Genomic DNA, 72,089 nt, shown 5'->3' on the forward strand with positions numbered 1-72,089 from the left:
AGACGCTGCTTTCTCCTGCCGAGAAATCCAGCTCCGGCGCTTCCGGGCAGCCCTTGCAGGCAGCCTGGAATATCGAGACCAAAGACGAGAGATACCATCCCTCAACCATCCTAGATTCCAGGTACAGAACTGAATAACCCCTTGCAGAGAATTCTTGAGTCAGTCACTTGGCAAAACAAACTTAACTTAAACTGCCACTTTCTATTCCCGCCCACGTATTAGGCTTAGGTCAGGTACACTGGGGTAGGCGTAGTTAGAAGCACCAGTTGAGTACGATTAGTCAAATGTATATATGTATGCATCTATTTTATCCATTTTAAACCACCTTATGGCTTAGAAACCATATAAATGTTTTTACAGTATTATTTTATACTTCTGCTTTTATTTTATGCACTTTACTTAACCATAAGTATTGCGATAATATCGATCCATTTCTCTTGTATGAGAAAAGAGACTGATCAATAAATACCATCTTTTATTGAACACGCCCGTCTCTTCCTTTTCTCTACAATCTGGTGAAACTAAGAATGCACATACTGACTGAGTAAAATAAGTTGTCTTTTGTTTTCACACGACTCTAGAGATACACTCTTGATTAGGGGAGAGCAAAGTTGTCATGTTCTATGGTTGTCAGAAACTAAATCCCTTCTTGTCTATCCAGGGAGGTTCAACTCCTCCTTGCCTATTCGAGAAAGTTTCTAGTGAACTCTGAGCTAGCTGGCAAACCCCAAACTTTAAGTCTAATATCGACAGTAGAAGACCTAGTTAACGTCTGGTCTAGGCCTATACTATTGAAGGTATTATTCCAATGCGCAGAGCCTATTAGGATAATAGGAACTACACTACAATATCTTATACATGTTAGTCAGCAATTTACGGGGGGAGCTGGTTTTAATCACGTACGTGAGTTCCGGAACTTCCGGCGGCTCTGCCATGCCCTCACCCAGGAGCTCTGCAGACGCACTGCGCACCCTGTGGAAGTGAAAGTGGGTCAACAGAGACGTGTCCTCACTGCTGGCAGCTGCCTGCTCCCAAGTTTTAACTCCCCCGTCCTGAAATAAGTCTCCGGTCATTTTTATTTGAAGCAGTTGGAGCGCGTGAATCACCCCTTTCTCCTTAAGGGGAGGCCGCCATCTCGCCCAATCTATTGGCTTCATTGTAGAGTATAATAGCGCTGAACCCTGCAGCTGTAGGAGATTGTGCCACGCATGATTTGTTACGGCGATTGAATCAAGCATGCCAGTCCTGCGATCTACCGGCTGAAAAATTGTGGCCGGGGCGAGATAGGGCTAGTGAAGAGTGTCTCCATGCGGACATGCGGGGTGTCGCGATCGCCGTGGTTCCAGGTGTGCAGATGAGCTGCCTGAGCAACTCTATAGTAGAGTTCCAAATCAGGGGCACCAAGTCCCCCCATGGTATAGGGCAAAGTGAGCAGCGTCCATTTAGCACGGGGTTGTTTCCCTGCCCATGCCAACTTAATCATGAGTTGTGTCAGTCTTTGAAAGAAGGACTTGTGAAGCACCACAGGGATCGTCATGAATAGGAATATTAATCTAGGTAGCACAACCATTTTCATAATGGAGATTCACCCCAAGAGGGAAAGGGGGAGCCTACACCCGGCCTCGACGTCGTCCTCTAGTTTGCTAACAGCAGTTCCATAATTCTCTCTAATCAGGACTTCAGGATCTGTATGGAGTCGTATACCCAGATATCTGACCGTGTCTGTAGTCCACTGTAGTGGATACTCCATTTTGATGTTCTGCGTGATGGGGGTTAAGGGGAAGGCCAGTGATTTAGTCCAGTTGACCTTCAGTCCCGACAGGGCTCCAAAGCGGACAACCTCTCTCAACCCTGGGACAAATTGCTGTCTGGGTCACGGACGTACAGCAAAGTGTCGTCAGCATACATGGACACTAGTATCTTATATGTAGGAAAGTGTATACCTCGATTGCCATGGTATTCTCGTAGTGCACAGGCTAATGGTTCAGCAACAAGGGCATACAGGAGAGATGACAGTGGGCATCCCTGTCTGGTGCCTCTGCTGATGGGGAAGGAGTCAGTGATCAGGTTACCGAGACGGAGTCGGGCGCGCAGGCAGTTATACAGGGCCCCCATCATTTGGAGGAAAGGTTGCCCTAGGCCCATCAGCTGCAATACCAGCCGCATGAAGGGCCATTCCACAGAATCGAAGGCCTTCTCCATATCAAGGAACACAGCCAGCGCCTTCCTATCCCGCCGAACATGCTGCATCGTGCCCAGGACTGTGCGGATGTTGTATACCAAGTTTTTGCTGGGGATGAAGCCAGCTTGTTCAGGCGCAACTAACTGCGGCGCCAAGAGTGCCAGACGGTTAGCCAGAACTTTTGCGAACAGTTTAGTGTCCACATTAAGTAGCGAGAGAGGCCTGTTCTAGCCGCACTCCTCTCGCGGATTGCTCGGCTTTAGTATCATGACCAACAGCGCCTCCCGCATTGAGTGCGGCATGCTGCCCTCGACGCATATGTCGTCGAATAGTGTAGAGAGGTAAGGCAACAACTCATTCTGGAATGTCTTGTAGAACCCAACCGTGAGGCCGTCCGCTCCCGGCACACTGCCAGCCTGCATGCTTGCCAGGGCTTCCGCTATTTTGTCCCTCTCTATCGGGTGCATTAAATATTCCCTATCTGTGTTGGACAGTATGGGTATATTGATGTGGTCTAGGTAGTCTGTGATATCGTCCTCGAGGTCTCCGCTCTTAGACGTGTATAGATCAGAATAAAAGGCCTTGAAGGATTGTGCTATGTCTGTTTCATCCGTAAGCACTTCGCCATCCCCGGTGTTGATCTTGGTAATCTGTTGTCGTCCCCTCTTCCCCGTCAAGGTTCTGGCCAATACCGAGCTGGGTCTCTCTCCCTCCCCATATGCTCTAGCCGTGGCGTACTTTCCCAGGTGCGTCACCTCCCTATCCGCTTCCTCCTGGTATTCCGCTAGTAGTGTCTTGATCTCCTCCCCTACAGCACCATCCGATTGTCCACTCTGTCTCTCATCCAGGGTGGCCAGTTGACGCTCAAGATCAGCAAGCCTCTGTCTAATTGACTTGAGGACTCCCGAGTGCTTAGACATCGCTTTGCCCCTGATATATACTTTGAATGCTTCCCAAACTACCTGGCAACTATCCACAGAACCTACTTTAGTCTCGAAAAACACATCAATGGCCTCCGCCAGCTCCCCCCTGAATACCGAGTCTAGGAGAGCGTACGGTGGGAATCTCCATGTGAAGGGTGGGATGGCATTACCCGCAATGGCCAGCACCAGCAGTATCAGCGAGTGGTCTGATAAAGTCCTTGGGAGCACCCTGCATTCCCTAATCTGCCCTACCCAAGCGGCAGAAGCCAACCAGTAGTCTATTCTGGTATGGATATCATGGAAGGCAGAGTAGTGAGTGTACCCACCTCGCTCTGGGTGTTTGGAATGCCAGACATCCTCTAAACCCATAGTGGTGATAACACTCATCTTTGCCAGAGCTGCCGCAGAGGGTCTACGGGGTGGGTCAGCCGATTTATCCAGTGCAGGATCCAGAACCAGATTGAAGTCACCCCCCCACATTACACGATCAGAGTCATATTGCCGGGCCGTGGCCCCTAGAGCTTGAAAGAAGTCCGGGGAGTCATAATTGGGGCCATAGACATTAGTTACCATGAAATCCAAACCGGGTCCGGTGCATTTGGAGATGACAAATCTGCCTGCAGTCTCTGCCTGTAGCGTTTGTAGGGATAGTCTCGATTTCGGGTTTACCCAGGTGATCACCCCCCTGGCTTGTGATGTGAAGCCTGCCGTCGTTATGTTGCCCCCTAGCCCCCTGCTACATAACACTTTACTGGTCGTCGGAAGGTGTGTTTCCTGAAGTAGCGCCAGGTCTATCTGTTGGAGCTGTAGGTAGCTGATGACCTTCCTAACTTTACGGTTGTCATTCAGGCCGCGCATGTTCCATGTAAGAGCCCTGAGTCTGGGTGTGCTTATGTTGTTGAAATTGCTAGGTATGTCAGCCATAGGCATAGCCTGAGTGTATCGCAAGATGTAAATGTAAATGTACATGTATTTATATAGCGCAAATCACCGACCCGGTATCTAAGCGCTTGCTTAGGGAACCCGTCCTGGTATTCCCCTGTGAGATACCCCAGCAGGGTATCCACAAGGTGAAAGCCAGGCATCCCGCCGCGAGGGGCGTAGTGGAGATTAAGCAAGCTATTGCCCAGAGTCACAGAGTGTGACCCCGTGAGTTGAGAAGGCACCGGAGCGAGAATTGTCAAGTCCGTGGAATTTTTTGAGCCCGAGACCCGCCGAGGCGGGGAATCGAACCCTGGTCCACGGTCCATCTCAGCTTCCGGGTCTGCCGCCTCTAACCACTGAGCCACGCTTCTCCAGAGCAAGAGCAAGAGCGCTTGTCCTGGCTGTGTCCAAAGTCTGTAGCATGCTCAACGTCAAATACAATCCCCCCCTTTATTCAGTAAACTATTTCGACCCAACATCCCCAACTCCTCCCTCCCACAGCAGACCATCCCCAACAAGGCCTCGCATGAGTAAATCCCTCCCTCCCACCTCCCAACTTGATACCAAACTATGGAACCCCTATTAGGGGATTCAAGGAGCATTGCACGCGGGGGCCGAGGTTGCCAGGCAGCAAAACAAAGGGGTGTGTTGTAATTCTCACCCTTGCCCAACTCCAGGTTCCCGCCACCCCACTTGACTGCATCAGCTAAAAATGCGTGACTAATATTGTTTAACATACGGGCCGCGCCCGCCGCTATAGAGCATCCCAGTCACTGTTTCTCGCTCCCCACACAAGGTCAGACCCCGTCTATGTCAGCGGGAAGTCAACAACCCCACCAGGCAATCCAGTCATCATACACATATATGAGAGTTATCTCACCCACAGATAGTTCCGCCTGGCCCGCAGGTCATGGCCAGATGACCTCGCCAGCCCACCAGCCCAGGAGGCCGCAGAGTGTCATCACCAGCATTTCTTCTGGAAGGGGGCATGGCCACAAGTTCGTTGTAGGCCCCCAGCGCCTCAAATCTCCGCTCGTAGACTAGAATGCATCGTTATTCCTGCTCGTCCAGCTGGCTTTGCCGTTCCTCAGTAACTGTCTGACTGCTGGGGTCCCTACGTTGCTCCCTGGACCATCCCTTCAGGGCCTGTTGCAGTGCCTTTGGGTCCATGAATAGATGGGAATGTCCCTGCCGATTGACTCGCAGTTTTGCGGGATACAGCATGGCGTAATCCAGCCCAAGTTCCCGGAGCTGTCTCTTCATAGGAGCAAAGTGTCTGCGCGCCTCCTGCACCCTAGCCGTGAAGTCAGGATATAGAGAAATTTCGGAACCCACAAACTGTATTGTCTATTTGTCTCTGGCGATCCGGAGGGCCACATCCCTGTCTCTGTAATTCAGGAGCTTGGTGATTATTGGGCGCGGCGGAACTCCCGGAGGTGGGCAAGGGCCCAGTGAACGGTGTGCGCGTTCAACTATGAACATTGGTGAAAACACGCCCTCCCCCAGCAGCGTACAAGGAGCTTCTCCACGAACTTCTCCATGGTGCCAGTCTGCGTCGTCTCCGGAACCCCCGTGATGCGTATGTTAGAGCTTCTTGCTGCACTGTCCTGTGTCAAAAGAAAAGGGCAGGAATGCGCTGTATTCTAGGATACGATTCAGAAAAGGGGGTGGTGATGAACAGAGTGTCTGAATTAAGCAGACCACTCTTACCCAGTCCAAAGATCAGGGCTTGATCCATCACCGTTATTTAGCTCACTGCCCCATCCCAGCTCAGAACCTGGCTATATGCAAATTAGTCTGTCCCTGGCCCAGTGCATCATGGGAACAGGGCAGACCAAACTACCAAGCCAATTCTTCACCAGAAAGGAGACAAGCTTCCGGGGACCGGTTTCTGCCATTCCAGGCGTCTTCGGCCCGGCTTGCTTGAATCCTGATGGAGCAGTGAGCAAGGGACTCATGTCTGAGTATACCCTTCCACGCTTATGGTGGACAAAATGATTCAGAAAAGGGGGTGGTGATGAACAGAGTGTCTGAATTAAGCAGACCACTCTTACCCAGTCCAAAGATCAGGGCTTGATCCATCACCGTTATTTAGCTCACTGCCCCATCCCAGCTCAGAACCTGGCTATATGCAAATTAGTCTGTCCCTGGCCCAGTGCATCATGGGAACAGGGCAGACCAAACTACCAAGCCAATTCTTCACCAGAAAGGAGACAAGCTTCCGGGGACCGGTTTCTGCCATTCCAGGCGTCTTCGGCCCGGCTTGCTTGAATCCTGATGGAGCAGTGAGCAAGGGACTCATGTCTGAGTATACCCTTCCACGCTTATGGTGGACAAAATGATTCAGAAAAGGGGGTGGTGATGAACAGAGTGTCTGAATTAAGCAGACCACTCTTACCCAGTCCAAAGATCAGGGCTTGATCCATCACCGTTATTTAGCTCACTGCCCCATCCCAGCTCAGAACCTGGCTATATGCAAATTAGTCTGTCCCTGGCCCAGTGCATCATGGGAACAGGGCAGACCAAACTACCAAGCCAATTCTTCACCAGAAAGGAGACAAGCTTCCGGGGACCGGTTTCTGCCATTCCAGGCGTCTTCGGCCCGGCTTGCTTGAATCCTGATGGAGCAGTGAGCAAGGGACTCATGTCTGAGTATACCCTTCCACGCTTATGGTGGACAAAATGATTCAGAAAAGGGGGTGGTGATGAACAGAGTGTCTGAATTAAGCAGACCACTCTTACCCAGTCCAAAGATCAGGGCTTGATCCATCACCGTTATTTAGCTCACTGCCCCATCCCAGCTCAGAGCCTGGCTATATGCAAATTAGTCTGTCCCTGGCCCAGTGCATCATGGGAACAGGGCAGACCAAACTACCAAGCCAATTCTTCACCAGAAAGGAGACAAGCTTCCGGGGACCGGTTTCTGCCATTCCAGGCGTCTTCGGCCCGGCTTGCTTGAATCCTGATGGAGCAGTGAGCAAGGGACTCATGTCTGAGTATACCCTTCCACGCTTATGGTGGACAAAATGATTCAGAAAAGGGGGTGGTGATGAACAGAGTGTCTGAATTAAGCAGACCACTCTTACCCAGTCCAAAGATCAGGGCTTGATCCATCACCGTTATTTAGCTCACTGCCCCATCCCAGCTCAGAACCTGGCTATATGCAAATTAGTCTGTCCCTGGCCCAGTGCATCATGGGAACAGGGCAGACCAAACTACCAAGCCAATTCTTCACCAGAAAGGAGACAAGCTTCCGGGGACCGGTTTCTGCCATTCCAGGCGTCTTCGGCCCGGCTTGCTTGAATCCTGATGGAGCAGTGAGCAAGGGACTCATGTCTGAGTATACCCTTCCACGCTTATGGTGGACAAAATGATTCAGAAAAGGGGGTGGTGATGAACAGAGTGTCTGAATTAAGCAGACCACTCTTACCCAGTCCAAAGATCAGGGCTTGATCCATCACCGTTATTTAGCTCACTGCCCCATCCCAGCTCAGAACCTGGCTATATGCAAATTAGTCTGTCCCTGGCCCAGTGCATCATGGGAACAGGGCAGACCAAACTACCAAGCCAATTCTTCACCAGAAAGGAGACAAGCTTCCGGGGACCGGTTTCTGCCATTCCAGGCGTCTTCGGCCCGGCTTGCTTGAATCCTGATGGAGCAGTGAGCAAGGGACTCATGTCTGAGTATACCCTTCCACGCTTATGGTGGACAAAATGATTCAGAAAAGGGGGTGGTGATGAACAGAGTGTCTGAATTAAGCAGACCACTCTTACCCAGTCCAAAGATCAGGGCTTGATCCATCACCGTTATTTACTTGACTGGGTGAGAGTACTCTGCTTAATTCAGAGACTCTGTCCATCACCACCCCTTGTTGTAAATTATTTTGTCCACCCTAAGCGTGGAAGGGTATACTCAGATGTGAGTCCCTTGCTCATTGCACCATCAGGATTCAAGCAAGCCGGGCCGAAGACGCCTGAAATGGCAGAAACCGGTCCCCGGAAGCTTGTTTCCTTCCCAGTGTAAGAATTGGCTTTTGTAGTCTGGTCTGCCCTGTTCCCATGATGCACTGGGCCAGGGACAGACTAATTTGCATACAGCCAGGTTCTGAAACTGGGATGGTGCAATGAGCTAAAAAACGGTGTTGGATCTAGCCCTGATCTCTTGACTGGGTGAGAGTACTCTGCTTAATTCAGAGACTCTGTCCATCACCACCCCTTGTTGTACATTATAAGTATTCTAGGATACAGCACATTCCTGTCCTCTTTCACAGCACTGGTGCACAAATGGCTGCAATGCGCAAATGCAGGCACCTTTGCATCTTACCCATGCCCTCGCCACGTTTTCAACAAAGCCAGCACAGCCATCGCACCCCACCTCTGGAAAGCAATCAACATCTCCTTCGAGACAGCAGCCTTCCCGGAGAGCTGGAAGCACGTCGAGATCAACGCCCTACTGAAGAAACCCAAGGCGGACCCCAAGGACCTCAAGAACTTCTGGGCCTTCTCCCTGCTCCCTTTCCCGGTGAAAGTCACGGAGAAGATCATCAACAGACAGCTGACCCGCTACCTCGAAGACAACAACATCCTGGACCCATCCCAGTCCGGCTTCCGCAGCAACCACAGCACTGAGACTGCCCTTATCGCCGCCACCGACGACATCAGGATCCTCATGGACCAAGGAAAAACAGCCGCCCCCATCCTTCTGGACCTATCAGCAGCCTTCGACACAGTCTGCCACCGCACCCTAACAGCACGCCTCCATGTCGCTTGAATCCAAAGGAAGGCCCTGGCCTGGACCACATCCTTCCACTCCGGCAGAACCCAAAGCGTCCGCCTCCCACCCTTTCGCTCCAAGATCACCGAGATCATCTGCGGCGTTCCACAGGGATCATCCCTCAGCCCGACGCTGTTCAACATCTACATGACACCACTTGCCCACATCGCCCGACAACATAGCCTCAACATCATCTCCTATGCTGACGACACCCAGCTGATCATCTCCCTCACTGAAGACCCCCACACCGCCAAAGCCAACCTCCACAGAGGAATGAAGGCCATCGCCGAATGGATGAAGCACAGCAGAGTGAAGCTGAATTCAGACAAGACAGAGGTCCTCATCCTCGGCACCACCCCCTCAGCCTGGGACGACTCCTGGTGGCCAACATCGCTAGGTACAGCCGCAGAACCCACCGACCACACACGGATACTCAACTCTGCCCTCTCCATGGCCAAGCAGGTCAACGCCATCTCCGCTTCCTCCTTCAACACCCTCTGAATGCTTCGCAGGATCTTTAAATGAATCCCCTCCGACACGAGAAAAACCGTCACTCCGGCCCTCGTCACCAGCAGACTGGACTACGGGAACGCCCTCTACTCAGGAACAACAACCAAGCTCCTGACACAGCTACAACAAATCCAGAACGCCTCGGCACGACTGACCCTCGGCGTCCCCCGACGCAGCCACATCACACCCCACCTGAGAGGCCTGCATTGGCTCCCCATCGACAAGAGGTTAACCTTCAAACTCCTCATCCACGCACAGAAAGCCCTACAGAACGCCGGACCAGCATACCTCAACAACCGACTCAGCTTCTACACCCCCACCCGCTGCCTCCGCTCTGGCAACCTCACCCTTGCCACAGTTCCCCGCATTCGGAAAAACACCGCCGGCGGCAGATCCTTCTCCTACCTCGCCGCCAACACCTGGAACACTCTCCCTACTAGCCTACGACAGACCCAGGACCTGCTGGCCTTCAGAAGACTTCTCAAGACCTGGCTCTTCGATCAATAGCAGCCCCCCCCACAGCGCCTTGAGACCCTCACGGGTATATAGCGCTCTTTACAAATGATGATGTTTGATTGATTGATTGCACCATGATGCAAGGGTGCCTGCTCTGAAATGAGATTGTATTTGTGCATTCCTTCACAAAAACAACCAGTGCACCTGCCCTGGGCAGCGGCACAGTTTTTATGCAATTCCCAGATTTATGTTATACGGTAAACTTGAGAATGTGGCAAATATCCTGGGTGCTGAGTGGGAACACTCCCCCATACAGTGTGAGGCAATAATCAACTCTCACCTTGCCTTACTCCATATGCTCTAAGCCATTAAAGCCCCACAGGCTTGCTTTCAGTGGCCTTGAAAATATACAGACGGCCGATGAGCTCAGGCCCGTTAATGTAACAGAGCATCCGCCCAATTTAGAGAAGAGAGTCTGGCTGGTATAAACAGGAACAAGCTTTTGCAATGCAATAGGTCTCGCATTTCTGTGATTTTGAGCTATTGGTATTGTACATGACAATGCCTGTTATTTACATGTGTTGAAAAAACCAATAGGTAAAGTTTTCGAAAATCGAGACGGGTTGCATTGTAAATGCTTGGTATGTACATTTGTGGTAAATAAAGCAGGCACCTGTGTTAATGTGAAAGTGGGCGCCCGTGTTGTTAATCTTAAAGCGGGCGACGTGCTGAAAAGGTGACGCGCGGCGCCCGGGTGCGGGACGGAGATGAGGGGCTACGAGACAAAAAGAATTAAAGGAAATTGTGCTCACAGACTAAATAAACATACTGTGTAACCACAGAAGTAAAAGTCCAGTCCTCATGGGAGGTTACAAATGAAAGGAAGGAGGTACTAAGGAGGGGCTAACAAGCCAATTAACAAATCGGAAGCCAGCATTTAGAAAGAACAGCAACAGGAGCCAATTGAATAGATGGGAAGAGAGTGGGCAGATCTTCAAGTCCAGACCCGAGTACGCCGTGCCGCGCCGCGCCGCGCCGAGCAGCGCTGCCTAGTCTCGACCTAAAATGCACAAATTCTGCCACAAGTCTAGAAGCGTGACACACCCCTCTTTTTCTCTCAGGGATTTCTTCACATGGATACCATCTTCTTTTCTACCTCTGTAAGAGTGTAATTGGTCTTGAACGCTTACAGTTTAATGGAACTTCCCAGAGATGTGTCACTGGAGAGGTGGGAGCAGAAAAAGAGGAGCTGCTAGTAGCATAGCACTGGCCATCCTATCGGTTATTGGGACCGCCCGCCATAAGGGCGGGGGTCCCGTGGGGGGTATTAGGATGCGCCCGCCACTGTGGTGGGCGCATCCTGCATTTTTAGCATTGTGGCGGGCAGTGCTCTCAGCACCGCCCACCACAATGCTAAAAATGAACGTATACATTTGCATAAACAAAGCGGCAGGCAACGCGCGGTGCCTGCCGCTTTGTTTATGCAAATGCAGGGGGGTACCATAGGTACCCTACGTGTGCACCCTCCACCTTTCCTACACTCTGGGGGCCCACAGGGGGGCCCCAAAATGAAGACCGCAATGCCTTTCCGTGGCGGCATCTAAACAAGCCCATGCTAATATGGCTGGCGGTGTCTATTAGACACTGCCACCATAATAGACCTTTTACGCCCCGGTCACAAGGTGACCGGAGCAGAAAAGCGGCAGATGGTCTTTCCATCCACCGCGGTCCCCCCCGCCATACTAATATGGCGGGAGATCATTTAGGTGAGGATAGCGGGCGGATTGCCCCCGCCAGGCCGACGGTGGCTACCGGCAGCCTGGCGGGGGCAATCCGCCTGCCATCCTAATAGGCCCCTTAGTGTCAGACTGCCCAGTGGAAGCCGTGTCTACTAAACTCAAGCAAGTTGTTGCCTGTAAGCTGACGTCACCGTTAGCTTCAGATTATAGGCATTGAAACAAGACTGTAATAGGTGGCCCTTTTTGCATTTTAATCCTGCAGTGGCTGTTGCAGGTGTATTTCAACCTTACCACTCCATGACACAGATATATTAAAGAGGATTTAAACAATATATGATTTGAGCTAGTTGATCTTAACATAAATGTGATTTCTGTAACTGCCTACCAGATTGGCTGGTTTAGTTCACTATCCTCATGTGCTGACTTCCTATGGGGTAACTCTTACTTATGACGTTATGTTATGTTATGTTATGTTATGTTAAAATGGCTTTTGTAGAGCGCACGGCTACTCAAAAAGAGTGTCCCGGCGCTTTTAATTAACGAAGGCTGCAGTAAAACTAACATAACACATTAAAAAGAGAGAATTACAGATACAGAGAAAAAACAACACACACAGGGGGCCTACTGGGAGAATAACCACGTTTTAAGGTCCTTTCTGAAGGCTAATAAACTAGTGGCTCCCCGAAGTGACAGGGGCAGAGAGTTCCACAGTTGGGGCGCCAGCAATCCAAAGGAGCGACCTCCCAGACGTGCTCGCTTCACTCGTGGAACGGTCGCCAGAAGTAAGGATTCTGACCTCAGAGAGCGCGCCGGTTGGTAGAAGGCGAGTCTCCTCTGGAGATACTTAGCCCCCGTCGCATGAAGAGCTTTGTAAGTCAGAGTTAAGGTCTTAAAGGCGATCCGCTTACGGATTGGAAGCCAGTGCAAAGTCTGGAGCAGAGCCGTGGCACTGGCACGTCTGTTCAATCCGTAGATTGCTCGCGCCGCAGCGTTCTGCACAACTTGCAGCCGCTGTAACAGGTACTCTGGCAGGCCCAGGTATAGCACGTTAGAATAATCCAACCTGGAGCCTATCAGGGCCTGCACAGTCAGCCTCCTGTGCTCCTCCGATAGTAGGGGAAGAAACCTCCGTAGCATCCTCAGGAGGCCGAAACACATACCCGACACTCCGAGAATCTGGGCCTTCATTGTTAACCCCGTGTCCATCTTCACACCCAAGTTCTTAGCCAGTTGGGATGTGCAGGCGCAGAACTCCTTTGTGTAGAAAATATTTGTGCACGTCATAGGATGTGTTTATTTGACATTACAGTTACCTATTTAGAGGAATAATGGGGGGAAATGTGTGCCCACTGTTTTTGCATATGTTATTACCCGCTAGACAAGGCTGGAGCTACAATAAAGTCGAGAGTAGGCAGCTGCCTTTTGCTGCCACCATGAGGGGGTTCCAGCGAACAACAAATGACTAAAAATAGCCTTGAGGTAGGGAAGTTGGGTTGCCCCAACAGCAATTGTGTATTTAGCTTGGGGCTCAAAAAGTCCTTGCCTTGGATCAATCGATTACCCAGTGTTATTGTGGTCACTTTGTTAGGTCAAAGCTGGTAGTAAGCAGCTGAGATTGAACCGGAAGTTCAACAGGCTGAATTGATTTTGTATCCGCTCTTCACGCAAGCTCATGGCGGTAAATGACTCCGACACTGATTCCGGATTTTGTTATCAAGCTGACATAATCACAGAATAAAAATCAAACAATCCCATAAGTGCAAGTTGAAGGTTCTTCTTTAAAGACTCTGGATAACTAAACAATATTCAAAAGAAACAACTGATGGACGGAATGCTGGACAATGCAAACATTCACCCACAGTCATAAGGTTCTTTGTTAAATCCATAGTTTTTTTGCTCACTAAGCCACCCCAGTTTGGACCCAGCCATATGCAAATCAGTCTTGACCCAGTTTCTTGTGGCAACAGTCCACCCGAACTGCCAAGACAGGTCCTCCTTGGACCAGAAACAAGCATCCTGGGACCGGTTTCAGGGCATCACCCTTCATCAGTCCGGATAGCTTGAATCCAGCGGTGTAGTGAGCACGGGACCCATGTCAGGGCATACCCTTACCACTTAGGGCGACATTTGCAAAAGAAACAATTGATGGACAGAATGCAAACATTCACGCCCAGTCACAAGGATCTGGGTTAAATCTGTAATTCTTTTGCTCACCACACCACCCCATTTTGGGCCCAGCCATATTCAAATCAGACTTGACCCTGTCAGAATATTGGATTTGCCCCAGATCTCTTGACTGGGGGTGAATGTTTTGATTTGTTCTGCATTCTGTCCATCAATTGTGTGTCTTTAACTAAGCAATATTACCAGATAGATGGGAGGCATTCGGCTGCCTGATTTTTTTTGCTCTAATTATATTATTTCCAGGCCTGCATGGCTCTGTTGAAGAGGTGTATATAAGGGCCAATTTATAACCATTTAGCTAACACCTGTTTAGAATAAATTGACAGTAGAAAGGCACATTTCAAAAAATCACGTATGTTCTTGTATTTATTGCAGCAATTGGGGAGAGGTGTTGGCCTAACAGCTAGGGCGGTCAACCTCGAATCTGGATAACCGGGTTCGATTCTTGGCGATGATGCTGAACATCCTGTGATTCTGGGGGAATAACCTAGGGGCATAGTATCAACAACTAGCGAAATTTTTCGCTAAATGAGCTTAATGATATTTTTTTATCGCTGTGCATCACCGGATTTTATCGCAGAGATAACGTGCTATTAGCAACGTTTATCTCAAATGCGATAAAATATCCGGCAATAGCGGCTCAATGCTTGAATATTGCTGGAAATCCAGGGTCTTAAACTGAATATCCAACTCCCATCGGATATACAGGTTAAGAAGTGGTCTGACCAAAGTTAGTTTTTGGCGATATTTGCGCTTAGCGCATATCGCCTACAAACTGTTCCTAAAGCGGCGATAAGGCCCTTGATAATATGCCCCCTAATCTCCCTGTGCCTAAGAAAAATGTAACGCAACTGGTGCTCATGTAAAGCGCTCCAATACCTTCAGGTCAAGTTTGCGCTATATAAAACTCAATAAAATAAAAATGTGAATGGGCTCCAGCAGTAAACAACTTGGGAGACAAACACAAAGCAGGAATTAAAAGCAGCTCATCTGTTTTCTAACGAGGTAATTTATTTTAATCTCATAATGTGTTGCTTATCGGTTTTGTTTGGACTTCTTAATGACAATGAATGGTGGCATTTTGCTTGTTTAGATTAAGGTAAATGTTTTGAGACAAACAAAAGGGTAGGGTTGAAATGTAAACAACACACTCAATTGACCTATTTTAATGATGTCCTGACCATCTCATTTTTTGAATTTTTATTTTATATTTACATCTGCGACCTTTGAATTCGAAGATTATTGTATTCCAATTCCGCAGACATGCTTTCGGAATAGCTTGTATAGCCCTATACATATAGCCCAATTTTACGAGAGGATCAGCAAATTCAGTCTTGAGGCAACCATGTGTTTCTGTCTGAATTCAATTGTATTCCACATTGTATGAAACCAGCAAAAATTATTCCCAGTACTACTTTGAGGAATCTCCAGGGATGAAAAGGTGTTTTGCAATGTGGTAAAACTGTTCCTGCATGTTATCCCTAATTACCACCACTCTTAAAATTGGGAGGTAAAACAGCAGGATGTAGTATGGTTTTTCAAGAGGGAAGTATTACTTGTTGATATTCGCACGAGACTCAGCATGAGCCTTATAGTGCTTGGAAATACATTCATTAAGTGCCAAAATGTTTCCTTTTTTGTGAACTGTGAGTCTTCCCTGACTGCAAAGAGCGTCAATCATGCAATACTTCTGCAGGGGTCACACCAGGACTCACACAGTTCTGTGGAGCATCACTGATCAAAGAGAGCATTGATACCGTGTCTAGCTTAGGCAAGTAACCCACTGTGATTAGCACAGTTGTGCAGAGCATTGGTCGAACAAGGCACTGATACTATGCCCGCTTTAGCATTTTAGTGTGCAAAACAGGGACACAGTGGCGGGCCGCCATTATGTCAAAAACGCTAAATGGAGCGTGTGTAAAAAAATATTAAGTAGTCCAAAAGAAAATGATGAAGGACTAGTTTGTGAGAAAACTGTAGTTGACCGGTGCTTCTGACTTAAAATGGAAGTGATGTATCAGGAGCACCAGCCAATAAGAGACGAGGACACAAGATGGATGGGATTCTGAACCAATAGGAAGCACCACGTGTAATTACACTCCGTAGAGTAATCACAGCCAGTCTTGCAGACAGCGCATGCGCTGATGCTCGACCAAACATGAGAAAAATGACCCCACACACCCAGGGGATTCCCCCAGGGTGTCAGAGTCATTAGTATTTTGTTGTAAATCTGAAACATTTGCTGAGTGATAATATAAAACATGGCGGCCACTCAGCAAACTTTCTGTGCCTTCAAGGAGCTGCACTGAAGGCATGGATAACGTACCAAATCTGTCAGCAATCTCTACATATAGGGGGCGGTAGTCTACGAGGTTGGTGAAGATAAAGACCTCCCCCATCCTGGTGTCTTTCAAATTCAATATGAAGTCTTAAATCTGATATTCTGCATGTATTAATGGTCTTTGTCTTTTAATGCATTCCTTGGTTTTACCTTGATTTCTGTTCAATTTATTTTTTCACTGCAGAGCACAAAGAAAGAGAACCTATGGAGAGAAGAAATGAAACCCATTTTAATGAATTCATCCTTCTAGGATTTTCGTGTCTCCCACAAACTAAGATTGTGCTGTTTGTGGGATTTCTGGCAGTTTATTTAGTCAATCTCATGGCCAACAGTCTCATCATCATAGTTACTCTCACCGATGCTCGCCTTCACTCCCCGATGTACTTCTTTCTATGTAACCTGTCATTTTTGGATATCTGTTATTCATCAGTCAGCTGCCCCACAGCCCTTAGAGGGCTCCTCGTTAAGAGGATGGTCATCACCTTTTCGCATTGCATCACCCAAATGTACTTCGCCCTCTCCTTGGGCCAAGCTGAATGTTTCCTACTAGCAGTGATGGCCTGGGATCGCTATGTCGCCATCTGCAACCCCTTCCACTATCACCAGGTTATGAACAATCGCGTCTGTGTGAGGCTCGCTGTTAGCACATGGGCTTGTGGGTTTATTATTGCACTCTCATCGGTGGTTGTTCTTCCAGTGACACATTTCTGTGGACATAACATCATCGACCACACAGTCTGTGAAGTGGAAGCTCTGTCGCGATTGACCTGCATGGATGGACAATATTCTGACATTTCAACTCCTCTTTTTGCTCTTTTGGTTCTTGTGATTCCACTTTCATTGATTATTTTCACCTACCTCCGGATCATCTCCACCATCCTGCGAATGCCGACAGCGGAGAGAAGACAGAGAACCTTCACTACCTGTGGATCACACCTGGTGGTTGTCACTCTCTTCTATGGAACAGCCATGGCGATTTACTTGACACCCAAGTCATCCATCTCATCAGAGAAGCACAAGTCAGTCTCTCTATTCTATGGGGTGGTAGTTCCTGCACTCAACCCCCTGATTTACACTCTTAGGAACAAGGAGGTGAAGGGGGCAGTAAAAAAGCTGTATAGTTCTTCACTAAGATTAAGAGACTGAGATACCACTAGGAGTGGGCAACAAACTCCACCTAAGGGCACATGGCTTTTTTTTAAATTAGTGCCAGCCCAATCCTTCTGACCCTGGTTGAAGCCTCAGGGCTTCTGTAGAAATTACCACAAATTCTGATTCAGTTGGAAATCAGAGCTTTCCTCAGAATTCCATCCTCCACCTGGCAAAAGAATATTAACCAAAGGTTTGTGATCTGTCCATAATGTAAAATTGCTTCCCCATATATAGTTCCTATAGTGTTCAATTGCCCACACACACACAAACGTAACTCTTTCTCAGTGATAGCATAAGGTCTTTCTGTTTCATTTAAAGTTCTCGAAGCAAAGCACACATTCCATTCCTCATTTCCACACTTTTGTGACAAAACCCCACCAATACCATATAAGCTTGCATCTGCAGTTAGAATGCAGTATTTGTTCATACAAAAAGGTTTTAAAGTGGGTGCATTTATAGTATCTTGCTAAATGATGGTAAACTCATCCTGTTGATCTTTACCCCAGTCAAACATGGCATTGTGTCTTAAAAGCTTCCTTAAGGGCTCCATTTTTTAGGCAAAGTTAGTGACAACCTTGATATAATACTCACTCATGCCCGCAAAGGACAATAATTGTTCCTTGTTACTTGGAGCGGGTGTATTAACAATGCCATCAACATTAGATTTATTTGGTATTACCCCATCACCAGTAAGAGTGTGACCTAAATATTCAGCATTTTTTAAAAATATTTTACATTTGTGTGCCTTAAGTGTTAAGCCACTTTGTTTTGGCCTAGAACAAATTTCCGATAAATGTTTGAGATGTTCTTCCTCATTTGCCGAAAATAATAAAATTTCGTATTGAAAAGACTTTACGAAATTATCAATGTCTCTAAAGATGTTGAAGATTACTCTGTGAAATACTGATGCTGCCGAGGCCAATCCAAACGGCATTCTGATATAATGGAAAATCCTTGTTGAGTGATAAAAGCTGTTAATGTTTTCGATTCTTCAGTAAGCTGAACTTGATGGTACGCAGACTTCAAATCAAACGTGGAAAATACTTTTGCACCATCTAACAATGAAACCCCTTTATTAATGTTGAGTAAAGGGTGACAGTCCACAACAATGCCTGCATTAAATGCTCTTAAGTCAACACATATTCTCAATTTTTTATCCGGTTTGCGAACTAAAACAATGGGTGAAATCCACTCAGAGGAGTTAATTGGTTCATAATCCCTTCTGACACAAGTTCCTTTAACATGCCCTTTAACTCCTCTCTAACATTAATGGGTACTGGTCTAATCGTTTGTCTGACCAGTGTTACATTACTCTTGAGTTTGATCTGATGAAAGTAATCTTTGAGTTTTTTTAATGAATCAGTAAATACTTCCTTGTAACTGTCTTTTATAAGTTTTTCCATGTCTTCACAACCTGTAACTGAAATATTTTTAGTACCCATAGATTAATCCAAAAAGACTGGTTCTTTTAGTCTCAGATTTAAAATTATGCCAAGCTTCCATTGGTCCCTCCAACCAAGTACATTTATCCCTTTGACGGAGATATATAGCTGTATATTTGCCTTTCTGTTTTTAAAACATACCTCTGTGTAAAAATAACCTACCATGTCAATTTGTGAACTGTCATAACTTACAGGATGTATATCAGATGGTTAAAAAAAATTATATGTAAAAAAACACCACTAAGTTTTTCTTCAAAATGTTGTTTAGAAATAATAGTCCATGCAGGTCCAGAATCAGCCATCAGATTTAAATCCACTTCTGATATCTGAACAATACACATGAGCGAATTCCTAATAGGCATTTCATCTGAATTTTTAATATTTGCTATGCTATCAACTAATGACACAACAAAACCTTTATTTTACGAGGTATTATCCTCTCCATTTTGCAAACTTCCTGTGGGTCCCTTTAATGTACATGAGACTCTTGCTCGATATTGAGAAGAAAACTTCCTTTGATCTCTACACATATTTGAAAAATGTCCAAGCCTTCCACAGTTTCTACATTCTCTTTTTATAGCTGGACATCCTCCAAACGGAGCCATATGTTTTTTTTCACACCTCTAACAAACTAAATTTTTCTCATTTCTATCATATTAATTAAATAGCACTGTGAGCAGAGTTAAAATTAGGAGAGTCTTTTTTGACTTCCCTTGGACATTTGAGTGCACAAACTTCTTCTGATTTATCAGACTTGTTATTTACATTTATTACAGTATTCATCCATTTTTCAGTTTGCTCAAAGGCTTTTGCAGTGGAAAAGGCTTCTGAAAGTTTGGGATCACCCATAACTGTTCTTGAGTTTTTTTACACCTCACATGAACAATAATTTGGTCCCTTATCATTTCGTCTGACATGTTTCCAAAATTACAATGTACACTCAACGTTCTTAAGGATGTTAGAAAATCATCAAATGACTATTTTTCCTCTTTTATCCTTCTATGAAATGTGAACCTATTCAGAGCTATATTACTCGTAGGCTTACATCTTTTTCCATTCTGGGTAAAGCTTCATTGTAAACATTAGTAGCTTCTCTATTTTCTGAAATAACAATTTGCTGTAAAGCTCTGAAAATCCTCTGTCCCTCCGATCCTAGGCAATGTAACAGAATACTTTTCTTTCTTTAAACACCCATTCTATCACCATTAATAGCTTTCATGTAGTTTATGAATTCCTACTTCTATTTTGACCATGGTAATGGAGGATCACCTTTAGATTGCAAAAATGTAGCTGGTGGTTCAAATTGCATTGTTGTTTTTTTATATACATTTCACATAAATAATATAAAAATGAAAAATCCGTAGTTCATATATTCTTTTAAGAGAAAAATTAACCAAAAACATGGTTTGAATATAATGAAGTATGTAAAAGCAGGTTTGAATATATTGTAATATGTTCCTTTGTAATAATACATTATATCCTTTTGTAACTTTGACTAAGTAGAAAATTAATCTTCCTGAGGACATAATATTTAGTTTTTTATTTCAATTAAAAACAACATACTTGTTTATAAAATGAAGTGGAATCAGTTCTAGCGTAATTTTGCTCGGTAAAACGGTGTCAAAGTCAGTTTAAAGGAAACCTGTGCTGCGTAGTGGTTGCTATGGAGGTTGTTATGAACACCTAAAATGGAAGCCACGTCTAGTGTACAGTGCGTCTATACGTCACGTATCCCACAATTCATTGCGTTACGTGAAGACGTACAGATGTCATTAGGCTTCGTTAAGAATGAAGAATGGCGCTCTATCCACCGTTCCAAGTCGTGGAGATTCAGCGCACACGCTTCAAATAATGCAGACAACGTTGCGGATCAGCACGCTGAGACGAGGTGATTACATTTGAAACGTTAAGTTGCGCAATGTAAAACGCTTACCGTGAATCCCTCAAGAACAAAACAGTCTAAATATCACCATAAATCTCCAGTTTAGCGCTCGTTGACCCGATTTTCTTCACAAATATTTTCCCTGTTCTTTTGAGATGAATCACATATGAGAAGATAAAATGGTTCAGGAAAACGACTCTTCTGTGCTGCATCTCCTTGCTGAGAATAGTGTTCCTCCAATTGTAGAAAGCAGATAATCCAGAATAGATTCAAATGATTTTATTCCAAATGCAGCACAGCAACATAGATCAGTCTTATCTTCATTAGGGATCAGTGCAACTGACCCTTCAGATACAGAGTATTCTATGAAAAATATCGACCTACCAAAATATCGAGGTAAAAATATAGAATACCAAAATATCGACCTCCTATCTCCAAACAGGTAAGTACAAAAATATCGAATCAAAAATATCAATATAAGAAATATAGTTAGTCAAAATATCGAATTTTTAAAAATGCTTTAAATTAATAAAAAATTAATGAAATAATAAATATAATTAACTTAAACATACTTAAAATACTTAAATAACATTTACATTAATAAATAATTCATGTAAGTAAAACAAAAACAATACAAATTGATTTGTTAGAACATATATATATATATAAACGTAATATTAATAAAAAATGTACAATATTTTTACCGTAGGATAGCGGAAAGGGTAGAATTTACTAGCGTAGGGTGAAAAATTACTATTCCAACTCCAGAGAGTGCAACAGTAGGGAAAGCACTCGATAGCGTAGCGGTAAAAATTACTATTCCCACTCCAGAGAGTGCAACAGTAGGGAAAGCGTTGGATAGCGTAGAGGTAAAAATTACTATTCCAACTCCAGAGAGTGCAACAGTAGGGAAAGCGTTGGATAGCGTAGGGGTAAAAATTACTATTCCCACTCCAGAGAGTGCAACAGTAGGGAAAGCGTTGGATAGCGTAGGTGTATAAATTACTATTCCCACTGCAGAGAGTGCAACAGTAGGAAAAGCGTTGGATAGCGTTGGGGTAAAAATTCCTATTCCCACTCCAGTGAGTCTAACAGTAGGGAAAGCGTTGGATAGCAGGAGGGTAAAATTTACTATTCCCACTCCAGAGAATGCAACAGAACGGAAAGCCTTGGATAGAGTGGGGATAAAAATTACTATTCCAACTCCACAGAGTGCAACAGTAGGGAAAGCACTGGATAGGGTAGCAGTAAAAATTACTATTCCCACTCCAGAGAGCACAACAGTAGGGAAAGCGATGGATAGCGTAGGGGTAAAAATTACTATTCCCACTCCAGAGAGTGCAACAGTAGGGAAAGCGTTGGATAGCGTAGGGGTAAAAATTACTATTCCCACTCTAGAGAGTGCAACAGTAGGGAAAGCGTTGGATAGCGTAGGGGTAAAAAGTACTATTCCAACTCCAGAGAGTGCAACAGTAGGGAAAGCGCTGGATAGCATAGGGGCAAAAATTACTATTCCCACTCCAGTGAGTGCAACAGTAGGGAAAGCGTTAGATAGCGTAAGGGTAAAAATTACTATTCCAACTCCAGAGAGTGCAACAGTAGGGAAAACACTGGATAGCGTAGCGGTAAAAATTACTATTCCCACTCCAGAGAGTGCAAAAGTAGGGAAAGCGTTGGATAGCATAGGGGTAAAAATTACTATTCCCAATCCTGAGAGTGCAACAGTAGGGAAAGCATTGGATAGCGTAGGGGTAAAAATTACTAATCCCACTCTAGAGAGTGCAACAGTAGGGAATGCCTTGGATAGAGTAGGGGTAAAAATTACTATTCCAACTCCAGAGAGTGCAACAGTAGGGAAAGCACTAGATAGCGTAGCGGTAAAAATTACTATTCCCACTCCAGAGAGTGCAACAGTAGGGAAAGCGTTGGATAGCGTAGGGGTAAAAATTACTATTCCCAATCCTGAGAGTGCAACAGTAGGGAAAGTGTTGGATAGTGTAGGGGTAAAAATTACTATTCCCACTCCAGAGAGTGCAACAGTAGGGAAAGCGTTGGATAGCGTAGGGGTAAAAATTACTATTCCAACTACAGAGAGTGCAACAGTAGGGAAAGCGCTGGATAGCGTAGGGGCAAAAATTACTATTCCAGCTCCAGAGATTGCAACAGTAGGGAAAGCGTTGGATAGCGTAGGGGTAAAAATGACTATTCCCACTCCAGAGAGTGCAACAGTAGGGAAAGTGTTGGATAGCATAGGGGTAAATATTACTATTCCCACTCCAGAGAGTGCAACAGTAGGGAAAGCGTTGGATAGCGTAGGGGTAAAAATTACTTTCCCCACTCCAGAGAGTGCAACAGTAAGGAAAGCGCTGGATAGCGTAGGGGTGAAAAATTACTATTCCCACTCTAGAGAGTGCCACAGTAGGGAAAGCGTTGGATAGCATAGGTGTAAAAATTACTGTTCCCACTCCAGAGAGTGCAACAGTAGGGAAAGCGTTGGATAGCGTAGGGGTAAAAACTTACTATTCCCACTCCAGTGAGTGCAACAGTAGGGAAAGCGTTGGATAGCAGGAGAGTACAAATTACTATTCCCACTCCAGAGAGTGCAACAGTAGGGAAAGCGTTGGATAGCGTAGAGGTAAAAATTACTATTCCAACTCCAGAGAGTGCAACAGTAGGGAAAGCGCTGGATAGCGTAGGGGTAAAAATTACTATTCCCACTCCAGAGAGTGCAACAGTAGGGAAAGCGTTGGATAGCGTAGGTGTAAAAATTACTATTCCCACGGCAGAGAGTGCAACAGTAGGAAAAGCGTTGGATAGCGTAGGGGTAAAAATTACTATTCCCACTCCAGTGAGTGCAACAGTAGGGAAAGCGTTGGATAGCAGGAGGGTAAAAATTACTATTCCCACTCCAGAGAATGCAACAGTAGGGAAAGCGATGGATAGCGTAGGGGTAAAAATTACTATTCCCACTCCAGAGAGTGCAACATTAGGGAAAGCGCAGGATAGCGTAGGGGTAAAAATTACTATTCCCACTCTAGAGAGTGCAACAGTAGGGAAAGCGTTGGATAGCGTAGGTGTAAAAATGACTATTCCCACTCCAGAGAGTGCAACAGTAGGGAAAGGGTTGGATAGCGTAGGGGTAAAAATTACTAATCCCACTCTAGAGAGTGCAACAGTAGGGAAAGCCTTGGATAGAGTAGGGGTAAAAATTACTATTCCAACTCCAGAGAGTGCAACAGTAGGGAAAGCACTAGATAGCGTAGCGGTAAAAATTACTATTCCCATTCCAGAGAGTGCAACAGTAGGGAAAGCGTTGGATAGAGTAGGGGTAAAAATTACTATTCCCAATCCTGAGAGTGCAACAGTAGGGAAAGTGTTGGATAGCGTAGGGGTAAAAATTACTATTCCCACTCCAGAGAGTGCAACAGTAGGGAAAGCGTTGGATAGCGTAGGGGTAAAAATTACTATTCCAACTACAGAGAGTGCAACAGTAGGGAAAGCGCTGGATAGCGTAGGTGTAAAAATTACTATTCCCATTCCAGAGAGTGCAACAGTAGGGAAAGCGTTGGATAGCATAGGGGTAAAAAAGACTATTCCCACTCCAGAGAGTGCAACAGTAGGGAAAGTGTTGGATAGCGTAGGGGTAAAAATTACTATTCCCACTCCAGAGAGTGCAACAGTAGGGAAAGCGTTGGATAGCGTAGGGGTAATAATTACTTTTCCCACTCCAGAGAGTGCAACAGTAAGGAAAGCGCTGGAATGCGTAGGGGTGAAAAATTACTATTCCCACTCTAGAGAGTGCCACAGTAGGGAAAGCGTTGGATAGCGTAGGTGTAAAAATTACTGTTCCCACTCCAGAGAGTGCAACAGTAGAGAAAGCGTTGGATAGCGTAGGGGTAAAAACTTACTATTCCCACTCCAGTGAGAGCAACAGTAGGGAAAGCGTTGGATAGCAGGAGAGTACAAATTACTATTCCCACTCCAGAGAGTGCAACAGTAGGGAAAGCGTTGGATAGCGTAGAGGTAAAAATTACTATTCCAACTCCAGAGAGAGCAAAAGTAGGGAAAGCGCTGGATAGCGTAGGGGTAAAAATTACTATTCCCACTCCAGAGAGTGCAACAGTAGGGAAAGCGTTGGATAGCGTAGGTGTAAAAATTACTATTCCCACGGCAGAGAGTGCAACAGTAGGAAAAGCGCTGGATAGCGTAGGGGTAAAAATTACTATTCCCACTCCAGTGAGTGCAACAGTAGGGAAAGCGTTGGATAGCAGGAGGGTAAAAATTACTATTCCCACTCCAGAGAATGCAACAGTAGGGAAAGCGATGGATAGCGTAGGGGTAAAAATTACTATTCCCACTCCAGAGAGTGCAACAGTAGGGAAAGCGCAGGATAGCGTAGGGGTAAACATTACTATTCCCACTCTAGAGAGTGCAACAGTAGGGAAAGCGTTGGATAGCGTAGGTGTAAAAATGACTATTCCCACTCCAGAGAGTGCAACAGTAGGGAAAGGGTTGGATAGCGTAGGGGTAAAAATTACTATTCCCACTCCAGTGAGTGCAACAGTAGGGAAAGCGTTGGATAGCAGGAGAGTAAAAATTACTATTCCCACTAATTAACAATAAATTAATGAACAATTAAAAAATAGATAAAAAAATAAGAATTTAATAATAGAATTATTTACAATTAAATTACTCCCCACCCTATTCACCTATAAACCCACAACCCACTACAAAAAATACAATAATACAATTAACATAATTATCAATTAATCAATTAATTAAAATTGATTACCAATTATATTTTAATTAATTTATAATTAATAATTAATTAACAATTAATTCAAAATAAATACAAATAAATAAATTAACATATTTAATTATTTATAATTAAATTACTTCCCACCCTATTCCCCTATAAACCCACAACCACTACAGAATTATATTATGCAAAAATTAAATACCATACAAATAATTAATTAATATAAATAATAAAATAAATATGCACTTTTCAAAAATATACTAACATAAAAAACACTTTAAAAATTGATATTAACTTACTTACCTCAAATTCGATATTTATGTAGTCTATATTCTGTCTATTCTATATTTTTGTTGTCTATATTCTGTCCATTCGATATTATGTCCATTCTATATTTTTGATTCGATATCAATGCTCTCCTATGCAATATTTGTGTAGTCTATATTCTGTCCAGTCGATATTGTGTCCATTCTATATTTTTTAATCGATATTAATGCAAATCGATATTAAAAACTCGATATTTTGACTGTATACCAAAGGAACTAGAATGTAGAGCAAGGATTGACAAGTATTCCTGATACATGAATATTGAGATGTAACAGAAAGCGTTCTGAACAAACAAACATCGTGATTTATTTTAATTTTAAAATACTATCTTACTTGGGCCTGCTATCTGAATCTTCACGAATCACGATTATAGCACCAACTTTCAAATAGACAAAATATACCCCACAATTCTACAGTCTGTTCTAACCTAAGAAGTCCACAACAATCATTAAAGGATTTACTGGGATCTGGAGAGCCCTCGGCAGCGGCGCTGGTGGTCGACGTTGGCTGACCAGTTTGCCCTGGACCCTCCAGATCGTTCGTCTTCTTCCCCTAGGGTGCTGTTGAAATATATAAGGAAGATAAATACAAATAGATTAGTGATTCTGACAATTATCTCCACAAAATGTTTTATGAAAAGCAAACACAGTCACTAAAACAGGTCACTTATAGTGCTTCTAGTTTCTTTCGATTTGTTAAATCCGTATTCCAAATCTCCTTAACAAAAACTACATATCTTTGAATTTATTCGATTCCCATTTCTCAGCACCCTTGATGAGCCAACTCACTCTCCGTTTTTGCCATGCATTGATGCATGCATACTTCACAACACCGCTGTGAATTCAATCCAATGAATAACCTGGAATTGTACGAGCTACATAAACAAAGTCACAGAGAACACGCGACTCAGTGATTCACTAAAACGACAGAAGAAACAATCTGCAATGGCTTCTTTATTAATCAGGCAAAGTGAGCGCCTGATGAATGCGATTGGGTAGCGGCACCTGCTTAGCTGGATCTCACAATAATAATAATAAAATACAAGTGTAAACTCTACCAAACACATAACATACCTCTGAGTGTGAGCAGCATGCTATTCGGATATTATTTAGCGTTGTAGAACACAATCACAACATATAATTAGTACTCAAAAGACTTGGAATTCCAACGCCTAGCAGGTCGAGCAGGTCCTGCTCCCTTTCGAGAAAGTCGGTCCAGTGGTGCCTTATCTGCTGGGCGGTGCACCGAACCTCACTGTGGAGTCTCACACACCGGTGCACCGGCCCCCAGCTCTGCCGACACTCCTGCAGGGAGTAGACGCTACCGGGCCTGTCGCCTGCTGCCAACATAGAGGGGAGGTAGTACTGCACAAAAAAAACTAGTGCTGCCACCTCCTCCTCTCCAAAGATCACCCAGGGCTGGAAACTTGGACGGAAGTGCTTGCATGGGAACCGCACATCTGCATTGGCGGTGGGTGGGGAAATCAAATGTCCTAAGATGGGAAAGGAAGGGGAAATAAAGAAGCAAGAAATAAGGAAAGATGTGGGGGTAATAAACAAAGTTAAAAAGTCACAAAAATGTAAAATACAAAGACACAAAGGCGCACACTATTTTAAAAAGTAAAAATTAGGGTTAGAAAAGTAACAAAGGAAGAGGATGAAAAAGATTAACAACAGGTTGAAAATTACGCCCAGCACTATAACAGAGAGCAAAAAAACAAGATGGCCCTGCCCATGCGGCCCGCGTGGTGCTGTTTGATCTTGATGTAGAACGAAATTCCAAAGTTTTGCATAATAACCTGAAAGCAAAGCACTTGTATTTTGCACATCCCTAGTCTTGTATATTATTAGGATTTCACGTAGTAGGATGAGTTGTAGACCGATTGCTTTAACTGTTCTGTTAAATGTTTCTATAGATTTTCAGCGGTTGCCGTAGGGGTCCATCCTGTGTCTTATACATACTATAGTTGTAACTGTTTCAATGCTGTTATTCACCAGTTTTCTTAGGAAATAATTTCAGATCTGTTAATCTTGTAAAAGTAATCTAAAAGTTAATAATAAAAAAGTCAGTCTTTACTGTCACTTGTGAGCTCTTTCCGTGTCTGGTTGACTGCAGCGGCCAAACGACAACTCAAGCAAGTTCATGTCTCGCCGCTGCACAAACAATTCCTGCAGCTATAATACTCAACATCCCTTATACCTGCTTTTCACACGTAAGTATTGATTGTCTCATACAACAAACTAAGGGCCTCATTTACAACATTTTGGCGCAGGGCAGCGCTGGAAAGCTTCTTGCTGCACTGTCCTGTGTCAAAAGAGAAGGGCAGGAATGCGCCGTATTCTGAGATGTGGCGCATTCCTGTCCTTTCCACTGCGCTGGCGCACAAATGGCTGCCATGCGCCAACGCAGACACCCTCGCACCATGATGCGAGGGTGCCTGCGCTGAAATCAGATTGTATTTGTGCATTCCTTCACAGAAACCACCAGGGTGCCAGCCCTGGGCAGGCGCACAGTTTTGATGTAATTTCCAGATTTACTTTATGTTGTAAATTTGGAAATGTGTCAAAAACCCTGGGTGCTGAGTGGGAACACTCCCCATGCAGTGCTGTAGTGTAGTTCCTATATTCCCGATAGGCTCTGCGCATAGGAGTAATATATCCTATAGATATGACGTAGGACTTGGGTCAGTATGTCTCTATCGAATATACTAAACTTAATTGTGAGTGCCAGCTAGCTCAGAGGTCACTAGAAACTTTCTCGAATTCACAAGAAGGGAATCGTTTCTGACAACCGCATAACCATGACAACTTTGTTTCCCTAGGACTGGAACAAATATCTTCAGAGTCGTGGAAACAATAGATAAGTATTTGACTCAGTCAATCCTGCATGCTTCGTTTCTACAGAGTTGCAGAGAAATAGTGAGACGTGCTTTTTCAATAAAAAGTTTTATTGAACAGTCTTCTTTCTCATGCAAGAGAGGTGAACTGCTACAATCGTTAGGCAGAATGCAAAGTGTAATGCGTACAGTGTAAACAGTAGTATGAAATAATACTGTAAGAGCATTGTATGGTTTCTAAGCCATATAAAAATACATACATAAAGAACACAGGCTAAAATACTCAACTGGTGTTTCTAAAATACCCCTACCCCAATGTACCTAACCTAAGTCTAGTACATGGGAAGAAGTAAGTATGGTCTTTAGCATAGGTTTAGTTTTGCCAAGAATCTACCAAAGGTTTCTCTAGGTTCTAATCAGCTCCATATCTTTAGAAAGAAGGAGGTCTGGTATCTCTGTTTCGGGACTCGATTTCCCAACACCCCTCAAGGGGAGTCAGAAACACTGGAGCTGGATTTCTCAGCAGAGAAGGTCAGCTTCCTGATCAGTGCTTTAATCACAATGGGGATGCGTATTCAATGTCATGGATAATCAAACATTCAGCAAGTGGTGGAGCAATGCCCCTGGGAGGGGAGGGGTGTGCGTGATATTGTGAGGATAATGTGATAAGGAGGGAATTCAGGTGACAGAATAATCAATACTTCAAAACCAACTGGTTACAATAGTTACATACTATGTACAGGACAAAGACAGAGAGTTGAAATTATACATCAAAATATATCATCCTCCACATAGTACAATAGATGAAGAGTTGGGACGTGGAGTTGATGTTTAAAAACAGGCAGTTGTCGACGTTTCGACCCTCTGGAGTGCGCAGGTATTATTACTATCCTTGCAACGGGGTCTTCTTCAGGACAGGAGAGTGGGGCAGACCACCTATTTAGTATATACAAATGGGAGTATTATTTTTAGATCTATGAGTGAGGGAAATTATTTCCATTATTTTAATAAGAAAACAAGAAAACAGCACACTGACCGGTATATGGTTCAGGTATAAAGGGAATACAATCATAATTAAAATTGGCATTCAATCTGTTAGATAGTTAATGACACCATTGAATTGGGGATAAACTTGATCAAAATCCAAGTCATCGTAAGTAATTACATGTGAGTAATTTGGGAGAAGAGCGAGTAAAGCCACTGACCCGCCTCGTGATGGTACAGATGGCAGGCAATTGCCGACAAGGTTTACAAAAGGTTATCTGTCATTACCTTGATGGCGTCTGTTCAGGAATTGTTACGATCAGGGGAAACCTTTCTATGTGTCTGAAAGAGAATACAGACATACAGTCCGACATAGGGCCAATTTGTATGATTGAGAGAGCAATATGGCAAGGCGGCATTGTTTCATAATCTAAGCGTAATCACGTTCGGGCGGAGTAACGAGAGGAACTTACCCCGTCAATACATTCACTCCGCAGAAATCGGTCAAAGATCAAGGAACTGGAATAATTCGCTGGACAGGCAATGGTGTCGAGTTTGTCTGAGCGGGATTAAAAGGAACCATAAGTGGCGCTGCCGGCTTAACTAGCAGCTACAGAAAGAAGACGCCATGGTTAGCCGCACATAGAACTTTCCAATAGCCGAATGAATCTGGCGCTGAATGCCGCTCGAGTTCGCAATGGCGAGCCTCGGTTCCGGATTCATTATGTTGCCATGGGAACGAAGTCACGTGGTGACCGGCACCCGTGTAAAAATGGAAAAAACACTAAGTTGTATGTGGTCAGTTGCCTAGATACCAACATAATAACAAATATTGTGAACAGAACAACTATAATTTATCGAACATTGGTTATGTTTGCCTGTGCAAGACACCTGCGTTAAGGGAGACAAAAGACTGAGTTGTTTATAATCAATTGCCTCGATTCCCAACTTTGTCATTAGTATTGCGGAGACTTATTATTCGACCGTCATGAGTGTTATTGGCAGTATTGCCATGATCAGATACCTCGTGTGAGTGAAGCACCCGTGTGAAGTTAGACGAAGGACTAAGTCCATTGCGAACAGTTGCCTCGGTTACAAGCGTTGCTAAAAAAGAAAAATGATATTTATGGTATGTTTACCACATCAGATACCTCATATGGTGGTAGGGGGCACCATGTATCACGATGGCGTACCTCTCGGATGAGGGTAAAGGCCAAAAGTAAAACATAGTCTGCCCGAAAGACCAAGTCCATTATAAACAGTTGCCTCGGTTACCTACGTTGTTAAAAAAGAAAATTATGAACGTCAGTCAATGATATTTATGGTATGTTTGCCATATCAGATACCTCATATAGTGGTAGTGGGCACCATGTATTACGATGGCGTACCTCTCACATAGAGTACCCTGAGTGTATATTCAATCTACAATGCACCGTTATGGCCTTTATCCTTGTGTAAGAGGTACACCACTCTGACTCTGACTCTGTAATCATGCTAAAGTTTATATGGGCTGACCTCTGTGTCACTATCGGGCAGACTACGTTTTACTTTTGGCCTTTACCCTCATGTGAGAGGTACGCCATCGTAATACATGGTGCCCCCTACCACTATATGAGGTATCTGATATGGCAAACATACCATAAATATCATTGACTGACGTTCATAATTTTCTTTTTTAACAACGTAGGTAACCGAGGCAACTGTTTATAATGGACTTGGTCTTTCGGGCAGACTATGTTTTACTTTTGGCCTTTACCCTCATGCGAGAGGTACGCCATCGTGATACATGGTGCCCCCTACCACCATATGAGGTATCTGATATGGTAAACATACCATAAATATCATTTTTCTTTTTTAGCAACGCTTGTAACCGAGGCAACTGTTCGCAATGGACTTAGTCCTTCGTCTAACTTCACACGGGTGCTTCACTCACACGAGGTATCTGATCATGGCAATACTGCCAATAACACTCATGACGGTCGAATAATAAGTCTCCGCAATACTAATGACAAAGTTGGGAATCGAGGCAATTGATTATAAACAACTCAGTCTTTTGTCTCCCTTAACGCAGGTGTCTCGCACAGGCAAACATAACCAATGTTCGATAAATTATAGTTGTTCTGTTCACAATATTTGTTATTATGTTGGTATCTAGGCAACCGACCACATACAACTTAGTGTTTTTTCCATTTTTACACAGGTGCCGGTCACCACGTGACTTCGTTCCCATGGCAACATAATGAATCCGGAACCGAGGCTCGCCATTGCGAATTCGATCGGCATTCAGCGCCAGATTCATTCGGCTATTGGTAAGTTCTATGTGCGGCTAACCATGGCGTCTTCTTTCTGTAGCTGCTAGTTAAGCCGGCAGCGCCACTTATGGTTCCTTTTAATCCCGCTCAGACAAACTCGACACCATTGCCTGTCCAGCGAATTATTCCAGTTCCTTGATCTTTGACCGATTTCTGCGGAGTGAATGTATTGACGGGGTAAGTTCCTCTCGTTACTCCGCCCGAATGTGATTACGCTTAGACTATGAAACAATGCCGCCTTGCCATATTGCTCTCTCAATCATACAAATTGGCCCTATGTCGGACTGTATGTCTGTATTCTCTTTCAGACACATCGAAAGGTTTCCCCTGATCGTAACAATTCCTGAACAGACGCCATCAAGGTAATGACAGATAACCTTTTGTAAACCTTGTCGGCAATTGCCTGCCATCTGTACCATCACGAGGCGGGTCAGTGGCTTTACTCGCTCTTCTCCCAAATTACTCACATGTAATTACTTACGATGACTTGGATTTTGATCAAGTTTATCCCCAATTCAATGGTGTCATTAACTATCTAACAGATTGAATGCCAATTTTAATTATGATTGTATTCCCTTTATACCTGAACCATATACCGGTCAGTGTGCTGTTTTCTTGTTTTCTTATTAAAATAATGGAATTAATTTCCCTCACTCATAGATCTAAAAATAATACTCCCATTTGTATATACTAAATAGGTGGTCTGCCCCACTCTCCTGTCCTGAAGAAGACCCCGTTGCAAGGATAGTAATAATACCTGCGCACTCCAGAGGGTCGAAACGTCGACAACTGCCTGTTTTTAAACATCAACTCCACGTCCCAACTCTTCATCTATTGTACTATGTGGAGGATGATATATTTTGATGTATAATTTCAACTCTCTGTCTTTGTCCTGTACATAGTATGTAACTATTGTAACCAGTTGGTTTTGAAGTATTGATTATTCTGTCACCTGAATTCCCTCCTTATCACATTACCCTCACAATATCACGCACACCCCTCCCCTCCCAGGGGCATTGCTCCACCACTTGCTGAATGTTTGATTATCCATGATATTGAATACGCATCCCCATTTTGATTAAAACAATGTGGTTGGATTTACTGTCTATGTGATTTTTTCTATTAATTTCTATCCTGTGTTCTTCTTCACATTGGGACCCCTTCCTCTGAGTACTTAGCTAGCCCAGGTCCCAGTGACTAGATTTGGGTAAAACCCCCCCAACTGTACACTCCTGATCAGTGCGTCAGCTAGAGAGTCGGCTTCCTTCGGCACTTGCTGTAGCGAGCTGAGTCGGGCAAGTAGATCGTTGAACTGCTCCGAACCACCATAGCAAGTGAAGGTATATTTATACCTCGAAGGTGTTTAGAAATGCCATGTTTGACTTAAAGTCGGGCATATGAATGTCATGAACGAACCCCTGAGGAATAGATGTTCATTGTAAAACTAACTGAGTTCTTGGAGAAATCAATATTCAAGCAAGGAGAAGTCCCTAACGGCTTAAGCTGGGTTTCCAAGAAATCGTTGTGATGTTTGGTGAACGGATGGAAGTAGCCATGCCTGTATTTGGGTAGCATGGGTTATGCCTAAATAAGGTATTGACTTCTATGCCTATTTTAGGGCAACACAAATTGTACCTATATATGGGCATGAATCGGGAAAAACCATACGGAATCTAAAACGACATACAACACCCACTCCACTTTCTTATGTACGACGTCTTTTAAATAATACATTTTAAACATGTTCAAACGTATCTAAAAACTATCTATACAACAAGTGTTTAAAACCCACCCACAATACATAAAAATGCATTGCTACTGGTTGTACATGAAAGATCATTGGTGCTGTAGGCATATAAGCAATTGTTGGACTTGGCCCTTTGCCCGGAAATTTTTTGCTTTTTGCTTCCCCTAATCCAGGATGTCCCCCCATTGTAACAAAGTTGTATAGGCCCTTTGAGGTTGAAATGCCCTGGGTAATGTTAAAATCAATGCTAGGTGCAGGTGCTTGACTACCCCCAACATGGGTGCCACTGACCCCTGCTTCTGCAGCGTGGTCTTGTTCAGGCGCATTCTAGTTGCCAGGAGCTGGCTGGGACCCCAAACATTGTTGCCATTCCAGCCTGCCTTGCCTGCCCACAGTTAGAGTAGGGAAGCTCCTGGCACCTTCTAGAATAGGGGCGGAGTCTATTTTTGCCGCCTTAGAGGGTGGTCACCTGACATGGGCCTATAAAAAGAAAGGGAGGGAAACTTTCCAGTCAGTTGGGGCATCACTGACATGGGGGACCCACGTAGGGGATTTAGGCGGTAGGGCCTAGTCAGGGGCCTATGCCACTGGGAGTGACAGGGCTGAGGTGCTGCCTCCCAAGTTGAGTGAGGTACCCTGAACTAGCCCACTGATCTGGCCCGGCGGGAGGGGAACCCAGGGACCATCTACAGTGACCTGCTGAGGAATCCTGTCAGCAGCCCTCAACTCAACCCCCCTTCAAGAAACCAAGAAACTGCTATTTACAAAGGGCGCTTGAACCATCACGCGCCAAGAAGACCTTTTAACTACTACAGGACTGCTGGGGATCAACCAGGTACTGGTCTGTGTTACTTCTGCGCCCCTTAATCCTGTCCTGTAAATGTGTAAATGTAAATGTAAATGTATTTCGATTTATATAGCGCACTAATCACCCAGGGGTCTCAAGGCGCTTGCTTAGGGAACCCGTCCTGGTATTCCCCTGTGAGATACCCCGACAGGGTATTCACAAGGTGAAAGCCAGGCATCCCGCCGCGAAGGGCCGTAGTGGAGATTAAGCAAGCTATTGCCCAGAGTCGCAGAGTGTGACCCCGTGAGTCGAGTAGGCACCGGAGCGAGAATTGTCGAGTCCGTGGAATTTTTGAGCCCGAGACCCGCCGAGGCGGGGAATCGAACCCTGGTCCACGGCTGATTTCAGCTTCCGGGTCTGCCGCCTCTAACCACTGAGCCACGCTTCTCCAGCCCCTGGACCCCCCTTTGCTGATTTGCCACTTTCGTGTGGCCTGTTGTGCTTGAACTGCCCGGACTGTTAACTGTCCTGCCCTGCCTACCCAGCGCTCCTCTACTGTGCCCCCTCTGAAAGCGTTGGGATCTGCCTTCCAAGCGCTATAACTCACCCCAGGCGCTGGACTGCCACGTGCTACTGTGGCCTGACTGCTTCCCTCCCCGCGCCTGATGCGCTGTGGTGCCTGAGACTGTAGAGCTTCGTCAAGTGCTGTTCCTGCAAGCGCCGTAATTTCCGCTCAAGCGCTCACCTGTGGTGTCTTGTGAAGTGCGGTGATTGCCCCCTGGCGGCCCTCGGTGCCAGGGGAGGTCCGCCGCCGTGTCGTGGTGAGCCGCGCCTGGCCGGATTGTGTGCCGTCCTCGCGGCGGCCCCCGGAGCCTTGGGGAGGCCGCCGCGATTACCAGCAGGCCAGCGCCGTCCTCAGTACCCCCATCGGCGGCCCCCGGTACCAGGAGAGGGCCGCCGCTACTTCAGTGAGGGCCGCGCAAGGCCCGGTGAAGCTGCCTACCAGCCCCACGTGACGGGGGGCGCCGGCCGCGTCACTGGCCCCGCCCCCGTCCATAGCCGCGCAGCCATTGGCTGACGTTGCCGCGCCCTCAGGAGCTGCGCTGCTATTGGCCGCTAAGGCCAAGCCCCGCTGGTGCCGCATCCTGATTGGTTCCCGGGCCGGGGAGGCTGCGGAAGGCTCGGAAACAGTCTCTTGTCATCGGGGAGGGCTCTGAGAGAGTCCAAGCCCCCCCCACCTGCCAGACGCGCCGGAGGGCTCCAGAAGAAGCACAAGCCCTCCCGCACCGCCTGACCACACCGCGAGGGCCCGGTAAGGGCCGAAGAAAGCAGGTAACCCCCGGGGAGGAGGGCGGAAGGCCGCAGGAGGCCTCGAGTTTGCCTCCCCTGGGGAAGACTAGTGTTGGGCCCCGTTGGCCCCTGTGTTCCCGCAGGGCTCCAGGAAACGAGGTGGAGCCCTGCCTAGACTGTAGAACCCTCCCAGAGGATTTAGGGATAGACCCATTAGCCGAGCTAACCCTCGAAGGCTCATCTCTCTGCCAGGATCTGATTAGGGCCTGATTTTCAATGAACTGGTTTAATGACATGCTGGGTTTATGAAATGTTTATTCATGGCTAATGAAATGTTGTCTACTCCCTACAAAGTGTTATTGCAGAGGTCATGGTGGTAAATGCTGATGAAGTCGTCATGCACCAGAGTTACTTCCGCCTAATAACCTGTTGACTCCTACCTAATGAAATATTGAGTATCTTCTAAAAGAAGGGTGTTACAAGGAAAGGGGTAATGTGCGTAAGCCAAGTTTAGATGTTTAATCAAATGCTCTACCTTTGGTAAATGAAATGTTTATTCCTGCCTGACGCAGTGTTTTACCTTTACCTAGTGAGATGTTGCTTTGCGTCTTCCTGAAACGTTTATTCCTGCAGAGTGAAAGGCTTACTCAGACCTAATGCAATGTTTCAGGAAAGCCTACAGTTCTATAGTGAAATGCTCGCCCTAGCCTTACACATGGTTTACCCTGGCCAGATGAAAGGTTTTGTTCATTCCTGTATAAGGGAAATGGTTACCCCAGGTGAAGTGTCCTTGACTAATGCCATGGTTGTCCTTGCTTAAGGGAATGTTTACTGCCGAGCAATGCAACGCTGTTCCTCTAGTGAAATGCTTGAATGAGGATATTGACGCCTAGTGTATCTCTGCTCCTTTCACCTTAGGCACTGCTTATTCTTGCCTTACTGAAATTCTCCACATATGGTAAAGGAAAGGGTTATTCAGAATTAATGAAACGTTTATTCATGCTTGCCGGAAGGTGAACTACATGCCCATAGTTATGGAGTGAAGTTCTCCTTGCTTTAATGGCATGGTTGCTTAACCTCTGAAACGGTTATTTCCTCATGAAATGCTAGGCCTGATTTGTAGGGATTTTATTATTCTTGATTCATCCAATGTTTTACCCTAAGGAAATTTGTTTTTTTTTATTCTCACCAGAGGAAAAGTACATCCTTACCAGATGAACAGTATTAATTCCAATATAATGAGATGTGCTTCCCCTGCCTGAGGACAGGGTTAGGCCTGAGTTCATAAGAAAGGCGTATTGCCGGAAGATTAACTGTTTTCCTATTCACTGACCAGTTTACTCTTGCAAAGGAGTTTAATGAAATGTTCACCCTTGCTTGGTGAGAAGTTAATTGATGTGCCTACTGAACAGGTTACGTACCTGATGACCTGTGGACTCTTGCTACAGGATATGCTCATCCTTGCCTGATGAGCTGGTTGTCCATGCTAATTCTTTCATGAAATGTTTATTGCGACGTGTTAAACTGGATATTGAACTGCTCCCTTTACCCCCCTCTTATGAAATGCTTTGATGAGTGTATGATACTGTGATTTTTGATTACCCTGAACCTTGATCCTATATAAAAGCATATTGTTTTAAATCAAAATCACTGGTGTGGACTCAGTCATTGCGTGCGTTTTATTGTCTCAGTGGTTGCTTGTGCTGTGTAGTCACTTAACACATAAGCTTTCGGGTGCCTACCTGCTCGTGCCAGGCTACCCCCGGGGAACTGGTGACCCCAGTTCCTACAGCAATGTTTCATTCAAAGCATATAGTTGACTTTTGAAAATGCTATCTGAATGAATCACGAAAATACATTTATGAAATGGCTCGTCAATACAAAGGAAAAAAGGTGCCGAAACCATTTCATGACAGATTACATGTGAACTGTTTGAATGTGGACAAGGTCAAATATTGTCTCTGGAAGTTTTCAAAAGAAGTCTTGTTCTCTATGAATAGTTCTACTTTAAGCAGATTACTTTGTGCCAAAACGAAAAATACAGATTTGGAAAAAAACAATTAATCATAGGAAAAAGAGTTCCAAAGTTAGAACTTTGTTTTGAAAAAATGAAGCTGGAATTCAAAGTTTCTCAGAGACTGTGTGCCAAATTCAAAAGTCAGTGTTATTGTGTGGAGAAAACAAAATATCTTCTAAGTCTGTAAAAAAGTCACCTACCATACATAGTAGGTGAGAGTTGGATTACCTCGTTAAGAAGGTCAACTTTACATAGATGTGAAGCATCGCTGTCAGCAGTGGTCGCATTAGCAATGTTTGAATCAGATGGTAGGTGTGCGCCTGTCATTTCCCGTACCTCGGCATCAGCATTTTGCGTCTGTGAGATCTCAATGAATGCCGTCATCAGAATTGGTAGCTGCTGGGGACAACACAGAGCATGGGCCGTTACTGGTTCAAGCAAAGTTGACACACAGAGCACAGGAGGGTGCACACAACCCACTTCCTGCTTTCTCCACAACAGAAGTAGGAAGTGTGACCAGAGGCCTGAGAGAGGTCAGTCCGGTTGTCACACAGAGCACAGGGTGGTACACACAGCCCACTTCCTGCTGTCCTCAGACCAGACATAGGAAGTGCAGCCAGAGGCCAGAGAGCAGAGTCCAGTTCTAGAACAGAGCCTGGGAGGGTACATACAGCTCACTTCCTGCCGTCTCCAAAATCTTGGATGTGCTACTGTGCCTCGGCTGTGCTTGTGTATGTGTTTCAAGGCCTATTAACCCCTTCGCTGCTAGGCCTCCCCCCCTGTGCTAAGCCTTTCTTTTTGCTATTTGGAGTAGTTCGCACATAGGCCCTTGTAACTTTTTGACCACATAAGGTATCCATGCCAAATTTGCGTCCTTTTCTTCCAACATCATGGGGATTCTAAAAATACCCAGGGTTTGTGGATTCCCCTTAGCCCTGAAATTAGCCAAATACAGCTAAAAAATATTGTGGGGGGGAAATGGGAAAAAAGTGCTGCAAATGAAAGCGTCTGGTCTTTTCCCTGCAAATGGCAGAAAACCAACATTTTTTACACGGTTTTGGCATTTTAAAGGAACATTGCCTATTTTTGCAATTGTTTGTGCTTTCAATCTTCTTCCAGTTAATGGTAGAAATGGGTATGAAAGTAGTAATATATCCTGGAAAGCTATACATTTAGGAAAAGTAGACATAATTCTGAACTCAGCAAAGGGTCATTTGTGTAGATCATTCAAAGTTTCTTTATAGAAACTAACAGTGGAATATAGGAAAAATTTAAAATTTGTTAAAAAAAAACATCCATTTGTGCCAATGTTTTCACCTGTAACTACTCCTAATTATGACAGCGGTTTGAAAGCAATGTACTGTTGCATTTGCTGAACCTTTCTGATTGTGGGGTTATATAGGACCATTAGCTTCACCAAGAACCCGACGAACCCAGAGCCAATAACTGAGCAGTGTTTTTTATTATGTACCAGCCAATTAATATGGGAAGATATGTACATGGAAAGATTGGTATGAAAGGCACCTGTGTATTTCTGAAATGGGAACAAAATATAGAGTTTAGAAACAGTAAATAGTTGCACATTTCCAAAATTGTGAGTAGCCATACGAGCATGAGAACTATAGCACATTTTTCAAAGTCACTTCTTTTTTACACATTAAGTTCAAGTTCAAGTTCAGGAATTTATAAAGCGCACTACTCACCCAGAGGGTCTCAAGGCGCTAGGGGGAGGGGTTTATTGTTTATCGAAAAGCCAAGTTTTCAATTCTTTCCTGAAGGAGATGTGATTCTGAGTAAGGCGGAGGTGGGTGGGGAGTGAGTTCCAGGTTTTGGCAGCCAGGAAGGAGAAGGATCTGCCGCCCATGGTGGTTTTTCGGATGCGCGGGACTGCGGCGAGGGCTTGACTGGATGATCTTAGTTGGCGGGTGGGATAGTAGAAGGACAGTCGGGAGTTGAGGCATTCTGGTCCTAGATTATAAAGGGCCTTGTGTGCGTGGGTGAGAAGGCGGAAAGTAATTCTTTTGTTGACGGGAAGCCAATGGAGGTTTTTTAAGTGTCCGGTGATGTGCTCTTGGCGCGGGATGTCTAATATGAGTCTCGCTGATGCGTTTTGGATGCGCTGGAGCTTTTTCTGCAATTTTGTTGTAATTCCGGCGTAGAGAGTGTTGCCATAGTCCAGTCGACTCGTGACCAGTGCGTGGGTGACAGTCTTTCTTGTTTCGAGGGGGATCCAGCGGAAGATTTTTTTGAGAATGCGAAGGACATTGAAGCAGGAGGACGATACGGCGTTGACTTGTCTGGACATTGAGAGAGAGGAGTCTAGAATGAAGCCAAGGTTACGTGCATGGTCAGTAGGAGTGGGCGCTGATCCCAAAGCGGAAGGCCACCAAGAGTCGTCCCACGCTGAGGGGGAGGATCCGAGGATGAGCACCTCAGTTTTGTCTGAGTTGAGTTTTAGGCGGCTCTGTTTCATCCATTCGGCTACTTCTTTCATGCCTTAGTGAAGGTTGTCCTTGGCGGTGTTGGGGTCTTTGGTGAGGGAAAGTATCAGCTGGGTGTCGTCGGCGTAGGAGATGATGTTGAGGTTGTGTCGACGTGCGATGGGGGCGAGGGGACTCATGTAGACGTTGAAGAGGGTGGGACTGAGTGAGGAGCCTTGAGGTACGCCGCAGATGACTTCGGTGGGCTCTGAGTAGAAAGGGGGAAGTCGGACATTCTGTGTTCTCCCTGCTAGGAACGAGATGATCCAGTCCAGGGCTTTTCCTTGTATGCCGATGTTGTTGAGGCGTTGTATGAGGGTGCTGTGACATACAGTGTCGAAGGCGGCGGAGAGGTCGAGAAGAATGAGGGCTACTGTTTCACCGTTGTCCAGGAGTGCCCGGATGTCGTCGGTCGCCGCAATGAGGGCGGTTTCGGTGCTGTGTTTGGCTCGAAAGCCGTTCTGTGAGGGATCCAGGGAGTTGTTGGATTCAAGGAAGGCTGCGAGTTGGCTATTGACGGCTTTCTCGATGACTTTGGCCGGGAAAGGGAGGAGGGAGATGGGTCGGTAGTTTTTCAGTTCTGAGGGGTCCGCTGTTGGTTTTTTCAGAAGGGCGCTGAGTTCGGCGTGTTTCCATATTTCTGGAAAGGAGGCTGAGTTGAAGGAGCAGTTGATGACCTCGCGGAGTTGGGGAGCGATGATGGAGTTAGCTTTGTTGAAGATGTAGTGGGGGCAGGGGTCAGAAGGTGAGCCAGAGTGGATTGAGTTCATGAGGCGAATGGTGTCTTCAATGGTGATTGGGTTCCAGGAGTTGAGGTAGTTAGTTGGAGGGGTGGGATCAGAAGGGGGTGGGGTGAGTTGGTCTTTGGGAGTGTTCTTGAAGCTGTTGTGGATGTCGGCAATTTTGTTGTAGAAGAAGGAGGATAGCGCATTGCAGAGGTCTTGGGAGTTAATGATGTCGTTGGATGCTGCGGGAGGGTTGGTGAATTCTTTGACGATATTGAAGAATTCCTTGCTGTTGTGAGAGTTGTTGTCGAGGCGGTCCTTAAATGCTGATTTCTTGGCGGATCGAATCAGTTGGTGGTGTTTGCGGGTGGCTGTCTTGAGGGAGGTCATGTTGTCTGAGGTTGGTTCTTTTCTCCAATTCTTTTCCAGGGTGCGGCAAGTCTTCTTGGATTTTTTAAGGTCATCATTGAACCAGGGAGCCTTTTTGCTGAATGATTTCAACTGGTGTTTTTTCAGGGGTGCTAGTTCGTCTGCACTGTGGGTAATCCATTGCCTGAGGTTTGTGGCTGCTTGGTCTGGGTCCGTTGTTAGGGTGGGAGTGTTTTGGCTGAGGGATGCGAGGAGTTGGTCGGTGGTGATTTTGTTCCAATTTCTTCGTGGAATGGGTTGTGGATGGTTGTGGGTCAGGGTTGTTTTGTAGCTGAAGTGAACACAGCTGTGATCCGTCCAGTGGAGAGCTGTAGTGTGATCGAAGGAGATGTGCTTGCTGGAGGTGAAGATAGGGTCGAGCGTGTGTCCGGCTATGTGAGTGGGGGTGTCAACAAGTTGTTTGAGTCCGAGATTGGACATGTTGTCCAGGAGGGTGGTGGTGTTGTTGTCGAGAATGTTGTCGAGGTGGTAGTTGAGGTCTCCTAGAAGAATGTAGTTCTCGGAGGCGAGGGCGTGCGGGCTGACGAAGTCAGTGATGTCGTCGCTGAATTGAGATCGGGTGCCTGGGGGCCTGTAGATGAGGGTTCCTCTGAGGGTGGTCCTGGGGTCGGTGTGGATCTAAAAGTGGAGGTGTTCGGCGGTTGCGAGATTGTCGTCGGAGCTGGTTGTAATTTTGATGGTGTTTCTATGGACGATGGCGATGCCTCCTCCAGTTTTTTTAATGGTGCGGTCTTTTCGAATGATCTTGTAAGTGTCCGGTATGGCTATGGCGATGTCGGGGGCAGAAGATGCGTTCATCCAAGTTTCAGTGAGGAAGGCGATATCAGGTGACACAGTGTCGATTAGGTCCCAGAGTTCGGTTGCGTGTCTGTGGACCGAGCGGGTGTTAAGTAGGATGCATTTCAAGTCGTTGGGTTCGGAGCTGTGTGTGGAGGAGGAGTGTTTGGTGAGGGTCCTGACGCAGTTGAACTTACAGGAGAGGCAGGAGAATGGGCCGTGGGTACGTCCTGGGGTGGCTTCACAGCAAAGTGGAGTGCGTCCGGCGTTGAGGGCGAGGAGAGTAGCGGCATCATAAGTTATTCTAGGGGGTTGGGGGCGGCATAGAGCAGGGGGACGGGCGCTGGGCGCGGGCTTGGCCTGGACGGGCGTAGACGGGCTTACCTTTGGCGCACCTTCGGCGTGGCCGTAGCGCGTGGACGCTGCGCGTGGAACCATCTGACTAACATAGGTGGTGGAGGGGGCGGAGCGTGGGAGGGTCAGCTGCGAGGCGGGGACGTGGAGGCGGGCCAGGGGAAAAGCACAACAATAAGATGGTGGGGTAGCTAGAAAGTGAAAACGGGAGGGCGCAATGCAAAGCCTGATAATGTTGAAAGCACAGAACTACCAGCGTGCTCACTCAGTGAATCCCGGTGAGAGCGCTTACAAGTTTAAACAAGCTGCAGTCCAGATCGCTTCTAAAATATGCAGTACAGTGATATTAAAGCGCTGCCTAAGATTAATGCACAGAGCGCTATGATTATGCCGGTACAGTGATATTAAAGCGCTGCCTAAGATTAATGTACAGAGCGCTATGATTATGCCGGAGCAACGATACCAAACTCTGCAGGCGAGTCACAAGGCAAACGAGATTCAGCTGTGGGCGCTGCACTGGGCTGGAATCAGGAAGCGAGGGGAGCGGCCGTTCAGGACGATGTCCAGGCGGTCACATTGGCTTTCATTTGGAAGGTAGAAATGCATTGAAAGTCAATAGGTAATAACAGTTGCTCTACAATTCTGTGTTACCCTAAGTCACCCAATATAAATGGTACCTCACTCCATGACAGGAAATGGCCAAAATGCATTGTGGACACGCCTTATTTTTACAGTTAAAAAAAACTGACCCTTTTTTTGCAAAGTCCCTAGCTGTAGATTTTGAACCCCAGCTCTGTCGGCACCTAGGGACACCTAGCAAACCTATCCATTTTTGAAAACAAGACACCTTGCGGAATGCCGGATGGGCTGCCCCAGCAATGGGACGCCCCGTTGCTGGGGCAGCCATGCGCTATATAAGCCCATTTAACATGTTGGGGACACACGCAAACCATACCTTTCTGGACTTCCCCGGGTGTCTAGTTTTCAGAAATGTGTGTGTTTGGTAGGTTTCCCTAGATGTCTGCTGAGCCCAGGGCAAAAAACTCACGGGACCCCCTCTGGCAAAACCAAGCTCTTTTGTGATAAGTAATTTTGATGTTGCCTCAATAGGTTTTGGGCCCTTGACTGTCGCGGGGACTTGACCCACCCAGGTGAGTGAGGTTTTATTTTTATCAGGAGACCTGGGGGAGTGCTGGGTGGTATGAAATTTGTGGTTCCACGCAGATTACAAAAATTAACCGCACAGAAATTTTAGAAAAAAGTGATTTGTTCAGCTAAATTTGAGGTTTGCAGTGGACTCTGGGTGGGGAAATGTTGGGGGGCACACGCAAACCAAACCTTGCTGGACTACCCTGATGGTCTAGTTTTCAGAAATGTGTGGGTTTGGTAGGTTTCCCGAGATGTCCGTCAAGCCTGGGACCAAAATCTCATGGGACCCCCTTTCAAAACCAGGTTGTTTTGTGATAGGTAATTTTGATGTTGCATCAATAGGTTTTGGGCCCTTGCCTGTCACGGGTACTTGACCCACCTACACAAGTGGGGTATAATTTTTATCTGAAGACTTTGGGGAATGGGGGGTGGGAGGAATTCTGTGGATCCACACAGATTCCAGAACTTTCCACCACAGAAATGTGAGGAAAACGTGTTTTTTGGACAGATTTTGAGGTTTGCAAGGGATTCTGGGTAACAGAACCTAGTGAGACAAGTCACCCCATCCTCGATTTTCCTGGGTGTCTAGTTTTCAGAAATGTATAGGCATTGGTATGCCCATTCTGGGCAGCCCCCACCCCCACGCATAGAAAAATACAGTGTAATCGCTGGCGCCTAGTGTTTTTTCTGCCCACCACGGGGGCAGAAAGACTGGAATTTCTCTGGGGGCGGGGGGAATTTTCATGCCCATTTTGAGCAGCCCCCTCCCCTAAATGAATCAAAATAAAAATCCCTGTTTTCTAGTGGGCTTTCAGCCCCCCGGGGGGGAGGCAGAAAGACTGGAATTTTTGCAGGGGGGGTGGCAGCATTGGCATGCCCATTTTGCACAGCCCTCACCCATACTTCAAATTGGCAAAAAAAATCCCTGGCGTTTAGCGGGCTTTTTGCCCCCCCCCCCGGGGGGGGGCAGATTGGGGGTTACTGCCCCCATCTGCCTCCCAGGGGAACACAAAGGCTGCAATTTTTGTGAGGTGTGGGGGCATTGGCATGCCCATTTTGGGGAGCAACCACCCTTAATTGTACTTGCAGAAAAAAATCCCTGGTTTCTGGTGGGCATTCAGCCCCCCCCAGGGGCAGATCGGGGGCTTCTGCAACCATCTTTCCCCCAGGGGTGCAGAAAGACTATAATGTTTGTGGGGGTGAAGCATTGGCATGCCCGTTTTGGGCAGCCCCCACCCTTATTAAAATTGCCCCCAAAAATCCCTGGTGTCTTGTGGGCTTTCTTCCCCTCCCTGGGGGGGCATAAAGACTGAATTTAGCCCATTGTATTTGGGGAGCAAAGGCCCTTGCCCAAGGGGCTGCTCCCCCCTCCCTGGTGACTAGTGGGTGGATAGCTGCTTGGGGATTACCCTCCTGGGGTACACGGTAGGGGTACCATTGGGAAGGGGAGGTTCTCCCCTTTCCAACGATACCTCTCCTCACATTCTATGTGCTCAGGGGGTTGAGACAGCCCCCTGAGCACGTAGGAAGCGAAACTGAAATGAGCCTCTTGGCTCATTTCAGTTTCGGTTTCACTGAAATGAGCTGGGGAAGCCGGACCAGAGGGATTCCCTGTGCCATGGCGTTGGACACGAGGGAGCCGTCCGACACACATGAGCACTTATGCTTCGGACGGGTCCCGCGCGCCCGACGCATAGAAGAGGTTCAGTTGAGAGGTTCAATGGGAACCAGAGCTGGGAATAGTAGCAGTGGATGATGGTGTGTGCAGTGGATCCAAGGGATGAAGGAATAAATAAGTATGGATAACTAGTTATTTTGTAAAGAGGCAGTTCTTGGTTCAATGCGGGAAGAGTGGGTGCACGGAGCAAAACCGCACGAACAGGGGCATAGTACTGATACTGCTGGAGCAGAGAAGCAGGGACGAAGATCATGTGGAGTGAAGGCTTTAACACTGCACGAGGTAGGAGTAGAGTCACAAACTCTGCAGGAGGTAGAAACAGAGTCACTGGTACTGCGGGAGGAAGAAGTAGAGGCACTGGTACTGCAGGAGGAAGAAGTAGAGGCATGGATACCGCGGGAGGAAGGAGTAGGAGCATGGATACTGCAGGAGGAGGGAGTAGAGGCACAGATACTACAGGAGGAGGGAGTGGAGGCATGGATACCGCGGGAGGAAGGAGTAGGAGCATGGATACCGCGGGAGGAAGGAGTAGGAGCATGGATACTACAGGAGGAGGGAGTGGAGGCATGGATACTGCGGGAGGAGGGAGTGGAGGCATGGATACTACAGGAGGAGGGAGTGGAGGCATGGATACTGCGGGAGGAGGGAGTGGAGGCACAGATACTACAGGAGGAGGGAGTAGAGGCACGGATACTGCAGGAGGAGGGAGTAGAGGCACAGATACTGCAGGAGGAGGGAGTGGAGGCACAGATACTGCAGGAGGAGGGAGTAGAGGCACAGATACTGCAGGAGGAGGGAGTAGAGGCACGGATACTGCAGGAGGAGGGAGTGGAGGCACAGATACTACAGGAGGAGGGGGTGGAGGCATGGATACTGCGGGAGGAGGGGGTAGAGCAATGTATACTTCAGGAGAAAGGAGTAAAGGATAGGATACTGCAAGAGGTGGAAGGGTAGGCACTGATACTGCAGGAGGAAGGAGTAATGGCATGGATACCACGGGAGGAAGGAGTAGAGGCACAGATACTGCAGGAGGAGGGAGTGGAGGCATGGATACTACAGGAGGAGGGAGTGGAGGCATGGATACTGCAGGTGGAAGGAGTAGAGGCACAGATACTGCAGGAGGAAGGAGTAGAGGCACTGATACTACAGGAGGAGGGAGTAGAGGCACAGATACTGCAGGAGGAAGGAGTAGAGGCACTGATACTGCAGGAGGAGGGAGTGGAGGCATGGATACTACAGGAGGAGGGAGTGGAGGCATGGATACTACAGGAGGAGGGAGTGGAGGCATGGATACTACAGGAGGAGGGAGTGGAGGCATGGATACTACAGGAGGAGGGAGTGGAGGCATGGATACTACAGGAGGAGGGAGTGGAGGCATGGATACTACAGGAGGAGGGAGTGGAGGCATGGATACTACAGGAGGAGGGAGTGGAGGCATGGATACTGCGGGAGGAGGGGGTAGAGCAATGTATACTTCAGGAGAAAGGAGTAAAGGATAGGATACTGCAGGAGGTGGAAGGGTAGGCAGTGGTACTGCAGTAGGAAGGAGTAATGGCATGGATACTGCAGTAGGAAGGAGAAAAGGTAAGGTGTTAGAATGGGGGTCTCTAGTTGGCACAGGTAGGTACTTGTGACAAATAGGGACCCTCTCCTCTAGTCAGAGTAAGGGGGTACACTCCTAGAATAAACCCTGCTCACCCCCTTGGTGGCTTGGCACGAGCAGGCAGGCTTATCTCAGAGGCAGTGTGTAAAGCATTCATGACCACATACAGTAATCAAGTGATAACACTACAAATGGACACCATACAGGTTGCATAGTTATAAAAATAAGTATCTTTTATGTAGAGTTACCACAAGACCAATAAACAACAAAAATAATCTACAATACTATTAGAATTCAAGAGTTCTGGTTAAAAGGTTTAAATCAAGCTTCTGTGCGAGTCGGTAGCCCTGTCCGGCTACAGCATTGCTGAAAGAACACAGAGCCTGACAAATCCAGCACAGCGCGTGAGTCCGGGCCCACTCAAATGTTGACAGACTCAGTCACAGTACCTTTTACTTGATGTGGCCGGCACGGACGTGCGAGCCAGTTCCAGTGTTTGTCGCGGGGCAGAAAAGAAAGCGTTGCAGGTCGCGTTGTCCCTCGATGCGGTGCAGGCAACGGCCCATTGACAGAGTCGGTGGGTCCAAGGCGTACGTTGCAGGGTGTGAAGTTTTTCGTTGCGGTGCTTGCAGCTCGCGGAGCGGCGAAAGAGCCGGAGTTCGGGAGCTGTCGTCCATCAGTCTGGACAGCGGTGCGAATCAGGTGGTGCATCGCGAAGCGTGTGAGGCGGTGCCCAACTCTGATGCGTTCACAGGACTCAAAGTCAGCAGCATTGTCCGCGTCGGTCAGACCAGTACGAGTCGGTGTAGCGAGGCGTTGCACATCGAGGTGTCCACCAGTCGGTGTGCAGGCAACGGCTCGGCGATGGCATCAGGACGGAGTCGGTGAGCTCAGAGCTTGCGTTGTTCAAGGCGGACTTTGGTCGATGCGGTGCCTACAGGACACCGGACCGCTCATGAGAGTTGGTCACAGCACCCTGCCTCTGTAGGCACTGAAACAGAGTTTCCAGCCGCAATCCACAAAGGCTAGTGAAGTCTACTGGTCCTGAGACTTCGGTCAGGGGGCAAGCTTTCTTCCAAGCCCTTGGAGATCCTTCACAAATTGAAAGTAAAGTACAAAAAGTTCTTTCTCCTTCCTTTGGCAGTCAGGCAACCACTGCAGGCCAATCCCCCAAGCATCACTTCAGCTTGGGAATAGTCTCTCCTCAGTTTTTTCAGGTTCCTTTCCTTAGCAAAGGTTTCTTCTTGTAGACCAAAAGTGATCTAATTTCTTGGGATCATGGTCCCAATATTTATACCCCAAAATCCTTTGGTCTCTGAGGGGAGTGGGGCCTGTGCCCAGTCCAAACCAGTTCTGAAGCACTCTGTTTACCAGACTTCTCCTTTCCTTTCACAGTGCAGGGCAGGAACATCAGATGCCCCACAGGAGGTGGAGCCAGCATTGTGGAAGGCTAGTACAGCCCTGGAGCACTTTGTTGACAGTCTTCCTTCTCCTCTTTCAGTGTGCAGGGCAGAGACATCAGCCGCACCCCAGGAGGTGGAGCAAGCATTGTGGAAGGCAGACACAGTCCTATTCGAGGTTCAGGCACAACGACTCCCTCTCTTCTAGATGCAGATCTCTCTATTCACCACTGGGCTGACTCATCCTGTGTCTTGGAAGCCCCAGCTTCTGTGTCTGGGATGTCACTCACAAATCCCAGACAATGGAATGCACAACCTCGCAGAGGTAGGCTTGAAAGGTTAGGTAAGCAAATACCTACTTTCTAAAAGTGGTATTTGCAAACACAGAATGTTAAAACCCACTTCACTAAAAGATGTATTTTATCATCCTGAGTCCAGGCATACTAAACTCGAATTTCTACCATGTTCTCTGAGTCAGTTAGGATTATAAAATGTAATTATTCTGACAGCCCATTCTGGCCTGTGGAGAACAGGTAGCCTTGTAATAGTGAAAGACGAAAATGGCTGTAATTCACTGTTAGGACATGCCACGCACATAAGGGCTTGTCCTACCTTATACTTACAATGCAACCTGCCCATGGGCCTACCATAGGGGTGTCTGATATGAAGAAAAGGGAAGGTTCAGGGACTGACAAGTGGGTGTACTTGCCCAGTCAGCATGACAGTACCAGACTGCACGCAGGCTATGCAATGGCAGACCTTAGACACATTTTACAAGGCTGCTTCTGTGGGTGGCACAACCAGTGCTGCAAGCCCACCAGCAGCATTTGGATTTACACACCCTGGGCACACTAAGTGCACTGTACTAGGGTCTGACAAGTAAACCAAATAGTCAATCATGGAATCACTAATCCATACATCAATTTACAGTAGGGAGCACTTGCACTGTGGCACTGGACAGCAGTGACACAGTGCCAAAAGCATCTGACACAAGCAAAACACATTAGGCAACAACAAAACGAGAAGGGAGACCCACGCCAATGGTGCCAGGTCTAACATAAGGATACTGCAGGAGGGAGGAAGTAGTAGAGCAATATATACTACAGAAGAAAGGAGTAAAGTCATGGATACTGCAGAAGGAGGGAGTGGAGGCTTAGATACTGCGGGTGGAAGGAGCAGGAGCATGGATACTGCAGGAGCAGGGGATAGAGGCATGGATACTGCAGGAGGAGGGGATAGAGGCATGGATACTGCAGGAGGAGGGGATAGAGGCATGGATACTGCAGTAGGAGGGGATAGAGGCATGGATACTGCAGTGGGAAGGAGTAAAGGTATGGATACTGCAGAAGGAGGGAGTGGAGGCACAGATACTGCGGGTGGAAGGAGCAGGAGCATGGATACTGCAGGAGCAGGGGATAGAGGCATGGATACTGCAGTAGGAGGGGATAGAGGCATGGATACTGCAGTGGGAAGGAGTAAAGGTATGGATACTGCAGAAGGAGGGAGTGGAGGCACAGATACTGCGGGTGGAAGGAGCAGGAGCATGGATACTGCAGGAGGAGGGGATAGAGGCATGGATACTGCAGGAGGAGGGAGTAGAGGCACAGATACTGCAGGAGGAGGGAGTAGAGCAATGGATACTGCAGGAGGAAGGAGTAAAGGAACAGATACTGCAGAAGGAGGGAGTGGAGGCACTGATACTGCGGGTGGAAGGAGCAGGAGCATGGATACTGCAGGAAGAGGGAGTAGAGGCATGGATACTGCAGGAGGAGGGGATAGAGGCATGGATACTGCAGTGGGAAGGAGTAAAGGAACAGATACTGCAGGAGGTGGAAGGGCAGGCAGTGGTACTGCAGTAGGAAGGAGTAAAGGCATGGATACTGCAGGAGAAAAGAGTAGAGGTAAGAATACTGCAGTGGGAAGTAGTAGAGCAATGGATACTACAGGAGAAAGGAGTAAAGTCATGGATACTGCAGGAGGAGGGAGTGGAGGCACTGATACTGCAGGAGGAGGGAGTGGAGGCATGGATACTGCAGGAGGAGGGAGTGGAGGCACTGATACTGCAGGAGGAGGGAGTGGAGGCATGGATACTGCAGACAGAATATGTTTTGGGTATGGGTAAATACAATGTCAATGGATGCATGATATGTGCAGCCCGACAACTGCAGTACTAATAAACACAATGCCAACGTATGCCATAATGTATGTCTGTCCAACGGCGACGATACCTGCAGTAGCAATCTTAGTGTATGCACAAATTACAGTGTTATTACCAGTACGTATGCCCTGATTTAGGAATGCATAACTATATCAAATCAGTAAAGACAACATCAATGTACGCTATGACAAATTAACATACAATGGTGAGAATGTCGATAAAAATGATACCAGTGACTGCCATATTATTTGTGGGGCTTCCAGTGAACTAACCTCATTCTATCAAAGTTTCCCAAGGTGACCTCCACATGAACCCTGAATTAGAGATATGTGGTCAGGCAGGGTATGTGACCCACACCTATTGATTACCAGGTCGCAGGTGGGATCCCTCTCAACTCAAAGACAAACACACGCCCAGGGAAAAAACTGATAGATCCCACAGATATATAGTTGCACCACAAAGAGGTCTGAGGGAAATGGTCCCAATAAAACCCGTTTGTCCAAAGGCTTCCATTCCCCAAAAATACCACAAAGCTGGAAACCACATGTAGCTAGAAACACTCAGGCTATGAGAATACAACATGCACACCTGCTGTACAGATCATGCGCTCCTCACACCAGATATCTGGACACATACACACTGGCCCACATTAGCTCTCCCCGAGGTCAGGAGCCATCTATGTCCTTACATGATGCCCGAGTTTATTAATGGATGACTGAGATGCTGTTCAGGAATGCATACATTGTTTTATTGTACCATAGAAAATGTACATAATACCAGCCAAAACTTGTACACCGTGAGACGCTCCCTGCCGCTGTATTTTAATAACACCAACTTGTTCCTGTTTAACCAAATAGCCTGTGGTCTTTTCATTCCTTTAAAGTACATTCATATCCAAGCGACATTTTAGCGAGCCGGCCAGGAGAGATCGGTTCATCGACCCCTCTGCTCCTCTTTTTTCCTCCTGCTGTATTGTCTGATACTACTTCGTTTTTATACAAACGCGTGCTTAATGGCATTCTTGGTCCTTGTTGGACCGAGGGGGGTTCTTCTTTTTTTGTTGATATGTGCTATGTGTGAATTCCTAACACTTCTTCTTTATTTGGAGGCCATCTTGAAGGCGCCGCTTTCTATCTGCAGTACGCGGACCAGCTTCCATGCTATGGCCCTTAATAAAACGGCCGGGGAGCGGACACGCTGCGGTGAGGAGACATTGCTGTACCCCTTTTTTGCTCCTGCTTGCTACATGGTTTTATTTTATGACATTGAATTTGAATTCCTTTGATTACTGAATTTACACTTTAGTACTGAGACTTATACTACTTCGTTTTTATGCTCACATGTGCTTAATGGAATTTTTAGTCCTCCTTGTTGGACCGCGGGGGTTCTTCTTTTTTATTATGCGCTACATGTGCATTCCTAACATTTCTCCTGTATTTGGCGGCCATATTGACGGCGCTGCTCTCTCTCGGCGGTACGAGGTCCAACTCCCACGCTACGGCCCTTCATAAGACTGCCCGTGAGCAGATGCGCTCAGTGGGCGCACCAAAGGAGCGCCAATGGCAAGCTCATCTGTGCCCATCCAAATCCATCTGAGGCCAGGGTCCACAACCCCTGGTCCTCTAACCCCTTCCCTGTGGGTAATTCCCCCACGGTTCGGTGGGGATGGGGGGTGAGCACGATGCCACGGTGCTCGTGACGAGACCAGCTCATCATGAGTCACGGTGGAGCTGTGCTCATGACGAGCTGGTCTCATCATGACCCCACCCACTGATTACTTCGCCCGCACAGGTGGGGAATTAATCGCACGTGGGTGGAGCGCAGCCGTTATGACAAGACCAGCTCGTCATGAGCACAGCTCCACCGTGACTCATGATGAGCTGGTCTCGTCACGAGCACCGAAGAGTTTAACAATGGATAGGTGCATCTTTTCCGTACAAGAACTGTTGGCACTGTGTCAGGTGCTTTCCTCCAACTGCAGTTCCATTGGGATTGAGGATGCAAATATTGCTTGTGAGAGTTGTGAGTTTTGCTCACTTCTTCCATTAAATACAACAAGCATAACAAACGGCCCCGGGGTGAAGTTCAGGACTCTTGTCCCCCCTACAAGAGGAGTATTTATAAGTCCATTCATCTGTGTCCTAGGGTGGCCCCCATTGATTTCCTTTTTTATAAAATCAATTGTCGGGCTCTTCCCAAACACCAGCTGCAAATGCTAGATTTTCTAGGGGACAGGTAGCCAGACGCTGTTTTATTGAAGAACCTGGCTCCACGAGGGTTCGGCTCCCGATGTGGTGGCAGCTCTTCAGTCCATATACGCTATAGTTAGAAATGATAGGGAACACAAGATAGGTGGCGTTGTGGCTATTATCTATAAAGATTCCATCGATTGTAAAAGTGAAGACTTCATACCCCTTACTGCAAAGCTCTGCTTTTCAGACTCACACTCCATCCTAAATTCACATTCTCTGGTATCATGATGTACCACCCTTTAGGCCTGGCTGAAAACAGAATCCTCCCTGGTCTAGCTTCCCCCCACATCCTTAAAGCCATGACTTTTACTATTCTGGGGGACCTAAACCTCCATCTCGAAGACCCCAAATGCACTACCAGTAACAGGTTTATTGTGGACCTGGAGGCCCTCAACTTGAGAATGTGTAACCATTGCCCCACACATGTGACAGGGCACTTGTTAGATCCAATTTTCTATAATCTGCCCGACCTAAAAAGTGACCCCCATTTCTCCCAGCCTTGTCCGACCCTCTTGCAGTTCCTTTTACCCTGGAAAGTGGAGAAGCGTGGCTCAGTGGTTAGAGGCGGCAGACCCGGAACCTGAGATCGACCGTGGACCAGGGTTCGATTCCCCGCCTCGGCGGGTCTCGGGCTCAAAAATTCCACGGACTCGACAATTCTCGCTCTGGTGCCTACTCGACACACGGGGTCACACTCTGCAACTCTGGGCAATAGCTTGTTTAATCTCCACTACGGCCCCTCGCGGCGGGATGCCTGGCTTTCACCTTGTGAACACCCTACCGGGGTTTCTCACAGGGGAATACCAGGACGGGTTCCCTAAGCAAGCGCTTAGATACCGTGTCGGTGATTTGCGCTATATAAATACATGTACATTTACATTTACAAATTGCTTCCCCACTTCCTCTGACCTATTTGACCCCGGAATGCAAAATCAGGAATTGGTCTAAGATGAACGTCCGAACTCTTAACAAACTACTCTGTCACTCTAGACTTGACTTCGATCATATTTCCATCACTGACCTGAACTTGTACATAATTGTCTTATGGGATCTGTGGAAAAATGTTTCCCGCTCTCAGCTAAATTCTTAGGTCGCGGTCTGCCCCCACACCTTGGTTTAACGATATCCTTAAATGTGAGAAAAAGCTATGCAAGGTCTTAGAAAGGTTCTGGGTGAAATCCTATAGTGATGCCAAAACCATGTATAAAAAAATGCCTTAAAAGCTTACCACAGTCTCTGTCGATCTGTTTGTGCAGAGTTTACTCTCAAAAGATTTTCAAGGCCCAAAACTGTGCTAAAACACTTTTTAAGGTAGTGAAGCAACTCTCTGCCCCCTGGAAGTTAGCGACCTCCCCAGTTCTCTCCCATAATGAATGTGAGGAACTCGCTCTCTTTTTCACCAGCAAAGTTGTTAATACATTATCAGCTGCTGAATAACGTCTCACAGGGAGATAAACAGGACGCGGTTGGCCCGCCTAATAATAAATATTAGGCCTATTTCTGCAGCTGACCCCCCATGGAAATTGGACCCCTGGGACGCTCTGGACACCATGGGCCCAATGTAGGTTACCAAATACCGGTCGGTAACGGCCGATTGACCGGTATTTGGTTTTTGACAAGTAGGGGGCCCACAATTTACCGATTCGGTAAAATACCGAATCAGTAATGAAATGAAATGAAATGAAATGAAATGAAATGAAAAATTACACTTGTATAGCGCGTAACTACCCTGAGGCCTCGCAGCGCTTGATGATTAAATGGCTTAGCGCAGGCTCAGGGTAGATCAGCAGGATTTAGCAAACAAATGCGTCTTCAAGGCCTTTCTGAAAGATAGGAGGTTACTGTTTCCTCGGATGGTGGGAGGAAGGGCGTTCCAGAGTCTGGCCGCCGAGTGGGAGAAGGAGCGGCCACCCCAGCGGGCTCTATTAATTTTGAAGGAGGTAGCCAGCTGCAGGGTGCCAGAACGGAGGGAGCGAGCTGGAACATAAGGCGTAACCAGAGAATGCAAAATCGCTGGGCCTGCTCGGTGAAAGGATTTGTGCAAAATGCACAAAGCCTTGAATTGCACTCTGGCAGCCATTGGGAGCCAATGGAGATCTTTCAGTGCCTTCCTCGCCGACTGCCGACGGGGCAGGTTAAACAGTAGGCGGGCCGCGCTATTTTGTGTGACCTGAACCTTCTGTAATACCGAGGCCGGGGCTCCCAGATAGAGAACGTTCCCGTAATCCAGGCGGGAGAGTATCAGGGCCTGGACCATGATCCTCCTCGCCTGGAAAGGGAGCAGAGGGAGCACCCGCCGGAGCATCCTCATTAGTCCAAAGCAAGTGGCAGCAGTCTTGGTGGCCTGGACTGAGAAGTCAAGAGCGGTGTCGAGCAGTACATTTACCGAATCGGTAAATCTAGATGTAGGTGGCACTGAAAACAGTGCCACAGGCCCTTAATACTTTCTTATTTACCATGAAATATTATTTTATGGTAAATAACGAATTACTGTGTACATGTGCATGTACACCTGTGCCATGTGGTACACATACATGCCCTAAGGGCATGTATGTGTGTCACATGGCACACAAGCCAGAATCAAGGGTGCAACAGGGTGTCAAAGTGACACCCTGTCCCCCTTGACAATTCGGTAATTTTACCGAATCGGTATTTAACGATATGGTAATTGACATTGATTCCTATGGGCCTCAAGGCCCATAGGAATCAATGGCAATTACCGAACCGGTAAATACCGATTCGGTAATTACCGAATCATCCCGATTCGGTAAAAATTACCAGATTTTTTCCTACATCTGATTTACCGAATCTAGAATACCGAATCGGTAAAATTCGGTATTCTAGAGTCGGTAAATAAGATTTACCTACATCGGGCCCCATATCTTTCAAATGCATCCTTCAGGCCATCAAATCAGGATCCCCTCTTGACCCCCTCCCTCTCCATCTGTTGCGCCAGCCGGACCCTCCTTATTATCTGTGCTAATGGATCTCCTTAGCACCTCTCTGAAGGAAGGGACTGTCCCCTAAAGATGGAAACAGGGTATGATCCTTCCCCTCCAAAAGAAAGCGAACCTGGATCCCTTCAACATCTCAAATTTCCACGCTATCTCTCTTCTCCCAATTCTTTCAAACATTCTGGAGAAGCATGTGTGGAAACCCAGAATTTTCTTCATCCCTCACAGTCTGGGTTCAAGGCAGGCTACTTTAATGAATCCACCATCTTAGGGGTTACAGAGATGCTAAGGTACCACTTGGATGAGGGTGAAACTGTGGCACTCACCCTTTTAGATCTCAGCGTGCCTTTGACACAGTGTCTCACTATATTATTTTTGGGGAACCACGGACACTGTTTCTAGAGAGAGTGGCCCTGGAGTGGTTTTGCTCCATTATCAAGGACCGAGCCTTCCAGGTCTCCTCCTCCTCTGCCAGGTCTAATTCCCACGTATCTCCTTGTTGAGTGCCACAGGGCTTTGTTGTTCAACATATATATCCATATACATATCTAGCGGAGGTGGTTGAAGACACTGGGTTGTCTTTCTTTTTCCAATGCAAATGACACCCAGATCCTGTTCTCCCTCTCTCTGATGAAGGGACACAGGGCCTCCGACCTCAGTGCTGCATTGAGCAAGATCTCTCACTGGATGCAGCACAATTTGCTTAGGCTTAATGGGGACAAAAAGAAGTCATGATTTTAGGAAAAAGGCCTGATCTCTGGGGAATACAGCACCGGCCCGCTGAACTGGGTGTCCCTCCCACACCCACCGGCCCGCTGAACTGGGTGTCCCTCCCACACCCACCGGCCCGCTGAACTGGGTGTCCCTCCCACACCCACCGGCCCGCTGAACTGGGTGTCCCTCCCACACCTTCTAACAGTTTTTAAAACCTGAGTTTCATCATGGTCGAATCCTTATCCATGAAACAAGAATTGGCCATGGTGATGTCCACCCGCCTGGCTGTGCTTAAGTGGCTTAAAAAGATCTCATGGTTGATCCCATTTTCAGCTCAGAGGTCGGTGATCCAAGCCTTGTTATCTCTCCTCCAGATTATGGCAATGTGTTATACTTAGGAGCTGATAAAGCCACTATCCACGGACTGCAACTTTTGCAAAATACTTCTGCCAGGCACCTTTTTCGCCTTCCCAAGTGCCCCATGGTCTCCAGCGTTCTACGTGACCTACACTGGCTGACTCTGTTGAACCGTATTAAGTTCAAAGCACTCTGCTATATGTTTAGAGTCAAATCTGGATCTGCTCCTCAATACCTCGGGAACTTAGTCCACCTTTATCACCCAGCAAGAATCTGAGATCAGCTTTGCAGACTCGGTTTGTGGTATCAAAAACCCCACTGGTGCGCATGAAAGGGCCAGCCCTATAGAACGCCCTGCCACCTGCCCTTAAAGATTCAGCATCTCTCCTAGCTTTTTGTAAGGGCCTAAAAACAGGTAACAACTATTACAATGCAGTCATTACAACGCAATGCTTTTACAACTCAACTGTTACAACGCAACTGGCTTTACATCGCATGCCATTACAACGCATTTCTCTACAATGCATGAGATTACAATACATACCATTACAATGCGTTATGAGGTAAGTAATGGAGATTTTTAAGTTTTAGGGTGGGTATGGGTTTTGGGGTAGATGAGAATAGTAGTTTTTACCCCAACACTATTCAACACTTTCCCTACTGTTGCACTCACTGGAGTGGGAATGGTAATTGTTACCCCTACACTATCCAGCGCTTTCCCTACTGTTGCACTCACTGGAGTGGGAATAGTAATTTTGACCCCTACGCTATCCAACACTTTCCCCACTGTTGCACTCACTGGAGTGGGAATAGTAATTTTGACCCCTACGCTATCCAACACTTTCCCCACTGTTGCACTCACTGGAGTGGGAATAGTAATTTTGACCCCTACGCTATCCAGCGCTTTCCCTACTGTTGCACTCTCTGGAGTGGGAATAGTAATTTTGACCCCTACGCTATCCAGCGCTTTCCCTACTGTTGCACTCACTGGAGTGGGAATAGTAATCTTTACCCCTAAACTATCCAACACTTGCCCTACTGTTGCATTAAAAGTATTATGCGTTGTAATTGTAGTTTTAAAAAATGCATTGTAATGGCATGCGTTGTAAAATCATGCGATGTAATGGTAGTTGCGATGTAAAAACTGTGTTGTAAAAGCAGGCGCTGTAATTGTTTGCACTGCAACGTCATATATTCCATAAAAACTTGGCTTTTTAGGTCTCGCGCCATATTGATGCGCGCATGCGCATCGAGCGGAGTGAGAATTCAAGCGGCGAAAACTTCATGAAACCACCAGCTTTTTGCTGGCGTTTTCATGAAGTTCATGTGAACCACGTGTTCAAACATGAACGCGCATCAGCCTCCCTCCATTTGCCGTACAGCACATCAAAGGGCTTCGCCCAGCGTGCGCTCTGCGGCTTCTCCTCCCCTAATTACGCCGCACACAGCCTTCCTTTCATTTCTCCTCCCCCTCCCCAGCCAGCTTCCCCCAGGCCGTGTTCCCTCAGATATGCTATTGCATATTGTTTGCTACCTCTTGTATTTTGTTGCTCTTGATACTTGCACAACTGTCACTATTGCCTCATGTAACGTAACGTTTGCTTTTGTAACATGCTCACTTGTAATTTTTGCTTCATGTATCACTACTATTGTCCGCACTATATAAAAACGCCTCCCTCGCTCTTCTGCTGCCGCCATTGCCTTGGGCTCTCGCGCTCCTTTCTCCCTCTCTCCCGCTGCCTAGTCCTCCCACCCCCTCCCTCTCCAGTGCGCGCTCCACTCGCATCTGCCTGCTGCTCCGACCCAGCAATGCCGAGAAGCTTGTTTCCTCTAGTAACATATCGTTTGCTACCTCTTGTTTGTAATTTGCAGGAATTATAACATCTAAGTGAATTATATGGACTTCAACCCATGGGATGTATAAGCATTAGTACAGTTACTGAGTTACAGTATAATACACTGTTCGTGGGACAGAATAAAAAACAAGCATTGGCATAGCCAATAGGTCTCGCTTGTGGGACCTTATAAGTATTTTGTTTTGCACCACAAGCAAGACCTATTGGCTATGCCAATGCTTGTCTTGTTTAACTTGGCTACTGCTTCTCCTTGTCTGCCTCCTACTCTCACCATGCACAGGGAAACCCTTTGGGGTAGCAGTGCACACTATAATTTCGGTAATAATAATGATATTAATCATAATAAATAATAATAGTAATAATATATACCCCGGCCTGCACAGAGTCACATATGAGGATAGAGATTTGCGAGCAGATGCCCTCATTTGTTAGAAGTTCTGCTGAATCCATGGGGTTTGGATCCCTAACTTCACTAATACTAAACTCAGACAAAATCCTAACTTTACGACTTTGGGTATTCACAAAAGGCATTTAGTCGTAGTAAAGCTAGGAGTCCGAACCCCAACTACTACTAAATGCCTTCTGTGAATACCAAGAGCAGTAAGTTTCGAATTTTGGCTCAGATTATTTGGCTGTGAATCGGCCCCTTAGTCGCACCCATCACCTGGCTGTTGGCGCAGGAGAGGGACTGCCCAGGAACTAAATGTCAGCCAAGCCTGACAGCGACACAATTGAGAGACAGAACTAACAGCATGGCACCCTTACGCGTGCACGAGGAGAGTGACCACAATCCGCCTCTCCCCTCGAATGCGCTGGTCAGAAAGACCAACCCTTAAAGCAATAGTGTCCAGGCTAGAGGGCAATTCCTTCACGTAACCTTTTTGTCATCTACTGTTCTTCTGGACTGAAAGGAAGGGCCACCAGAATGATCGTCTGTGGCCGGAGAGGGGGAAACGTTCAAACCTGAAGAAATGGCCTAGGACTGCATTTGGCATGGATGGGGGGATCCGAAAGCGAAATACCCCTACAAGCCGGAGTGCCTGAAACGATGGGAGTGCAACATTGGGGAGAAACCGAAAGAGCTGCCCCAGCCAGGATTTGTCCGCTACTTCAGAAAGGCGCTGCAGGAATCATCAATATGCCCTGGGCAGAGATGGACAAAGAAGAACTCAGGAATAAACTGCCCCCCTTAATCGACGGGCCAGAAAAATGGATCTCATGCCTTGAAATGAACACTGCGGTCATATATCTAGCTTTAGGTGACATCAAAAGTATGTTCAACAGCCTCAATGGGGGGTGGACCGACATGATATTCTACCGAGCCAGCATCCCCACAGTCAGGCTCACCAACACCGAGCATGATGGAGCTGTATTTATTTCTTGCAGACACCAGATCCGTATGGCTCTAAGGGAGCTGTTCCCCGACCGCCCCGACATAGGAGGACTGATGGCAGAGAGCATGAAGCCAGGGGAAATCATGACCAACTTCCTAGACAGAAATAGAGAATGATTGGGGCAGAAGACAGCCCAGCCCTGGACCGACACGGGTCCCCAGGTTGCTTTCTTCTACCACATCCTCAAAATGGACTAACCTCTGAGATCCTGACTAGATTAGAAAGTGTAGTAGGGCTGGACACCAAACCTTGGTGGGAGATACAGGCCCACACACTCCAATATTCCCGGGAGATCATGGACAAGGACAGAGAAAAGTAGGAGTGCGCCCAACGATACCCGACCAAACTGGTCCAACATAAGCTGAAGAAGACGACCCTTGAGAGGACTGCGCTAGAGAAAAATTCAAGGTGCCACCAGTCTCAGAGGGAGCTCGGATTATGGACCCCAGAGGGTATTTGACCAGTCTCAGTGGCCGAAGGCATGGGGCATGGGTTCAAACCTGCTTCGTAGCATTTCACTATTTTCATAGAATAGGTCTATTGGCTAACCAGTGTCGTCTAAAAATGTACCACCATCAGAATGGGAGACTACTGTGAACGCCCCATAGAGCATCCATCCCCAAATCCAAGTGCAGAACAACGCACATGCTCAAGGAATCAGCTACAAGGAAATCAGACGGCAGCCTCCCCACTGGGTGGTTGGCAGAGCACAGGGCAATTACTGCAACAGACAGGGAGGTCAGTCCTGCAGGGAGCAGACCCACTGCCACGACAATGGGCGGGTGATTGTCTGGCGTGGCATTGCCCTAGCACAGTCACAGGGTACAAACAGAGCATAAGTCCAACGACTAAGTCCCAAAATGACCTATCCCCTTCATACGACTCCTGGTCACATTTCCTTACTGGCCTCCACAACCAGCCTTCAGGAAGACAATGTTATTTCGACTTGGAGTCTGCACTAGAGTCAGTCATCTGGATATCGGTAGGGGGCAAAGGCTCCAGTGCTCTTGGTTCCCCAGGGTGAGGTTGGCTAACCGTGCCCCCATGGGGGAGGACAGTAAGATGCGAGGGCAGGTAGGCCCTTCTGTTGGTGCATTAAAACAGGCTCCCAGGACCATTCACCCACGTCTAATTGTGGGCAGGCTACAGAAGTCTCCATCGCCTCGCGGTCAGCCACCAAATGTAGGCCATCGTTAAGCTCCAAAACTAGACAAATGTTCTAATACCGGCATCGGGAGCCGGGTTCCTCAACACACGGAGGGCATAGATGGCCTCAAAACTCACACTCCTAGAAAAAGTCCTAAGAAATCGAATTACATGACCCCAGTCCATGAAAATTACATTAAATTCATTACCGTCACCACCAATCAGGCCACGGCAGCTTCTAAAATGGCCACAACCTTGTGAGGCTCCGACAAGAGCGAGCTGTCCGGATTGCCTCGGAGGCCCCGTGGTGGCAGAGGCCGTGGATGAGCCTGAGGCTGGGTTCAGCCGGTCCTGCTGGGACGCCTCTGTGTTGGCACCGTGTGCTGAGACGGGCGGGGTCCCCGGAGTGTAAACAGCGGGGATATTAGAGGCTCCGTCCGACATGCATGGGACCTATGAGTGAGAGTGTGGTGCTGTTCAGCCGCAGCACCCCAGGACTGCACTGCTCCCTCATGGATGGTGCGGACCCTAGCATGGCGAATATGGTGGGGATTCCCCACAGCACATCCTGCAACAATGGCTGATGTTTCAGGACAGCGCCTTACAAGTACAGATAAATATGAGCAGGAGGATGCTATTCCACGCTTTGTCATCATGCTGAGTGTCCCGGGTGGCCCCTTATGCTACATAAATGGGTCATAACTCGGTTCCCCACTCTTTTGACGACCTGGTTTGCGATCCAGTCCTGAATGCTACTAGGCATTGGCCCCAACATCCCGACAAATCATTTGATGGACTGCACTAGCCAAACTCAGCAGGCGGGATGGGCCATGCCGATCCCAAACAGCGCAAGCTCCAATTCGATCAAACTGGGGCGTCAAAAAGTGGTGGGGTAAGGCAGGCGGAAATGGCCTCAGTTACCAACACTGCAGCCATGATGCTAGAGCTCAGAGACGGTTTCTCTCCAAGGATGCCACATTTGGCACCATAGCAAGCATAATGAATAGGCTGGGGGAGTGTTTGGACTGCGCCTTGATGAGGAGGAGGGGAGGATATCAACTCTAGAAGACACCTCATCCATGGTCCAGAGGTGCCTCAAAAAAATGGAGCGAGTGCTTAAGCCGGTGGCTATCAAGAACGAAGATTTGGACAGTAGGTCTAGACCCCATGAGGGTATTTGACCAGTCTTAGTGGCCGAGGGCATGGAGCACCAATATTCGCATTTCCTGTGTTGTGGAGTCCAAAACACATGGGCAGGCCAGATTCCTTCACCGAACAGCTACTGGTGACTCTGTTTGACTGGGCGAGCTTCTCTTTTGTGTTCTTGGTGGAGCGTGCACATCGTACACTCGTTCGCAGACTTCCTGCCGGGGCCCCACCTTGACTCCTTGTCGCACAGGTCCTGAACTACAAAGACAGAGACACAGTGCTCTGCCTGGCCCAAGAAAGTAATGAACTGCAGTACCAGGGATCATACATATCCATGTACCCCAACTTCACACCTACAGTCCAGGAAGCAGAAGTGAAAGACTCTCTCCGCAAGCTGATCATCAAGTACGCCATGCTGTATCCTGAAAAATGACCATAATAGGAGACGTAAGATAACCGATACTCCCGCAGAGGCAGTCACATTTTGTAAGACGCTTTCTGGTTCCCGGCCACCTCCTTCCCAGAGACTCCCAGGTCCAGATGAATGACGCAGAGACCCCGCAACATGCTGAGGAATGTGTGTTTCAAATAATGTGAAACTGAACGTGTCTTCATTTGTGTCAATTTTGTGCCTCTGTCTGACTCCTATTTCCCGCCCCTCTCTCCTTACTCAGCTTCTTTTACTGCACTCTGTGATGCTGACCAAATTACTGTTTAGTCTGTTTTGTCTTTAAAGATGAGCCACTGCCTGCCAGGCCGCCCTCACGCCCCTATGGTATATACAATAACCCACTGTTGGGGACTTTTTTGTTGTTTAGTTCAAGATATTGGGTTCCACTGGATGTTTTGGAGTCTAGTTTGGGTGGGGGGGGGGGGTGGGTTATGTTAGAACTGGGATCTCTGGTTGGCTAAGGCTTGCGCCCAAGCCAGGCCGAAACCACCACTCTAGTCAGGGAAAAGGAGTTACACACCAAAGATAACCCCTGCTCACCCCCTTGGTAGCTTGGCACGAGCAGACAGGCTTATCCCGGAGTCAATGTGTAAAGCATTTGGGCGCACGCACAGCAACAACATCCCAGGCACAACACAAAAGGAACTCCACACAAGGTTATATAAAAATAACTTTTGTATTGTCAAAACATATCAGATAGTAATCACACAATATAGATTGTGCCAACTGGCACGGGCAATATTCACAAGGGATTATTTACACAAGACAGGGCCACGTGGGCCACTGTCAGGATCAACACTTAGCAGAAATAGCACTTCTAGAACATAGAATAAATGTGTGGCACAAAATAACAATTATAGACCACAACCAGTAACCGGATCACGGATATAATATCAATTACACAAATATAGAACTACCAAAATAACGAGGAAAAAATATAGAATGCAAAAATATTGAATTCCTATCTCCAAACAGGTAAGTACAAAAATATTGAATCAAAAATATCGGTGTAAAAAATATAGTTAGTCAAAATATCGATTTTTTTTAAATGTCTTAACAGTAAGTGAAAATTAATGAAATAATAGATATAATTAACTTGAACATACTTAAAATACCTAAATAACCTTAAAATTAATAAATAATTAATGTAAGTTAAAAAAAATAAACATACAATTTTGATTTTTTAATACATCCATACTAATATAATAAAGAGAGAGCCCAAACCTTTGAGGCGGGTAATCTCAGGAACCACAACACCAATCACAACACCCAATACAGCGTTGGAAAGGGCAGTTGCAGCAGAAGGACATAGGCTATGCAGACGCCCACCATATACATTTAAAAGGTAAAAGAACCGTGCCAGCAAAGTAGTCCCTTGTGGGTGTGTCTGCTTTGTGCTGTGGGCGTGTGCTGGGGGCGTGACAAACGCTGGGGGCGTGTGGTACGTTCCGCCCTTCATGCCATGTCTCATATTGTGTGCTATTTCCACCCTGCTCCCTTTAAATACCCCTGCACCCCATAACCATAACCCACCCTTACTCCTTAAAATACCCCAACAACCTTAAACACTAACCCATCTTAACCCTATAAATATACCCTGTACCCCAAAACCCAAACCTATCCCTAAACCCTATAAATATAGCCTGTACCCCAAAACCCAAACCTAGCCCTGAACCCTATAAATACCCCTGTACCTCAAAACCCAAACCTACCCCTGAACCCTAAAAATACCACTGTACCCCAAAACCCAAACCTAACCCTGAACCCTAAAATACCCCTGTACCCCAAAACCCAAACCTAGCCCTGAATCCTTAAAATACCCCTGTACCACAAAACCCAAACCTACCCCTGAACCCTAAAAATGCCCCTGTACCCCCAAACCCAAACCTAGCCCTGAACCCTAAAAATACCCCTGTACCCCAAAACCCAAACCTACCCCTGAACCCCAAAATACCCCTGTACCCCAAAACCCAAACCTAGCCCTGACCCCATAAAAATACCCCTGTACCCCAAAACCCAAACCTAGCCCTGAACCCTTAAAACACCCCTGTACCCCAAAACCCAAACCTACCCCTGAACCCTAGAAATACCCCTATTCCCCAAAACCCAAACCTGGCCCTGAACCCTAAAAATACCCCTGTACCCCAAAACCCATACCTATCCCTAAACCCTAAAACTACCCCTGTACCCCATAACCCAAAACTATATCTGAACCCTTAAAATACCCAAACACCCCACAACATATACCTCAGTACCCTAAAACATATACCCCTATACCCATACTTACCTTATCCAAACATTTAAAAAAAACATGCTTTTACCATTCATGCATTTACAACGAATTTCGTTGTTAATGTATGCGTGGTAAAAGCATATAAAATGTAATGCCATGCGTTATAATGGCATTGCAGAGTCATGGTACTTTCATAATGAAAGTATGCAGAGTGATGGTATGCGGAAAGAAAGTTGCAGAATAATGGGTGTTTACCCTCCCCCGGTAAGTACATTGGAGGCCCACATCTCCAGCAACATACTCATATTTTTTCACCACCCATTTGAAAAATGCACAGTTCTCTTTCATTGATGGCCAGCACCGACATACACTTTTAGACACACCTCCCGCCACAAGTTCTAGAATTGCGAACTTTAGAGCTGGGGAGCTACGTTTGAATCTCAGCATCAGCTCAACATCCTGTGATTCCAGTCAATCAATCAATCAATCAATCAAAGCATTTATATAGCGCACTACTCACCCGGAGGGTCTCAAGGCGCTGGGGGAGGGGGGTCCGCTACTGCTCGAACAGCCAGGTCTTGAGTTGCTTCCTGAAGGCGAGGTGGTCCTGGGTCAGGTGGAGGTGAGTAGGGAGGGAGTTCCATGTCTTGGCGGCAAGGTAGGAGAATGACCGTCCCCCTGTGGTGGCTCTTCGGATGCGGGGGACGGCGGCAAGGGCGTGGCCGGTCGATCGAAGCTGGCGTTTGGGAGCGTAGAAGTTGAGGCGGCTGTTGAGGTATCCTGGTCCTTGGTTGTGTAGGGCTTTGTGTGCGTGGGTGAGGAGTCGGAAGGTGATTCTCTTGTTGACCGGGAACCAGTGCAGGTCTCTCAGGTGTCCGGAGATGTGGCTGCGACGGGGGATGTCCAGGATGAGACGTGCTGAGGCGTTCTGGATCCGCTGGAGTTTCTTCTGGAGCTTGGCGGGGGTTCTGGCGTAGAGGGAGTTGCCGTAGTCCAGACGGCTGGTGACGAGGGCCTGGGTGACCGTCTTCCTGGTCTCGGTGGGGATCCACCGGAAGATCTTACGTAGCATGCGCAGGATGTTGAAGCACGACGAGGAGACGGCGTTGGCTTGTCTGGTCATGGAGAGGGAGGAGTCCAGGATGAAGCCTAGGTTGCGTGCGTGGTCTGTTGGTTTGGGTGCGCTGCCTAGGGCGGGGGGCCACCAGGAGTCGTCCCAGGCGGAGGGTGAGGATCCCAGGATGAGGACTTCCGTCTAGTCCGAGTTCAGTTTCAGGCGACTGTTCTTCATCCATTCGGATACCTCTTTCATTCCTTCATGAAGGTTGGCTCTGGCGGTGGCGGGGTCGTTGGTGAGGGAGAGAATCAGCTGGGTGTCATCGGCGTAGGAGATGATGTTGAGGTTGTGCTGGCGTGCGATGTCTGCGAGGGGGCTCATGTAGACGTTGAAGAGGGTTGGACTGAGCGAGGAGCCTTGAGGAACGCTTGTCTCCCCGTGCCTACCACAAATGAATGTGTTCTTCTGTAATGTAAATTATGCTCATGCCATGTTGTCGAGTTTGCGCTATATAATATTGCAAGGAGAAATAAAGTAGGGAAACTCGAGTTCACACACTACTGAACGCGCACTCTTAAGTGCATCAGCAGTGCACTGTGAATCGGAGCGTTTCACAGGCCTGTTACAGATAAGAAATCCTATCTAAACGAAATCCTACAAAATAATATACTACTGGCCGGCAGCAATTCATACCCGGACAATGTCGGGACGGGCTGCTAGTATATATATATATATATATATATATATATATATATATATATATATATATATGAACGGAATGTTAATAAAAAATATACAATATTTTTACCGTACGATAGCAGGAGGGTAACATTTACTATTCAGTGAGTGCAACAGTAGAGAAAGCTTTGGATAGAGTAGGGGTAAAAATTACTATTCCCACTCCAGTGAGTGCAACAGTAGGGAAAGCGTTGAATAGCGGGAGTGTAAAAATTACTATTCCCACTCCAGAGAGTGCAACAGTAGGGAAAACGTTGGATAGCATAGGACTAAAAATGACTATTCCCACTCCAGAGAGTGCAACAGTAGGGAAAGCGTTGGATAATGTAGGGGTACAAATTACTATTCCCACTCCAGTGAGTGCAACAGTAGGGAAAGCGTTGGATAGCGTAGGGGTAAAAATTACTATTCCCACTCCAGAGAGTGCAATAGTAGGGAAAGCATTGGATAGCTAGGACTAAAAATTACTATTCCCCCTCCAGAGAGTGCAACAGTAGGGAAAGCGTTGGAAAGTGTAGGACTAAAAACGTACTATTACCACTCCTGAGAGTGCAACAGCAGGGAAAGCGTTGGATAGCGTGGGGGCAAAAATGACTATTCCCTCTCCAGTGAGTGCAACAGTAGGGAAAGCGTTGAATAGCGTAGGGGTGAAAATTACTATTCTCACTCCAGAGAGTGCAACAGTAGGGAAAGCATTGGATAGCGTAGGGGTAAAAATTACTATTCCCACTCCAGAGAGTGCAACAGTAGGGAAAGCGTTCGATAGCATAGGGGTAAAAATTACTATTCCCACTCCAGAGAGTGCAACAGTAGGGAAAGCGTTGGATATCGTAAGGGTAAAAATTACTATTCCCACTCCAGTGAGTGCAACAGTAGGGAAAGCGTTGGATAGCGTAGGGGCAAAAATTACTATTCCAACTCCAGCGAGTGCAACAGTAGGGAAAGCGTTGGATAGCGTAGGGGCAAAAATTACTATTCCCACTCCAGAGAGTGCAACAGTAGGGAAAGCGTTGGTTAGCGTAGAGGCAAAAATTACTATTACCACTCCAGAGAGTGCAACAGTAGGGAAAGCGTTGGATAGCATGGAGGTAAAAATTACTATTCCCACTCCAGAGAGTGCAACAGTAGGGAAAGCGTGGGATAGCATAGGGGTAAAAATTACTATTTCCACTCCAGTGAGTGGAACAGTAGGGAAAGTAAATACTTCATATATTAATTCAAATAAATGTAATATTAATACTAATTACAAATTAATTAAAAATATTTACCAATTTAATATAATATAATAATTAATCAATTAAAAATACAATTTTTTAAAAATATAAAAACATTACCTTTTAATACAAATTAATTAACAATTAACAATTAATTAGCAATTGAAAAATATTTACCAATTAATTCAAAATAAATAGCAATAAATAAATATTTTTTTTTAATTAATTACAAATAAATTACTTCTGTTGGACAGGCCACATGAAGGGCTCGCTCCCTCCCCGCAGGACAGGGGCCGGGCCACCGTCAGCACCATTGCCCGGCCCAGCCGCCATCTTGGACACGGCACCACGCGGCCGTGCGGCCTCAGCCCGACCCCAACCCTGGGCCTGGCCAGGCCCCGACATCCCGGCACCACCCTCCACCCAGGAGGTGAACGGCCCACTTGGCAGGTCAATGGGAGTACGAAGTGTCGATGGCTCTCCCCCGCCAGGTGCCGAGCACCCCCAGCCTCCTCGGGCGCTGGCTCCACCCCCCTGCTGGGTGTCTGGACTCCCTCATCCCGGACCTCCCGACCTCCAAGAGCGAGGGTCCGGACATCAAAGGGGGCCAGACCTATAACTGAGGCAGCCCCAGGACAGGAAGGCAGTTGTATCCTGGAGTCGAGAGACACCGCGACGAACTCATCCTTGACGGACTGTTGGCGCTGCCACAGCCCTGCCTTGTGAACTATTGTCCTGCCTGCTGGCGCTGCCGCGGCCCTCTGCAACCTTCATCCTCGTGGGACCTGCTGGCGCTGCCGCGGCCCGTTGTAACCTTCATCCTCGTTGGGACCTGCTGGCGCTGCCGCGGCCCGTTGCAACCTGCATTCTCGTGGGACCTGCTGGCGCTGCCGCGGCCCGTTGTAACCTTCATCCTCGTTGGGACCTGCTGGCGCTGCCGCGGCCCGTTGCAACCTGCATTCTCGTGGGACCTGCTGGCGCTGCCGCGGCCCGTTGTAAACCTTCATCCTCGTTGGGACCTGCTGGCGCTGCCGCGGCCCGTGCCACCTACGACCTCTTCGGGACCTGCCGGCGCTGCCGCGGTCTGACCCCTCCGAACACCGAGCTCGAGGATTGTGAGCTATCACCGTTACACACCCGTACCCGTGGGTACCAAGACTGTCCCGCTACCCCCTTCCCTTACTAGAGACTAGAATTGAGAGGATCATCGTGTCCTGATTGCCTTGTATCGTACCACTCTACTCCCAGAAGTGCCTATAAAAGGTGTTACCCTGAACTTTGTGTGGTGCCCCTCCACTTCAGAGACTTCCTGTTGAACCTAGCCCATGATGTCCCCCTGGCCGGGCACCTGGGCCAAGACAAGACCTACCACCGCCTGGTGACTCACTTTTTTTGGCCCAAAATGAGAAATGACGTATCCAACCATTGCCGGTCCTGCCCGACCTGCCAGGCCAGTGGGAAGAGCGGCCGCAAACTCAAGGCACCCCTACAACCATTCCCCGTGGTGACCACCCCGTTCGAAAGGGTGGGAATAGACATTGTGGGGCCCCTGGACCCCCGAACAGCACAGGGACATCGCTTCATCCTGGTCCTGGTGGATCACGCTACCCGCTATCCTGAGGCGGTCCCCCTTCGTACGATAACAGCCCCAGTAGTGGGTCGAGCCTTGATGGGGATCTTCTCTCGAGTGGGCTTCCCCCGGGAAGTCGTCAGCGACAGGGGTACGAACTTTATCTCAAAATACATGAAGTCCCTCTGGCAACAGTGTGGGGTCACCTACCGATTCACGACCCCCTATCACCCTCAAGGGAACGGACTGGTTGAGCGATTCAACCGCACGCTCAAAGGGATGATTGGGGGGTTGGAAGAGCCCCTCCGTCGCCAGTGGGATGTGCTACTACCGTGCCTTCTCTTTGCCTACCGAGAAGTCCCCCAGAAGTCCCTCGGCTTCAGCCCTTTCGAACTCTTGTATGGACACCCGGTGCGAGGCCCGCTCAGCCTAGTCAAAGAAGGCTGGGAAATGCCCCCTCTAAAGAACACTCCAGATGTTTTCAAGTACCTCCTAACCCTCCGCAACCAGACCAGAAGGTTCAGAGAGATGGCAAAAGCAAACCTGGAGGCCAGTCAGGAGGACATGAAAAGGTGGTACGATCAAAATGCATCCTCCATCGAATTTGAACCCGGCCAACAAGTGTGGGTAATGTCTCCTACCGAACCATGCGCCCTGCAAGACAAATGGACGGGGCCCTTCAAAGTAATCGAGCGCAAGAGCCCTGTCACCTATCTCATCGATATGGAATCTTCCCGAAACCCTCTCCGGGTCCTCCACGCTAATAGACTGAAACCCCACTTTGTACGCTCCGAACTCAGTCTCCTGATGGCAACCGACAATGGAACCGAGGAGGACTCCGAACCCCTTCCTGACCTCCTACGGTCACGGGAGAAGGACGGCTCCGTGGACGGGGTCCGACTCTCGGAGGCCCTCACCCTGGAACAGCGCCAAGACTGCCGAGTCCTCCTGCTCCAGTTCTCCACCCTGTTCTCCCTCACCCCAGGGGTCTCCCCCTGGTGCTTACACGACGTGGACACGGGAGACAGTCCCCCTATCCGCCATCGGGCCTACCGCGTACCAGATCGGGTACGGGCCTGCATCCAAGAGGAGGTGGCCAAGATGCTCACACTCGGGATCATCGAGCCCTCAGACAGCCCCTGGGCCAGCCCAGTGGTACTGGTCCCCAAAGCGGCCGCCCCCGGCGCCACGCCGGAGCTCCGGTTCTGCGTCGACTACCGGGGCTTGAATGCGGTCACCAGAACAGACGCACACCCCATCCCCCGCGCAGATGAACTAATCGACCGCATGGGAGCTGCCCGCTACCTCAGCATCTTCGACCTGACAGCGGGCTACTGGCAGATCGGTCTCACACCCCGGGCCCAAGAACGATCGGCATTCTCTACCCCTGATGGCCACTATAACTTCAAGGTCATGCCATTCGGCATGAAGAATGCGCCAGCAACATTTCAGCGGCTAGTAAACCAGGTCCTGGCAGGACTCGAAGGATTCAGCGCCGCCTACCTGGACGATATCGCTGTGTACAGCCACCACTGGTCCGACCACCTCCACCACCTCCGAGAGGTGCTACAGGCCCTCCAACGAGCTGGCCTCACGATCAAGGCCAGCAAATGCCAAATTGGCCAGGGGTCCGTGACCTATCTCGGGCACCAGGTGGGAAGCGGTCTGGTGGCCCCGCTGCAACTCAAGATCGCTGCCATCCAGTCGTGGCAGTCCCCCATCACCCAGACCGAGGTCCGCGCCTTCCTGGGACTCACAGGCTACTACCGACGGTTCGTGAGGGACTATGGCAGCATCGTAGGGCCCCTCACGGAACTCACCTCTAAAAACCAACCCAAGGAGGTCAACTGGACCCCAGACTGTCAAGCGGCCTTCGAGAAGCTGAAGGCCGCCATGTGCTCCGCCCCGGTGCTCCAGGCTCCCGACTACAGCCGGGAATTTATCGTCCAAACAGATGCCTCCGACCACGGCGTTGGGGCAGTCCTTTCCCAGCTGAACCCCGAAGGACTTGACCAGCCAGTGGCTTTCATCAGCAGACGGCTCCTGGCCCGAGAACGACGCTGGAGCACCATCGAGAGGGAGGCCTTCGCCGTGGTGTGGGCCCTCAAAAAGCTCCGGCCTTATCTCTTCGGCCCCCACTTCCGGGTCCAGACCGATCATCGACCCCTGCAATGGCTCATGCAGATGCGGGGGGAAAACCCGAAACTACTACGTTGGTCCATCTCCCTGCAGGGGATGGACTTCACTGTGGAACATCGACCCGGCCAAGACCACGCCAACGCGGATGGCCTGTCCCGCTTTTTCCGCCTCGACGAGGAAAGTCCCCAAGAAGATGGGTGACTCTCCCCGCCTTCAGCTGGGGGGGACGCATGTTGGACAGGCCACATGAAGGGCTCGCTCCCTCCCCGCAGGACAGGGGCCGGGCCACCGTCAGCACCATTGCCCGGCCCAGCCGCCATCTTGGACACGGCACCACGCGGCCGTGCGGCCTCAGCCCGACCCCAACCCTGGGCCTGGCCAGGCCCCGACATCCCGGCACCACCCTCCACCCAGGAGGTGAACGGCCCACTTGGCAGGTCAATGGGAGTACGAAGTGTCGATGGCTCTCCCCCGCCAGGTGCCGAGCACCCCCAGCCTCCTCGGGCGCTGGCTCCACCCCCCTGCTGGGTGTCTGGACTCCCTC

This window comes from Lissotriton helveticus, chromosome 6, assembly GCF_964261635.1.
Source record: "Lissotriton helveticus chromosome 6, aLisHel1.1, whole genome shotgun sequence".
NCBI classification, from domain to species: Eukaryota; Metazoa; Chordata; class Amphibia; order Caudata; family Salamandridae; genus Lissotriton; species Lissotriton helveticus.